At 36.4% G+C, this 60,005-nt stretch overlaps 1 protein-coding gene and 3 pseudogenes across 1 annotated transcript; all 4 read left to right on the top strand.

The window, feature by feature from the left end:
* Positions 1 to 16,882: 16,882 nt before the first annotated feature.
* Positions 16,883 to 17,819, top strand: LOC105613933 (olfactory receptor 6C6-like; annotated as a pseudogene).
* A 13,883-nt stretch (positions 17,820 to 31,702) lies between these two features.
* LOC101113142 (olfactory receptor 6C3-like) lies at positions 31,703 to 32,641 on the top strand. The gene has a single exon (XM_027965824.1). It carries the CDS (start codon positions 31,703 to 31,705, stop codon positions 32,639 to 32,641), a length of 939 nt encoding a protein of 312 aa, XP_027821625.1.
* A 7,920-nt stretch (positions 32,642 to 40,561) lies between these two features.
* On the top strand, positions 40,562 to 41,229 carry LOC101113928 (olfactory receptor 6C1-like; annotated as a pseudogene).
* Positions 41,230 to 51,658: 10,429 nt separating this feature from the next.
* On the top strand, positions 51,659 to 52,808 carry LOC105614233 (olfactory receptor 6C3-like; annotated as a pseudogene).
* Positions 52,809 to 60,005: the final 7,197 nt, after the last annotated feature.

Below are 60,005 nucleotides of genomic sequence, written 5' to 3'. Positions count from 1 at the left end.
TGTCAAATCTACATATGGAAAAAAATAATAATAATTGATCTTAAGACACATGAATATAGCAATGTAAATTAACTTACAAGTACTAACCATTGTATGTGTAAATATATAACTTCAATATTTATAAATTAACCTAAATTTATATGTATAAAATGAAAATATATTTTAACTAAATATGCATTAGCATATGGTGGTAGTTGTGGTGATTTAGTCTCTAAGTCATGTCCGACTCTTGCGACCTCATGGACTATAGCCCTCCAGGCTCCGTCCATGGGATTCTCCAGGCAAGAATGGGTTGCCATTTCCTTCTCCAGGGGATCTTCCCAACCCAGGAATCGAACGAACCCAGGTCTCCTGCATTGCAGGCAGACTCTTTATTGACTGAGTTACAACGGAAGCATTAGCATATATATGCACATATATATTAACCTTAGGCACAGAAAGGTATATATTCTCTAATCTATTCACAGGTTGTATCTTCAAAAATTGCCAACGACACGTAATTGCATGCTATAGTCAATTCTAAATTCTTTCTCATACATTACTTCTCTTCATTCTAATATTCTCACAATTTCCCCCCTGGAACTTGAATTTTTTGTGTTAATATGCATATATAGTCATCTTTCCCAAGTGGGCACTATTCTGGATGTATAATTTAATTAAAAGAATATCAGTTATTTTAAATGCATTTTACTTTCATATTTATTTAGTCTGTGCAAATGCACTGAGTTGGTTTGTCTTTGTAGTATGAGTATTAGGATGATTTTTCAAAACTGGATTTTAGAGTTGCAGTATGATTCCTGTGATGATCAGTGACTATGGCAGGACTGATTTCTAGCACTTGAAGATCCTGCTTACAGTTCTTTTGCATTTCCTTCGCACTGAAAATATACCATTATTGCTATCAGCTTTCTTGACTGGCTTTGCTATACTCAAATGTTGTTATTAGTATATGCGATAAATAAACAAATGAAAACATGACAAAACAAACATCTTAAAGAAAAATATTGTGTCACTTTTGTTCAATTAAACTTTTCTTTTTCTGGTCACAACACAGCCCATGGGATCTCAGTTTCCTGATAAGGAATGGAAAAGGTGCCAACGGAAGTGGAAGCGTGGAGTTCTAACTACTGGACCACCAGGGGATTCCCTCAGTCTTTTAAAATGTATTCTTACATATGTTTGTATAAGTTCAGACACGATGTTTTCTTACATCCTCCAATTTCTTTATAAAACTATTAACTACTCCAGATTATATTTTTCTATCTTTTCTACATGAAATTAAAAGACGCTTACTCATAGAAAGGAAAGTTATGACCAACCTAGATAGCATATTGAAAAGCAGAGACATTACTTTGCCAACAAAGGTCTGTCTAGTCAAGGCTGTAGTTTTTCCAGTGGTCATGTATGGCTGTGAGAGTTGGACTGTGAAGAAGGCTGAGTGCCAAAGAATTGATGCTTTTGAACTGTGGTATTGGAGAAGACTCTTGAGAATCCCTTGGACTGCAAGGAGATCCAACCAGTCCATTCTGAAGATCAGCCCTGGGATTTCTTTGGAGGGAATGATGCTAAAGCTGAAAGTCCAGTACTTGGGCTACCTCACGTGAAGAGGTGACTCATTGGAAAAGATTCTGATGCTGGGAGGGATTGGGGGCAGGAGGAGAAGGGGACGACAGAGGATGAGATGGCTGGATGGCATCACTGACTCAATAGATGTGAGTCTGAGTGAACTCAGGGAGTTGGTGATGGAGAGGGAGGCCTGGCGTGTTGCGATTCATGGCGTCGCAGAGTCGGACACGACTGAGTGACTGAACTGAACTGAACTGAACTATCTATAAGAATTTTACTAACTTCCATGTTGTATTGACCCCTTTATGTTAATCATATGAGTCCTTCAATATATGCATTGCCCATGGACTTGGTTTTCTTTCTTTCTTTTTTTTTTTTTTTTTGTTCTGAGCATTTAAAAACAAATTTTTTTCCTGGTTGTTATTCTCTCTCTCTCTCTCTTTTTTCTTCCTTTTTGTATTGAAGTATAGCCAATTAACAAACAATGTTGTGATATATTCAGGTGAACAGTGAAGGGACTCAGTCAGACAGATACATGTATCAATTCTCCCCCAAACTCCCATCCATGCTGCCACATAACATTGAATAAAGTTCCATGTAGACTTTTAAGAGAAATGAGTTACTCAAGCATACCTTGCTGACTTTATTCTTTTGCATTTGTCTTGCTAATATTCCTATCTTATCTGTTTATTACTTTTTTCCTATTTCAAAAAATAAAATAAGATTTTAGTGCTTAAGGTGATTTTCCAAAGCAGCTATTAGTAAAGAACCTTAATGTCTTTAATAGCAATTCAAAACTTGTAGTCTTCAACTACTAGGAGGTTGTAAGCTTTTATTACCAAAATATATAGTTTTGTCCTTACTATGACACCTATAGTTGCTCTAGTTCAGTTCAGTTCAGTTCAGTGACTTTTGTGACCATGGGTCTAACAGGCTGTTCTAGAATTATACTTTCTCAAGTTTCAGAAAAAAAAAATTGCCATAATTTCTTCATATCTCTTTACATAGTTCAGTTCAGTTCAGTTCAGTTCAGTTTAGTCGCTCAGTCGTGTCCGACTCTTTGTGACACCACAATCATTTTCAAAGTGAGCGTCAGCTAACTCCTCCTCTTTCACTTTCATCCAGTTCCTCTTCACGGAGTTCAACTGCATATCAGGATTCACATCCTTACCATGTCTGATTTTGCATCAACTCATTGTATCATTATGTTTTTAAACATTTCTGTAGTGCTAAATTTGAGTATATTTGACTTAATTTCTGATTCTGAACTAATTATAGTTGACTTAGTTCAATCATTTTAGGCTCTTACAATAATAGTTTGTTATCTAACGTGGATGTTGATTATCTAGGTGATTTTTGTGTAAAGAAAAAAAATGTACATATTGTGTTTCTGTAAAGATTTGCTACATTCCCTTAAATCCATACCCATTTTGCAATTCAGAACTCAGGTATCAATAACTTTAATAGACTTCCATCATCTAATCCAGATAAGCTGCATTATATGAAAGTTTGTTCTTATATTTGCTGTCATTCACAACCTCAAAATAGTTATTCCTCAAAGTAAATTGAACTAAAATAAAAGAGGACAAGTGACAAAAATCTCAGGGCATCATCTAATCAGAGATAAATAACTGTTCCAAGAAAGAGATTACACATTTCTTTCTGTCCACTTGTAATATTCCGCCATTTTGTCATTTTTTACTTTTAAAGGATCTATTGAAGTAAAACACAGAAAAAAAAAAAATTTCTTCTCTGGGGATCGGAATTCCAAAACAACTAATTACTGACAATGAAAGACAACATTGTAATGTACTTTAAACAAAAATTTAAATGAAAGTAACCCAAAGGAGTATCCAAGTGATTTAGGGAAATTAATGAAATATCTAACAAGGTCATCGGCAGTTCTCTGTCCTGGCATGACATTCAAAAATCCAAGCTGGCATACACCAACACAAGATGTCATCTTGCTTCCAATTAGCAACAGAAGCAATTTTACACTTAATTGCAAACTATTTTGGACGTGAGTCTGAGTGAACTCTGGGAAACGATAAGGAACAGGGAGGCCTGGCGTGCTGCGATTCATGGGGTCGCAAAGACTCAGACACGACTGAGCAACTGAACTGAACTGAACTGATTTTACAATCTGGCACCTAGTGGTGTATACACGACTTTTTAAAGTAATAATTAAGGAGCATATATTAATAAATTTACAATATGAGGAGCTTGGGGTGGATTTTTATGAAATTATTATTTTTTCTTTCAAATAAACTAGATTAATCTATGAAATGCATTTTGTGTTACTGCCCATTCCTGGAGAAAATTCAGTGTCTGTCAGCTGGTGAAAGTTTCAGAAAATTGTAGTATACACATCAGAGGTATAGACTAATGATATATTAAAAAGCACAACTGAATATTAGAAATATTATGCTAGGTATAAGAAGCCAGATACAATATCTACATATGCTGTGATTCCATTTTTATAATTCTGTATGCATGTGTGTTCAGTCACTTCAATCGTGTCTGACTCTTTGTGACCCTATAGACTGTAGCCCGCTAGGTTCCTCTGTCCATTGGATTCTCCAGGAAAGTATAGTGGAAAGGATTGCCATACCCTTCTTCTGGGGCTCTTCCTAACTGAGGGATGGATCTCTGCACTGCAGGTGTCCCCTGCATTACAGGTCAATTCTTTATCACTGATCCACTGGAGAATCTCTTCATAATTCTAGAAAACACTGAAAATTAGAGACCAAAATCTGATGAATACTGTTATAGGCTGAGGGTGAGAAGTATTGACTACAAAAGTGTTTTAAGGGAAATTTTCATAGAGTGATGTGAACATTTGGTATGTTGTTTGTAGTGGTGGTTGCATGACTATAATTTTTCTTGATATTCACTAACTATATCCCCCCAAAAGTTCAAATTATTTTGAAGTTAAATTATTTCTCAATAATCTGTCTGGAGGTAGCTTTTTTTTTTTAGGCTATTGGTAAGATTACATAGATCCACACTATCCAATGATGATAGCCTAAAACAAATCCCTTATGATTATAAAAGTGGAAATGAGAAATCGATTTAAGGGACTAGATCTGAAAACCAGAGTGCTTGATGAACTATGGGTGAAGGTTCGTGACATTGTACAGGACAGAGATCAAGACCATCCCCATGGAAAAGAAATGCAAAAAAGAAAACTGGCTGTCTAAGGAGGCCTTACAAATAGCTGTGAAAAGAAGAGAAGTGAAAAGCAAAGGAGAAAAGGAAAGATATAAGCATCTGAATGCAGAGTTCCAAAGAATAGCAAGGAGAGATAAGAAAGCCTTCCTCAGCAATCAATGCAAAGAAATAGAGGAAAACAACAGAATGGGAAAGACTAGACATCTCTTCAAGAAAATTAGAGATACCAAGGGACCATTTCATGCAAAGATGGGCTTGATAAAGGACAGAAATGATCTGGACCTAACAGAAGCAGAAGATATTAAGAAGAGGTGGCAAGAATACACAGAAGAACTGTACAAAAAAGATCTTCACGACCCAGATAATTACACTGGTGTGATCACTCACCTAGAGCCAGATATCCTGGAATGTGAAGTCAAGTGGGCCTTAGAAAGCATCACTACGAACAAAGCTAGTGGAGGTGATGGAATTCCAGTTGAGCTATTTCAAATCCTGAAAGATGATGCTGTGAAAGTGTTGCACTCAATATGCCAGCACATTTGGAAAACTCAGCAGTGGCCACAGGACTGGAAATGTCCGTTTTCATTCCAATCCCAAAGAAAGCCAACGCCAAAGAATGCTGAAACTACTGCACAATTGCATTCATCTCACATTCATCTCAATGCTCAGATCTTCCCAAGCCAGGCATCAGTAATACATAAACCATGGAATTCCAGATGTTCAAGCTGGTTTTAGAAAAGGCAGAGGAACCAGAGATCAAATTGCCAATATCTGTGTGATCATCAAAAAGCAAGAGAGCTCCAGAAAAACATCTATTTCTGCTTTATTGACTATGCCAAAGCCTTTGACTGTGTGGATCACAATAAACTGTGGAAAATTCTGAAAGAGATGGGAATACAGATCACCTGACCTGCCTCTTGAGAAACTTATATGCAGGTCAGGAAGCAACAGTTAGAACTGGACGTGGAACAACAGACTGGTTCCAAACAGGAAAAGGAGTATATCAAGGCTGTATATTGTCACCCTGCTTATTTAACTTCTATGCAGAGTACATCATGAGAAACGCTGGGCTGGAAGAAGCACAAGCTGGAATCAAGATTGCTGGGAGAGATATCAATAACCTCAGCTATGCAGATGTCACCAGCCTTATGGCTGGTGAGGAAGCCAAAGTGAAGAAGAACTAAAGAGCTTCTTGTTGAAAGTGAAAGAGGAGAGTGAAAAGGTTGGCATAAAGCTCAACATTCAGAAAACGAAGATCATGGCATCTGGTCCCATCACTTCATGGCAAATCGATGGGGAAATAGTGGAAACAGTGTCAGACTTTATTTTGGGGGGCTCTAAAATCACTGCAAATGATGATTGCAGCCATGAAGTTAAAGGACACTTACTCCTTGGAAGAAAAGTTATGACCAACGAAGATAGCATATTCATAAGCAGAGACATTCCTTTGCCAACAAAGGTCAGTCTAGTCAAGGCTATGGTTTTTCCAGTGGTCATGTATGGATGTGAAAGTTGGACTGTGAAGAAAGCTGAGTGCCGAAGAATTGATGCTTCTGAACTGTTGTGTTGGAGAAGACTCTTGAGAGTCCCTTGGACTACAAGGTGATCCAACTAGTCCATTCTAAAGGAGATCAGTCTTGGATGTTCATTGGAGAGACTGATGTAAAGCTGAAACTCCAGTACTTTCGCCACCTCATGTGAAGAATTGACTAACTGGAAAAGACTCTGATGCTGAGAGGGAATGGGGGCAAGAGGAGAAGGGGACGACAGAGGATGAGATGGCTGGATGGCATCACTGACTCGATGGACATGAGTGTCGGGAGCTGCAATAGGCGTTACTGACAAATTGGAGGCATGGCCTCAACCCCCTCTCCTCATCTTGCAGGCAAGGTCCCAGGATGAAGGAGTTAGCCCTTGTGATTCTGATTTGTTCTTTCCTTTCTTCAGTTGAGTTGGCTGAAAAAATGTTAAGGTGCTTGAGAGAAGCATGAGGAAGCATAAAGCCTTCTACAGTTGTGCCCAGAAAATAATCTACAAAATAACCATTGACCTTTGTTCAAGGATCTTTATAACAAATATTCCAGGATGAGCATGTAGCCGCAGCTTGAGGCCATGGGAAGGATTGTTGAGTCCTGTCTGTGAGGGAAATATTTACAGCAAAACAAGTTTGCTAAGTTTAGGATTTAGGAATAATTAAGAATAGCTAAAAGCCTTTTTAGGAGATAGTGATCTTAATATGTTACAGGCAAACAGGATTTAGAAAGATAAGAAATAAACTGAGGAACTTGGCATGAGTTACAATGTAATCACAAGTATAGGACACATAAGAGAAAGTAGATAATAGATAGTAAAGTGGATTCTAAGCGCGAGCAGCTGCGACCCAGCATACTAAGCATGCGCGACTGCAACCCGGCGCTAAGCGCAGGCGGCTGAGACCTGGCACACTAAGTGTGGCAGAGAGGAGTTACCCCACGTCTGAGGTCAGGGGCAGTGTCCCAGAGTGCCAGGCTGTGACAGTGCAGAAACAGCCAAGAGGAGCTGCCAAGTCCGAGGTCAGGGGCAGCGGCTGGGAGGAGCTACCCTGCGTCCAAGGTCAGGGGTGGAGGCAGAGAGGAGCTACCCTGAGTACGAGGCCAGAGGTGGCTGGGAAAAGCCACCTCACGCCCGAAGCCAGGGGCAGTGGCCCTGAGGAGCCACCCTGCGCCCGAGGCCAGGGGCGGCTGCCAGGGAGGAGCAACCCAAGGAGCAGCGGCTGCACAAGGGCCTAGAGGAGCTATCCCACGTTGAAGGTCAGGAAGGGCGGCGGTAAGGAGATACCCCTCGTCCAAGGTAAGGAGCTGTGGCTGTGCTTTGCTGGAGCAGCCGTGAAGAGATACCCCATGCCCAAGGTAAGAGAAACCCAAGTAAGATGGTAGGTGTTGCAAGATGGCATCAGAGGGCAGATACACTGAAACCAAACTCACAGAAAACTAGTCAATCTAATCACACTAGGACCACAGCCTTGTCTAACTCAGTGAAACCAAGCCATGCCCGTGGGGCACCCAAGATGGGCCGGTCATGGTGGACTGGTCTGACAGAATGTGGTCCACTGGAGAAGGGAATGGCAAACCACTTTAGTATTCTTACCTTGAGAAGCCCATGAACAGTATGAAAAGGCAAAATGATAGGATACTGAAAGAGGAACTCCCCAGGTCAGTAGGTGCCCAATATGCTACTGGAGATCAGTGGAGAAATAACTCCAGAAAGAATGAAGGGATGGAGCCAAAGCAAAAACAATACCCAGCTGTGGATGTGACTGGTGATAGAAGCAAGGTCCGATGCTGTAAAGAGCAATATGGCATAGGAACCTGGAATGGCAGGTCCATGGATCAAGGCAAATTGGAGGTGGTCAAACAAGAGATGGCAAGAGTGAATGTCGACATTCTAGGAGTCAGCAAACTAAAATGGACTGGAATGGGTGAATTTAACTCAGATAACCATTATATCTACTACTGCAGGCAGGAATCCCTCAGAAGAAATGGAGTAGCCATCATGGTCAACAAAAGAGTCCAAAATGCAGTACTTGGATGCTATCTCAAAAATGACAGAATGATCTCTGTTTGTTTCCAAGGCAAATCATTCAATATCAGAGTTATCCAAATCTATGCCCCAACCAGTAATGCTGAAGAAGCTGAAGTTGAACGGTTTTATGAAGACCTACAAGACCTTTTAGAACTAACACCGAAAAAAGATGTCCTTTTCATTGTAGGGGACTGGAATGCAAAAGTAGAAAGTCAAGAAACACCTGGAGTAACAGGCAAATTTGGCCTTGGAATGCCGAATGAAGCAGGGCAAAGACTAATAGAGTTTTGCCAAGAAAATGCACTGGTCATAGCAAACACCCTCTTCTAACAACGCAAGAGAAGGCTCTACACATGGACATCACAGGATGGTCAACACCAAAATCAGATTGGTTATATTATTTGCAGTCAAAGATGGAGAAGCTCTATACAGTCAACAAAAACAAGACCAGGAGCTGACTGTGGCTCAGATCATGAACTCCTTATTACCAAATTCAGACTCAAATTGAGGAAAGTAGGGAAAACCATGAGACCATTCAGGTATGACCTAAATCAAATCCCTTATGATTATACAGTGGAAGTGACAAATAGATTTAAGGGCCTAGATCTGATAGAGAGAGTGCCTGATGAACTATGGAATGAGGTTCATGACATTGTAGAGGAGACAGGGATCAAGACCATCCCCATGGAAAAGAAATGCAAAAAACCAAAATGGCTGTCTGGGGATGCCTTATAAATAGCTGTGAAAAGAAGAGAAGTGAAAAGCAAAGGAGAAAAGGGAAGATATAAGCATCTGAATGCAGAGTTCGAAAGAATAGCAAGGAGAGATAAGAAAGCCTTCTTCAGTGATCAACACAAAGAAATAGAGGAAAACAACAGAATGGGAAAGACTAGAGATCTCTTCAAGAAAATTAGAGATACCAAGGGAACATTTCATGCAAAGATGGGCTCGATAAAGGACAGAAATGGTATGGATCTAACAGAAGCAGAAGATATTAGGAAGAGGTGGCGAGAATACACAGAACTCTACAAAAATGATCTTCACGACCCAGATAATCGTGATGGTGTGATCATTCATCTAGAGCCAGACATCCTGGAATGTGAAGTCAAGAGGGCCTTAGAAGCATCACTACGAACAAAGCTAGTGGAGGTGATGGATTTCCAGTTGAGCTGTTTCAAATCCTGAAAGATGATGCTGTGAAAGTGCTGCACTCAATATGCCAGCACATTTGGAAAACTCAGCAGTGGCCACAGGACTGGAAATGTCCGTTTTCATTCCAATCCCAAAGAAAGGCAATGACAAAGAATGCTCAAACTACTGCACAATTGCACTCATCTCACATGCTAGTAAAGTAATGCTCAAAATTCTCCAAGTCAGGCTTCAGCAATACGTGAACCGTGAACTTCCTGATGTTCAAGCTGGTTTTAAAAAAGGCAGAGGAACCAGAGATCAAATTACCAACATCTGCTGGATCATGGAAAAAGCAAGAGAGCTCCAGAAAAACATCGATTTCTGCTTTATTGACTGTGTCAAAGCCTTTGACTGTGTGGATCACAATAAACTGTGGAAAAATCTGAAAGAGATGGGAATACCAGACCACCTGACCTGCCTCTTGAGAAATCTGTATGCAGGTCAGGAAGAAACAGTTAGAACTTGACATGGAACAACAGACTGGTTGCAAATAGGATGAGGAGTACATCAAGGCTGTATATTGTCACCCTGCTTATTTAACTTATATGCAGAGTAGATCATGAGAACCGCTGGACTGGAAGAAACATAAGCTGGATTCAAGATTGCTGGGAGAAATATCTATAACCTCAGATATGCAGATGACACCACCCTTATGGCCGAAAGTGAAGAGGAACTAAAAAGCCTCTTGATGAAAGTGAAAGAGGAGAGTGAAAATGTTGGCTTAAAGCTCAACATTCAGAGAACAAAGATCATGGCATCCAGTCCCATCACTTCATGGGAAATAGATGGGGAAACAGTGGAAACTGTGTCAGACTTTATTTTTTTGGGCTCCAAAATCACTGCAGATGGTGATTGCAGCCATGAAATTAAAAGACACCTATTCCTTGGAAGAAAATTTATGACCAACTTAGATAGTATATTCAAAAGCAGAGACATTACTTTGCCGACTAGGTTCTGTCTAGTCAAGGCTATGGTTTTTCCAGTGGTCATGTATGGATGTGAGAGTTGGACTGTGAAGAAGGCTGAGCACCGAAGAATTGATGTTTTTGAACTGTGGTGTTGGAGAAGACTCTTGAGAGTCCCTTGGACTGCAAGGAGATCCAACCAGGCCATTCTGAAGGAGATCAGCCCTGGGATTTCTTTGGAAGGAATGATGCTGAAGCTGAAACTCCAGTACTTTGGCCACCTCATGCAAAGAGTTGACTCACTGGAAAAGACTTTGATGCTGGGAGGGACTGGGGGCAGGAGGAGAAGGGGACGACAGAGGATGAGATGGCTGGATGGCATCACTGGCTCGATGGACGTGAGTCTGAGTGAACCCCGGGAGTTGGTGATGGACAGGGAGGCCTGGCATGCTGCGATTCATGGGGTCACAAAGAGTCGGACACGACTGAGCAACTGAACTGTACTGAACTGAAAGCGGATTCTGAGAGAATCACTGAAGCGGGAACTCTGTTTGTAGGACAACAGTGATTTCTGGAGACAGTAAATCTGGGTGGGGGAAACTAAAAATGTCAAACCTCTGAGCTAATGCTTTTGTCAAAGTATAAAAAACCCTGAAGCTTGAAATAAACATGTAGTTCCCTACTATGAGTCAGAGGCTACATCATCGTCCACCGACACCTCTCTCCCCTTCAGGCTGATTCCCTGTCTGCTGGAGCTGGACTCTGGCACATGAGTTTAAATAAACTCTGGGAGTTGGTGATGGACAGGGAGGCCTGGAGTACTGCGATTCATGGGGTCTCAAAGAGTCGGTAATGACTGAGCAACTGAACTGAGCTGAACTGAAAGCAGTATATAGGTATATAAATTTAAATTTAAAATAATGAACATTAAATTCGTACTGGTCATCTGCCAAGTACTTAAAACTCTTGGTGGCTAGTGGCTACCATATTGGACAATACTGAAATAAATAAATGATTAATATTTAGTTTTTGTCTCTTCTAAAGCATACATTTCATTATGCCAGTTTTTCATAATGTGTAAACTAAAATTTGTGTATTTAACACAATTTTGATATGGTATATTTCTTTTTCAAATAGTTCTAAATTTTCTCTAAGTCCTTACTGATTCTTCTTGTGAGCAACTAACTATGTAGAAGTATCTTACTTAATTTTCAAACATTTGTTGACTTTCTAGTCTTTTGTCTGTCACTGATTCTTACTTAATTCCATTATAATTATTAGCATATTTCAATCATTTTAGTTTTTAAAATTTCCTTTAATTAAGCTGAACATTATTTTAATGTTTTAAATCCTTTATGCTAAAGCTTTTAAGAGAATTATATACTTTTGAACTTGGATGCAGTGCTCCATATTTATCATTTACTTCCCAAGTGGCTCTAGTGGTGACGAACACGCCTGCCAGTGCATGAGACATAAGAGACACGTTCGATACCTATGTTGGAAAGATCCCCTGGAGGAGGGCGTGCCAATACACTCCACTATTCTTGTCTGAAGAATCCCCATAGACAGAGGATCCTGGCAAGCTACAGTCCATGGGGTTGCAAAGAGTTGGACATGACTGAAGAGACTTAGCACACACAAAAGAATAAAACAAAAAATGGGTCAAAGAACTAAAGAGACATTTCTCCAAAGAAGACATACGGATGGCTAACAAACACATGAAAAAATGCTCAACGTAACTCATTATTAGAGAAATGCAAATCTAAACCACAATGAGGTACCACTTCACACCAGTCAGAATGTCTGAGGTCCAAAAGTCTGCAAGCAATAAATGCTGGAGAGGGCGTGGAGAAAAGGGAACCCTCCTACACTGTTGGTGAGAATGCAAGCTAGTACAGCCACTATGGAGAACAGTGTGGAGATTCCTTAAAAAATTGCAAATAGAACTGCCTTATGACCCAGCAATCCCACTGCTGGGCATACACACTGAGGAAACCAGAATTGAAAGAGACACATGTACCCCGATGTTCATCGCAGCACTGTTTATAATAGCCAGGACATGGAAACAACCTAGATGTCCATCAGCAAATGAATGGATAAGAAAGCTGTGGTACATATACACAATGGAGTATTACTCAGCCATTAAAAAGAATACATTTGAATCAGTTCTAATGAGATGGATGAAACTGGAGCCGATTATACAGAGTGAAGTAAGCCAGAAAGAAAAATACCAATACAGTATACTAACACATATATATGGAATTTAGAAAGATGGCAATGACGACCCTGTATGCAAGACAGCAAAAGAGACACAGATGTGTAGAGCGGACTTTTGGACTCAGAGGGAGAGGGAGAGGGAGAGGGAGAGGGTGGGATGATTTGGAAGAATGGCATTGAAACATGTATACTATCATGTAAGAAACAAATCGCCAGTCTATGTCCGATGCAGGATACAGCATGCTTGGGGCTGGTGCATGGGGATGACCCAGAGAGATGTTATGGGGAGGGAGGTGGGAGGGGGTTCATGTTTGGGAATGCATGTACACCTGTGGTGGATTCATGTCAATGCATGGCAAAACCAATACAGTATTGTAAAGTAAAATAAAGTAAAAATAAAAATTAAAAAAAAAGAATAAAACAAGTTTTTTTGTATTTCTATAAGAGTAATAGATTTGTTAATAGTTTAGCTATTGCAGTTTTCAATTCTATAATTAGATCTGCCATTAAGCCTTTTTCAGCACAGTTTCTTTTGATTTATTTTGAATGGACCATGTTTCTTCTTTCTCTTTACATTTTTGAGTAACACTGGCCATTTGAATTCAATAATGTGCTAACTCTGGGATTCAGATTCTTCCTCTTGCCAAGGGCTGCCATTTTTTGGTTATTATTTTCTAGTTTACTTTTGTGTTTTGATTATGGTAGGCGTCCTCTGTGCCAATTGTAAGCCTGAGTATAAACTTAAGGTCTCAGTTCTCTTCTGAGACTCTGCCTTTCCCTGACCATGCACACTTTCTATTTTTCACTGTAAATGCATTTACTTCTGAACATCCTAGATATTCAAAGAGAGGGAGAGAGGGAAAAAGAGTCAGCACTTTTGCATCCATTATGAAATAGCATATCTGATAGGACTTGATGAGAAAGTCATCATCACTGCTGTGGCTGTCCAGCCAAAGGTCAATAAATTGAACATAAATACTGAGGAAACGTCAGCCAAAATCAAGGGACATAATATTTAATTACTGGAAAATAATTTCAATCAACATTCCCCAAAGTGAAGGAAAAATTAGAGAACTATTCCAAATACTAATAAAAGCAAACTAAAATACTATGAGAATCAAATGAAGCATGCCATATTAAACTGTAGTCTTTTTTCTTATGGTGAAACTTTTAGACAATTGGTTATGTTTGAATAATATTGGAGAATTTGAAGTTAATAACATATCATTGGTTAATTCTGGTAATAATGGTTTTATCATGTTTACCCAGTAAAATATTCTTTTTGTTGTTGTTGTAAATCCACATAACCATATTGACTAGCAAGTGGAGCATTAGTGGCTTGGGAATAAAAGATCCTATTGTATATTTGTTGTGTATTTTTATGTTTTATATTAAAAAAATAAAGTAAATAGGAAATCATTTAAGTACTGCCCCCCAATTTAGGGGGATGGGAGTGGGTCACAATCAAGTTAATGAAATTCTAATTTACTGCCTAACAAAAACAGGAGAGAAGTTCATGTTTGGGGTAAACTTTCTCACCAGTAGAACTGGTAATATTGTCGTATGGTAGTTGAGTATCTGAAATTCTTTTTTTTTTTTTCTTTTTTTAAAAATTATTATTTTTTATTTTTATTTTTACTTTATTTTACTTTACAATAGTGTATTGGCTTTGCCATACATTGACATGAATCCACCACGGGTGTACATGCGACCCCAAACATGAACCCCATAATTCTCTTATGAGAAATGTCTCCTCAATTTTGTAGTTAAAGCAGTTCACAGTGCTTTTCTTTCATTCTTCCTTTGTTTTCTGTTTCTTCTCTTTTTCCTTTCCTTTTTCTTTTTTTAAATTTAGTTGGTATGTATAAACTTTCTGGTAGCATTCTCCAGAAGGTGTTTCTTTCTTTCTTTTTTTTTTTTTTTAATTTCAGTGAATCCTCTTTGCCTCTTATGAGTGAAATGATATAACTGTGGCTTTTGTTAGTGCACAATTTGAAGCAATAATTCTTTGCTGCAAATTTTAGGCTCCTTTCATTTGAGATATTTTCGAAAGCATCATTTCAGTTAAAGTATAACCCTTTTATTTAGAATTTTTATAGAGTACTTTTTCTATTTAAATATATTTTCTGAACAACAGGAAAATGAATTTTATTTGGCATGAAAGAGGATTCCAATTATCTATAACATCATGTTCTCTGATTTTTATGTGTGTAACTGATAGTGGAAAACATTAGCAGATGCATATAATCCCGATTGTATCCCTTTTTTGAATCCTTCATTAGAGAAAAATTGCAATTAAATTTACACTTGAAATATTAAATATTAAATATTATAAGAAGGAGAATATTTATCATTTGTTTTTGACTCATTTCTATCATATTCCTGTATGCAGAATTACAATAATATAATCTGAATACAGTAAATGATGTATAATTTGGAATATATATCTAAGCTATAAATGAAAGTCATTTTGCAAGTGCAAATCAGATAATTTTCACTGACTCTTGAACTGTCACATATTTTTTTTTCATTTTTATGTAGATGTAATTTTCCATACTTTCTGATTAAATACAACTGACTATAAGAAGACTGGTACATTTGAAGTCCCTTCCCCCCAAAATTAAATTAAAGAAAAAAGTAAGAAATCATATTGGGACAAAATAATTAATGGGATATGTTAGAATATTTCCATGATAGGGAAAATATTTAACTATTATATTTACTATATGTTCCGTATCTTTAAAAATTCTTTTGATGAGATAAGAATTTTTTAAAAATAAACATTGCCAATTGAAGCTGGTGTAATTGTCAACATGCTATAAGAAATTTGTTATTAATTTGTGAAACATATATAGAAAATTCATTTCGAGTAATAGTTATATGGGGCTTCCCTGGTGACTCAGAGGGTAAAGCGTCTGCCTGCAATTCAGGATACCTGGGTTTGATCCCTGGGTTGGGAAAATCCCCTGGAAAGGAAAAGGCAACCCACTCCGGTACTCTTGCCTGGAAAACCCTATGGATGGAGAAGCCTGGTAGGCTACACTCCATTGGGTCGCAAAGAGTTGGACACGACTGAGTGACGTCACTTTCACGTCTTGGCACACTGGATCAAACTATTAAACTTCTTTATATTTCTGAATTTTTTCCTATGTTTGCAGCCTTTTATTTATGTTTTAAATTTTACCTAATATCATATTTTTTCTTTCTTTTTTTTACATATATATACATTGTTTTTCATATTCTTTTTCATTACGGTTTATCACAAGATATTGAATACAATTCCCTGTGCTATACAGTAGGGCTTTGTTTATCCATTATATATATTATATATACATATATATATATATATATATTTTACTTTGCAATATTGTATTGGTTTTGCCACATCAAAAAGTACTGTTACATCTGCTTCTTTAAGAATTGTTTTCCTAATTCTTTTTCAGTTCAGTTCAGTTCAATCGCTCAGTCGTGTCTGACTCTTTGTGACCCCATGAATCGCAGCACTCCAGGCCTCCTTGTTCATCACCAACTCCCGGAGTTCACTCAAACTCACGTCCATTGAGTTGGTGATGCCATCCAGCCGTCTCATCCTCTGTTTTCCCCTTCTCCTCCTGCCCCCAAACCCCTCCCAGCATCAGAGTCTTTTCCAATGAGTCAACTCTTCACATGAAGTGGCCAAAGTACTGGAGTTTTAGCTTTTTAGTATCATTCCTTCCAAAGAAATCCCAGGGCTGATCTCTTTTATTTATTTATTGTTTGATTGCAATTTTATTCGTGTTTTGTGTTTTTCTTTTTTTAACTTTACAATATTGTACTGGTTTTGCCATATATCAACATGAATCTGCCATGGGTGTACACGTGTTCCCAATCCTGAACCCCTCTCCCACCTCCCTCCCCATACAGAATGGACTGGTTGGATCTCCTTGTAGTCCAAGGGACTCTCAAGAGTCTTCTCCAACACCACAATTCAAAAGCATCGGTTCTTCAGCTCTCAGCTTTCTTCACAGTCCAACTCTCACATCCATACACGATCACTGGAAAAACCATAACCTTGACTAGATGGACCTTTGTCGGTAAAGTAATGTCTCTGCTTTTGAATATGCTATCTAGGTTGGTCATAACTTTCCTTCCAAGGAGTAAGTGTCTTTTAATTTCATGGCTGCAATCACCATCTGCAGTGATTTTGGAGCCCAAAAAATAAAGTCAATCACTGTTTCCCCATCTATTTGCCGTGAAGTGATGGGACCAGATGCCATGATCTTAAACCTGGAATGAAGAACCAGTCAAGAGAGATAGAATTCATTCTCCTGGGACTGACTGATGAACCAGAATTGCAAATTGTGATTTTTATGTTTCTCTTCCTAAACTGCATGTTGAGTGTGATAGGAAACTTATCCATCATCCTTCTTATCTTGCTGGACCCCGCCTCAAGACTCTCAGGTATTTTTTCCTCCAAAATTTCTCCCTCTTGGAAGTTTCATTAACAACAATCTGTATTCCCAGATTCTTGATAGCCATCGTGACTAAAAACAAAATCATTTCCTACAATGGTTGTGCATCTCAGGTATTCTTTTTTCTCTTATTAGGCAGTACAGAATTTTACTTACTGGTTGCCATGTCTTTTGATCGTTATGTAGCAATCTGCAAACACGTACATTGCCTAATCATTATGAGCAAATAAGTGTGTTACCAACTTGTACTCAGTTCATGGGCAGCGGGCTTTCTGATTATTTTTCCACCAGTGCTCCTGGGATTGAAACTGAAATTCTGTGCTTCCATAATAATTGATTATTTTGTATGTGACACTTCCCCTGTGCTGCAGATTTCTTGCACAGACATTCATATCCTAGAATTGATTTCATTTGGCTCAGCTGTTGGAACACTCATGGTCACATTATTGTTTGTGATGCTTTCCTAAACATATATTATCAAGAGCATTATAAACATTCCGTCTGCTCAGAAAAGAACAAAGGCTTTTCCCACATATTCTTCTCATACGATTGTAGTCTCCCTTACTTATGGTAGCTGTATCTTTAGTTACATGCAGCCATCTGCAAAAGAAAGGGTGACTCTGTCCAAAGGTGTAGCTGTTATTTATACCTCAGTTGCCCCTGTATTAAACACTTACATTTACACTCTAGGAACCAGCAAGTGAAAGAAGCCTTCAAAGATATTCTCCAAAATATTTACATGTTTTTCAATAAATGAGGAAAATTTTAATCATGAAATATTGGAGAAAAGCAAAATTTTTAACATTTTACAGTTTAATTAACCTGTCCTTCAATTTTATTTAGACTTCTTAAAACAGTTTAACCAAGACTTTCAGCATAATGCACTTTTCTTTCTTATTACTGTTGATAATTAGCATTTTTCTGTGTTACAGTGAGTCCTTTCTTCACGAGGTCAATACAAATGTTGAATTTCATTTTCTCTACAAGACTTTGCATGGTTCTGACTTTAAAAAACTATTATAATTATATATTAATCATATGAAATTTGTGTTGATGGGAATATTATTAATAACATATCCTACCACCAGGGTTCTGGAGTTTCCCAGGTGGTGCTAGTGGTTAAGAATTTGCCTGCCAGTGAAGGAGATGTAGGAGGTGTGGGTTTGATCCCTGGATTGGGAAGATCACTTGGAGAAGGACATGGAAACCCACTCCAATATTCATGCCTGGAGAATTCCATGGACAGAGGAGTCTGATGGGCTACAGTCTATAGTGTTGCAAAGAGTCAGATACGATGGAAGTGACTTAGCACTCATGCACCATTGGGCCTCTAGGAAGTATTGATACTTTAAGTGCAACTTGCTGATATCATAAGTCTGATAACTCAAAGTGTTATTCTTTTGACCAGTCATTGAAGGCTTAAATTTAGACATCTGTATGAGCTTGATCAATGTTCTCAAACTCTATGTTGCTGAGTTTCTCCAGTTATGAAATAGATATAATAACAATAATTTTATTTTAATGTTATTTTGAGGATGAAATGATACATTATATAAACTAATGCACAATCTGCATCTGGCCTACACTGAACTGTCGAGAAATGTTAGTTGCACTTGAGGGAAGATGTTGCCTCGGCTGAGACAATATTTAACAAGTCAAAGGGAAAAAAGACAGACTTCAAATCATAAGAAACTTTTATGTCTAAAAATGTACTTGTTCTTTATGTGGTAGTCTTAAATATTTGGAACAAATAAGAATCACCTACCTCGTTAGTTTATTTAAATTTAAAGTTCGTGTTCTCATCCCTAAATATATATTTTCAGTTTAACTGGAGTATAGAAACATAGACTATAGGTGACTCTGAAGCCAGTGGTTCATATATAACCAGATTTTCATTTTAGAAGGATCACTCTGTTAACTGTATTGAAGACATATGTCCAAATGTTGGAGTCAAGAAGACAAGGTAGAGGGCTAATATTTATACTAAATGAATTATTTGAGGATTAAAATACAATAGTGTCCACGAATTCAAATCTCAGTGAGATATCTCCAGAGATCTTTAGAGAAAACTGAGATGAACTGTTAAGAATTTGAGTATCTGAGAAAAATTAAGGGGTGATTTACAAATGAATTGAATCGTCTTAGAATTTCCTCTCTGCTCACTCCTGTTCCCCCTGTGGCTCAGCGGTAAAGAATCCACCTGCAATGCAGGAGCTGCGGGTTGGATCCCTGGGTCAGGAGGATCCCTTGGAGAAGGAAATGGCAACCCATTCCATATTCTTGCCTGGAGAATCTCATGGACGGAAGAGCCTGGTGGGTTATAGTCCTTAGGGTTGCAAGAGTCAGACACAAATGAAGTGACTTAGCATGTACAGGGTCAAAGTTTATACAAATGCATTTGGGCTTCCCTGTTGGCTCAGGGAGTAAAGAATCTGCGTGCAGTGAAGAAGACACAGATTCAAACCCTGGGTTGGGAAGATCTCCTGGAGAAAAGAAAGGCTACCCACTCAAGTATTCTTGCCTGGAAAATCTCATGAATAGAGGAGTTGGGCAGGCTACAGTCTATGGGGTTGCAAAGAGTTGAACATGACTCAGTGACTAATAATTTCACTTTCCTGTACATGCTCACTTAAATATATCATATAATGACTTTTAAGAAAGGATTATGGTTATATATTGTCAGATTCTTAAAAAGAAAAAACTACAAAAGCTCCTTAAAATGTATAGATTTCCATTCTTGATATAATATTCTATCAAAGAAAACCATATGAAAAAAAATCACAAAGGTATTGATTTAATGGTAAGACTATTATCTATGTGTACCTGAAGAAATAATTTTAACTGAGTTATTTTCTGGTTCATTTTACCATTTTTAAGCCAACACTATTATCCATCTGCTCTTCTATGGAAAAATAGGGGAGTAAGTACTTATTGTTTTCAAGGCCCTAAAAACCTCCATTGACAGAGAGTTTGCTTTCAATAAGTATTTAAAAAACAAATAAACAAACAAAAACAGGTTTGAACTCAGGTCTCTTGCATTGCAGGCAGATTCTTTACCATCTGCGCCACCAAGAAAGACTTTTTAAAAAAGCACCAAAACCTTATTATATACATGATTTGTGAATATTTTTTTTCATTCTTTGGGTTGTATTTTCAGTTTATTTGAGCTTCCCTGGTGGCTCAGGTGGTAAAGTGTCTGCCTGCAATGTGGGAGACCCAGGTTTGATCCCTGGGTTGGGAAGATCTCCCGGAGAAGGAAATGGCAACCCACTCCAGTATCCTTGCCTGGAGAATCCCACGGATGGAGGAGCATGGTAGGCTACAGCCCATGGGGTCACAAAGAGTCAGACACGATGGAGCTTCACTTCACTTCACTTCACTTCAGTTTATTCACAGTGCCCTTTGATCACTACAGTTTTAATTCCGATGAAACTGTTAGGTAGTTAGAATAGGAAAGAGGAGTCCAGAATGGCAGTGGCTAAAAGACAAGGAAGGGGAAAAGCCTGTGAAAATAGAACAAAGGAAGATCTGAGAATCGGAGTGAGGACCTCAGGTAGAACAAACAATACTCCTGGCTAGCCCAATTTATATAGGGCAGGCCTGCTGCTAAGTCACTCAGTCGTGTCCGACTCTGTGTGGCCCCATAGACAGGCCACCAGGCTCCACCATCCCTGGGATTCTGAGGGCAAGAACACAGGAGTGGGTTGCCATTTCCTTCTCCAATGCATGAAAGTGAAAAGTGAAAGTGAAGTTGCTCAGTCGTGTCCGACTCTTAGCAACCCCATGGACTGCAGCCTAGGGGGAGAAAAAACATAAAAAGAGGAGCCAAAGGGCTTGGAGGTCTCTCTCTCTGTCCCACGCACTGGAGCACTCTTCTCTTCGCATCTTTGGGTCAACATGCTCTCACACCTTGAGGATGGATTTTTCTGGTATTATCTAAATAAAATAGAGCTGTAACCACGGAGCTGTAGAAACTGATTTGTCTAAGAGCTATAACACTGTCCGTTGAGACCTGAGAGCTATAACGCGGTCTGTCTAAGACCTGAGAGCTGTGACATGCCGAAGGCTTTAATGTCCGTCACTCCAAATCTTTGTTGTGACAAGACAGAACCAAGGAGAATACACTCTCCTGACAAAGCCATGTTAATTTTTTTATTTTGCTGTTTGTGCTTTTGGTGTCATATTTAATAAATCATTGCCAAATTCAAAGTTACAAGGAGTTATATGTATGATTTCTTTTAAGAAATGTATAATTTTAGTGCCCATAATAATATATATTTTTAAAATTTTGAGTTGATCTTTATATATGGTATTTTCTAAAAAAAGATTTTTTTAAAGTTATTTATTTATTTTTGTCTGTAGTGCATCTTTGTTGCTGCATAGAGTCTTTTTCTAGTTGCAGTGGGTGGGGGCTACTCTTCATTGGAGTGCTCAGGCTTCTCATTGTGGTGGCTTCTGTTCTTGTGGAGCACAGGCTCTAGATACATAGGCTTCAGTGTTTACAGCTCTTGGGCTCAGTAGGCTCAGTAGTTGTGGTGCATGGGCTCAGTTGCCCCTCAGCACATGAAATCCTCCTAGACCAGGGATGGAACCTGTGTCCTCTGCATTGTAAGCCAGACTTTTAACCAGTGGACCACCAAGGAAGCCCTATATATAGCCTTTATCTATGGGGTGAGATAGAGATTTCTTTTGCATGTACATATCTAGTTTTCCCAACATGGCTTCTTAAAAAATCTGTTACATCTTTGAATAATCTTGTCACCCTTGTTAAAAATCAACTGACCATAAATGTGTGGTTCTACCTTAGAGTTCTTTGTTCTATTCCTTTGATCTGTACATTGACTGTTATGCCAGTATCACACTCTCTTGATGACTTTAGCTTTACGATAAGTTTTCAAATTAGATTTCTTTCTTTTTTTAAAATGTCACTTAGTGAATGGGCTTCCGAGTGGTTCAGTGGTAAAGAATCCACCTGCCAGGCATTATACACAGGTTCAATACCTGGGTCTGGAAGATCCCTAGAGAAGGAATTGGCAACCCACTCTAGTATTCTTGCCTGTGAAATCCCATTGGACAGAGGAGCCTGGAGAGCTATAGTGCATGGGGTTGTAAAAGAGTTGAACACAACTTAGCAACTAAATAACAATAGCAATAGAGAATACTTCAGGGTGCACATAAAATGAAGAAACCATATAACACAAATGCAGTCCACACACTTCTTGACACATTGTGAGTGGTTACTGTGAAAAAATTTAACAGGAGTTTGAGAATAACTTTTATATGACTGTTCTCAGTTTCTTCTCTGTGCTGACATCATTCCTTACAAAATACTGTATATATGAAAACACTAAGTTGTGGGCTTTTTGCTGAAAATAATATTCAAGAGTGATTATTTTACCAGAAATAAAATCTTCTATGTAATCACTCTGGTAATAATGAGCCAAACTACTCTGGTAGTTTTTCCTATTGTCAGCTGGCACAACACCCTCAGGTAGAGGATAAATCCTTCCCCTGGGCCTAAGGAATGTATACATCTATATATAAAACTTAAATTCTAAATATTTATTTATAGTGCTACTATACTAAGTAATCTATAAAATAATTGAAGTTATAGATTATACCTTTTTCTTTCATTTACCCCAGTGTACAGTCTGGCACCATAGGATACAGACAGAAAATCAAGGAAACAGAATGGAGAGCACAGAAATAAACCCACGTTTACATGGTCATTTAATTTACAAAAGAGGCAAGATTACAAAATGGGGAAAAGAGCCTCTGCAATGAATGGGTGTTGGGAAAATTGGATGGCCACATGAAAATCAATCAAACTGGACTACTTTACCACACTTTTTGCAAAAATAAAGTCAAAATGAACTGAGGACTTGAATGTAAGACCCCAAACCCTAAAACTAGTAGAAGAAAACTTAGGCAGTACAGTCTTTGACATAGATCTTAGGAATAACTTTTAGGATATATCTTCTCAGGCAAGGGCAACAAAAACAAAAATAAACAAATGGGACCACCTCAAACTAAAACATTTTGAACAGTGAAGGAAACTATCAAAAAAGAAGAAACTGCCTACTGAATGGAAAAAGCTGTTTGCAAACAATAGTCTCATAAAAGATTAGTATTCAAAAGTATACAAGACTCCTACATCTCAACATGAAAAGAAACAAACAATTAATAGTGGACATAGGACCTGAGTAGACATTTTATAAGGAAGAAGGTCAATAGCACGTGAAAATGTGCTCTGTATCACTAATCATGAGGGAAATGCAAATCATAACCACAACTAGATATGATTTACACCTGTCAAGATCGTTAAGAAGATAACAAAAATAAGTGTTGGTGAGGATATGGAGAAAAGGGAATTCTTTGCACTGTTGCTGGGAATGTAAATTGGTGCAGCCACTATGGAAAACATTTTGAAGCTTCTTAAAAAGATTAAAAATAAACCTTGCATAGGATCCAGCAGTTTTACTTCTTATATTTTATCCCAAAGGAAACAAAACACTATTTTGAAAAGATGCATGTACCCCTATTTTCATTGCAACATTACTCACAATAGTCAAAATATGGAAGCAACCCAAATTCCTATCAATAGATGAATAGATTAAAATATAAACATGATATTACTCATCCATAAAAGAGAATGACATCTTGCCATTTGGGATAACGTGAATGGACTCAAAGAGTGTTATATGTGAAATATATGTGACAGAGAAAAATAAGTACCATATGATTTGAATTACATGTGACATAAAAAAAAACTACAAATGAACAAATATAACACAACAGAAATAAGTGTCATAGATAAAGAGGAAAAAGATGGAATGGGGTTAAGGGATGGTTGAAACAGGTGAAGAGGTACAACACTCCACTACAGAATAAATGAGTCATGAAGATGAAATGTACATGGTTGGAATATAAGCAGTAATAATGTGTTATCTTTGTATGATGACCAAGGAGGTCAAAAGTACAGACTTCCAGTTATAAGTCTAAATAATTACTAATGGTGTAATGTATAGCATGATTGCGATATTTAGCACTGCTCTATATTTCATATTAATGTTATTTAGATAGTAAATCCTGAGAATTCTTATCATAAAGAAAAATAATTTTTTCTTCAATCTAGAATTGATATGAAATGATGGATTTTCATTAAACTTATTGTGGTAATCTTTTCATGTATATAAGTCAAATTGGACCATAAAGAAGGCTGAACACTGAAGAACTGATGCTTATGAACTGTGGTATTGGAGAAGACTCTTGAGAGTCCCTTAGGCTGCAGGGAGATCAAACCAGTCAATCCTAAAGGAAATCAGTCTTGAATATTCATTGGAAGGACTGATGAGCTGAAATATAAATACTTTGGCCACTTCATGTGAAGAATCAACTCATTAGAAAAGACCCTGATGCTGGGAAAGATTGAAGGTAGGAGGAGAAGGGAACAACAGAGGATGAGATGGTTGGATGGCATCACCAGCTCAATGGACATGAGTTTGAGCAAACTCTGGATGTTGGTGAAGTACAGGGAAGCCTGGCATGCTGCAGTCCATGGGGTTGCAAAAAGTCAGACATGACTGAGTGACTGAACAACAACACCACCACCTTAAATTCAAATAATGTTGTATATGTTAATTACATCTTCATCTAGTAGATGAAGAAAAAACTAAAAACAACAAAATCTCAACAAATTGAATACAGAAAGGACATACCTCGGAAAAAAAAAAAAGAATGTACCTCAACATAAAAAGGCCATTTATGACAATTACATAATATCATACACAGTGAGGAGGTTTGAAAGCTTTTCCTTGAAGATTAGCAACAAGACAATGGTGTTCTTTTTCACCACTCCTATTCACCACAGCACTGGTAGTCCTGGCCAGAACAATCAAGAAAGAAAAAGAAATAAAAGGCATCAAAATCAAAGAAGAATTAAAAATGTTTCTGTTTGCAGATGATATGATATTACATATAGAAAACCCAAGAAAACTGTTGAGTTAATCAACAAATTCAGCAAAATTGCAGGATAAAAAATATACATACAAAAGTCAGTTGTGCTTGTATATGACAACAACATACTATCTGAAGAAGAGGTAACATTTAAATTCCACTTATCACAACACAGAAACAATAAAATACTTAAGAATAAATTTAACCAAGAAGGTGAAAGATCTATAGACCTAAAATGATATGACATTGTAAAAAAGTTGAAGAAGCCACAAATACATGGAAAAGTATACTGTTCATGGATTATAAGAATTAATATTTAAGTGTCCATACTACCTGAAGCCATGTATAGGTTAAATAAAATCTCTATTAAGATTCTAATGGTATTTTTTTCAGAAATAGAATTCATATTGACATACAAAAGACCCTGAATATCCGCAACAATCCTGAGAATAAACAAAGCTGGAGACATTACATTTCTGAATGTCAAACTATTTTACAGAGCTATAGGAATCAAAGCAGTATGCTACAGGTATAAAAACATGCACATAAACTAATGTAATGGAACTGAGTGCTTCAAAATAAACCAGTGCCTCAGTGGTCAAATAATATTTTACAAGGAAGTCACAGATACTTAATGTGTAAAGATGTACCCTCAATAAATATAATTATGAAAACTGAATATTTAAAAGAGTGAAAGTGGACCCATATCTTACAATACTCAACAAAAATTAACTCAAAATTGATTGAAAGCCTAAATGTAAGACCTGGAACTATGAAACCCTGAGACAACATAGGAGAAAGTTCCTTGACATTATTCTTGGCAATATTTTTTTGGATATGACACAAATAGCACAAGCAACAGAAGTTACTTTTTGGAAAATTAATTCAATCAATTAATATCTAACAAGGTTAACCAGGAAATACACAAACTACTAATATCAATAATGAAGTAAAAGGTATATTCATGATCCCATAGACATTAAAAAGAAATAAGGAAAAATTACAAATAATATTATGATCATAAATATGATAAATGAAATGAACCTATTCTTGAAAGATACAAACTTAAGAAACTCACTGAGGAAGGCATGACTAGCCCAACATCTATTCAAGTGTGTGAAGGTGGTGTTAAAAATTTTCCCCAAATAAAAAAATTTACCACCTTTTTATTAGCATTATCCTAATCTGAAACCAGAAAAATAAATTGTAAGGAGAGGAAACTACAGCTCAATATCTGTCTTAAACATTGATGAAAGATTTCTTAACAAAATTGGATTAGTAGTTAAAATACAGTAATATATATAATTATACTGTATTATATATAATACAGTAATATTTATCATATATATAATATACAGTAATATATATATATATTCCTCCCAAATTACAGCTTTGTATCTGTCTTAAACATTTATGAAAGAGTTCTTAACAAAATTTGATTAGTAGTCAAAATACAGTAATATATATAACTACTAATTTGATTAGTAGTTAAAACACAGTAATGTATATACTGTAATATATATTATATATACAGTGATATATATTATATATAAATATATATATGGATAATCCAAACTTTTATATATATTAACATTGTATATATATAAAAATCAAGTTTGGTGCATTTCTTTTCTTGGCTTAAGATGAATAAAGATGAATTAAACAAAGGCCATTTTCTCCACATTACATAGCATTAGAATGCAAAAAGATATATGTATGAGTAATTGCAATAGAGTAAGATAAGTGTGCAAAGTTTTAAGAGAGCAAAGAACAGAGGGCACCTAATCCTGGCTTTGCAAACCAGGGAAGATTTCAAGGAATATATGACATTTAGATAAAACCTTAAAGAAAAATATGTGCATGTATGTGTGTATGTCTGTGTGTGTGTGTGTGTGAGAGAGAATGCCTAGAAATTATAAGAAACGATGAGCAATTTGATAAGATCAGAGCAGAGGTCACACAGGCCCTTGGTTCCAGAAAGATGCCATGCACTTAAGCAATATTTCAAGAGTAACGGAAAGAGAAATAAGTGTCCAACAAAACTATGCATTAATGGGAATGCTCTGTAATCTGTGCTATTCAATATATTAGCCATTAGCCACATTTGGCTTTGGAGTACTTGAAATGAAGTTAATGAAACTGAGGATTTGAGTTTGTAGTTTTTTAAAAATATAAATTTATTTATTTTAATTGGAGGTTAATTACTTTATAATATTGTATTGGTTTTGCCATACATCAACATGAATCCACCACAGGTATACACGTGTTCCCCATCCTGAACTCCCCTCCCTTCTCCCTCCCGGTACCATCCCTCTGGGTCATCTCACTGCAACTAATTCATATTTTTATTTAAATAGCCACACATGTGACTTATCACTTATACCATGAAACTTACAGTCTAGTGAGAATGAGACCATGTTAGCAATGAAAATATAATCACTACTGCAAAGATGAAGTGCAAGGCATAATGGAAACATGTAAGAGTTTGGGAAAATCAAAGATTCAGGGAATACTGCCATAAAGAATAAAGTAGATTTATCGGATGGCTAGAAGACAATTGAAGTTCCAAAGAAACCACTTCCAAGAGGCAGATCATCAGACTGTTGAAACAAATAAACAAAAAACAAGTATGCTCCAATGAAAAAGTGAAGGTGGATATAAGGCAGTAGGTCTGAATGGAAGGAGGGGACCCAATCTTACAGGACTTTGACTCTGTTAAAATTAGACTCTTTATATTGAAGTCAAAGAAACCTCTTTTTTTGGAATATGAGAATTATGAGTTTCTCAAGGCAAGGCAATATTTCAGTTGAGTCAGTTATTTTCTCAGCTGAAAGATGACTTACAAATCTTGTTAATGAGAACAATGAGCTAGACAGAATCTGTTAACGGGATAACAGGACATTGATGCTCTTAGCAACTCACTGTCCAAACTCTCATATTGTCTCTAGCTCATTGATGTCAGGACAATTAGTTATGCATTTAAAAAGCAAAAAAAAAAAATCCATATCTGATATAATAATAAATTCTGGATGGACCAAAGACAAAAATGTAGAAAGCAAAGTCATAGAAGTGAATATAAGCAGATATTTATAGAATTTTGAAATACATGGGAAGATGTACTGAGAAAATAGGTCACCAAGAATTCATGACAGACTGTACAACTTTCATAGTTGAACCACTCCATTAAAAGTTAAAAAGGAAGGCTTGTCTCTGAAAACATCCTGCCACAGATATGACTGCGGATTACTATTCATAACAGATATATCCTACTGATAAATAAAAAGACAACAAAGCCAAGGAAAAGTGAACACAGGTTAAAATAGACCATTAATGGATGGGAAATAGAAATAAAAATGTTTGATCTATTAATTGCAGAATGTGAAATTTAAAGTAAGATTGACGTTTATATACTACTAGAGCTTCCCTGGCAGCTCAGTTGGTAAAGAATCCGCCTGCAATGCAGAAGAACCCGGTTTGATTCTTGGGTCTGAAAGCTCTGCTGGATAATGGATAGGCTACCCTATCTTATCCATTGAATACCACTGGAGGCTACCACTCCAGTATTCTTGGGCTTCCCTGATGGCTCAGCTGGTAAAGAATCTCCCTGCAATGTGGGAGACCTGGGTTCGATCCCTGAGTTGGGACTATTCTGCTAATTTATACATTATCACTTTAATCTTTACAGTATACTATGAATGAGGACTGTTAGGATATTCATTTTATGGGTAGAGCAATCTCAGAAAGGTTAAATCAAGCTGGAAAGTTTACAAAGAACTTGGTTCTCTTTAACCTCAAAACCTAGTCACTGAAGCACCATGATGTGGTCTTTATGATATTTTTATTAAATTAATTGTGGCATCATTTTCATCCTTCTATAAAATTTGTGAATGAATCCAGTACTGATTAGGATGCACTGAAAGAGTTCATTCTGTCTGTAGGAGAGAAATTTTGAAGTATCTATCAAAATTTAGTATATATGTTACATCAATACTTCTATGTATGCAAAAAAAATGCATAAAAACAGACCACATTGTAACCAATGATGTGAAATTGGTAGCAGACTAATTCCTTAAATCTCAATCAACAATGAAATTACCAAATTATATACGTCTTCTCTGATATTCTATGCAATCATTATAATGAGTTCCATCTAGATAATTGATAATGAATAATATCCATTACATATTTTACCTGAAAATAAAGAAAATTGCCAAACATTTTCTGTAATAAAGTTGCATTAATGTAAGAAGAAAAAAATGTATCTCTGAGAGTGTGAATGTGGCTATGTTTAGAGCTGAATATATAGAAAAATATGTAGCAGAACACAGTACAAGCTTTGAGGGCAAACAAAAATTCATTTGGAAACATAAGGGTCATCCCATAAGTCACAATGTGCTGATTTGATAGTGGTTCTCTCATACTTGATTCTCATAACATTAAACATAAGTAACTATTAGAATGAAAAATAGTAAAGTTTCAAGTACTCTTCGTATTTTTAAGGATATTACAATGCTTTCTTTATTCATTCATTCTACTTTGTGCTGGTGGAGATGTGAAAATGAGTGAAACATAGGTACTACCCTTAGTGAAGGGTCCACTGTGGTGTAGCTCAGCCCTGTATTCAATCCACCCCAAAGGAACTGAGGATAAATTACCTCCCAAGTGTGGACTGAGTGCCATGTGCTTATTAGAGAAATTTAAGTTCAACCAAAGGAAAACCAACTGGTTGGCACACTTTTCCTTTTATCCTGCTCTATTCATTAGCTTCTGGAAAACTGTATGTCATGACATCACTACATCTCTTGAATTATCTCTTCTTACACCCTTTCTATCATCCCTCTGGTTTCAGAGATTTAAGCAGTGACCAAAGAAGGTAAAATCGTTTACTCTTTTGGTAATAGTCAATCTTCATCTTATCCAGGGAGCTTTGAAATGTTTTACCTTCCAGTCATTAAGCAGTGTTTCTTGAACTTTTCCTTCAAGAACTCTCAGGATTACAAGAGTAATTTCTTAGAGTTTCAGTCAGGACAATGTTTATTTATCTTTATATGGCAAGACGAAAGAAATGAAAACAAATTTTTGTAGCAGAGTTTGTAGAAAATATCCATGAAATCAAGCCTGTGTTTTCTCTATGTGAGATACTTTTATATAATGGAGACAAGGATGAGATAATGACCAAAAAATCTCCTAAAGTATAATACAAATGCATTACATCTCATATTTAAAGTAAATAAAGGAAATCTGGGATTATATTTCTGACTGGAATCATTAGATGTATCAGAAACTATGAATGTGCCCAGTTTTTAAATGTGTATTTCACCTTTTTTCCATCCAAAAGTTTATTTTGTCAGAATAAATTGCTTTAACATATTTACTATTACTTGTTTTGTATTTTAATATTTCAACCATTGTTCAAAACACAGCAATAGTTTCTGCCTTTTGATCTGCCAATTTTGCTAATATGTATAACAAAATATGTTTATTCTTAAAGGAAGAAAATGCTGATTGTTAGGAAGGACTTAAAGAGCAAATGAAGGCACTATACGAGCTTTGATACTTACCACCTGTTGACTGTTCTAGTTCAAGCTATATAAAGAAAATAAATATTCATAAGAGCTTACACAGAGACACAATTCTGGTTGCTAAGAATGAAGAGCGATCAAGATGAATAAAAATTTTATAGATTACTTTTGAACAATTTTGGTTACTAAACAGTAAATCTTAAACAGAATTTTATTTATTCTAATGACTTAGCCTCCTAGAAAGAAGTTAATGGGATATTTTGGCATCAGAAGTCTCCCTCTTGTATTCTGTCCTGTCCTCAGACACATAAGGGTAAAAAGAGTAAATACAGCAAAATTTTAAAAATGAGATGACTGTAAATTTATTTTTATTTATTTATTTTTTAATATAAATTTATTTAATTGGAGGTTAATTACTTTACAATATTGTATTGGTTTTGCCATACAAGGATCAGTATGTCATCGAAATGCAATATTCATATAGCTCTACGTGGTATTAGTCAATATCTCTAATTTCTTATTTCTTTCTTTGCATTTAGAACTTTGTTCTTATTTATAAGCAAGGCAATTCTAGTTCCATGTATATGTGATTGTAAACACATTTACTTATTTTGGGCATATTGAAGAAATATATACTAAGAAAGAAAAAATCATAGCTATTATTAAGCTCAGGAATTGTCATTGGGTCATCAGTTGCCACTGAAACCTCCTAAGACAATACAGTTTTTATATGGTATCAGAACCATAACTCAAAATTAGATATTTCAGTCCTATAAGCACAGCATCCTGGAAACTAGAAACTAATGTCTTAATATCTAAACTACAGATTTGGCTAGTAAATATGGCTGTAGAAAATGTAATTAAAAGATATTTGCTCACATAGAAAATATAGTCTTATGTAGAGGTTTTATGTCAAATCTCTAATGAGGGGACTTTTAACATAGACCTGTAAATACGTTTTTTTTTCTTTAATAGACAATGTGTATTTTGCTTTAGTAGAAGTGAGTGGATATTGCAAAAATTCTTACAGGAAAAAAGGCCCAGTGCTTCCTTTAATGAAAACTAATAATTCCAATATCTAAATCTTCAATTCCTTTACTATTCACTTATTCTTCGTTTTGTTTTATACCAACAGATTTGGCTTAAAGACAATAAAATCAGTATGAGAAACCACACAATGCTCACAGAATTCGTCCTCTTGGGCATATCAGACAACCCAGAGCTTCAGGTTGTCATTTTTATCTTTTTATTTCTGGCTTATGTATTGAGTGTTGCTGGAAACCTAACCATCATCATCCTCACTTTAACAGACTGTCATCTAAAGACGCCGATGTATTATTTCCTCCGGAATTTCTCCTTCTTAGAGATTACATTCACCAGTGTCTCTATCCCCAGGTTTTTGGGGGCAATCATTACTAAAGTCAAGACTATTTCCTATAACAATTGCTTGGCTCAGTTATTTTTCTTCATCTTCATGGGTGTGTCTGAGTTTTTCCTTCTCACTGCCATGTCTTATGATCGGTATGTTGCCATCTGCAAGCCTCTCCACTACACCACCATCATGAACAAGAAAATCTGCACTTTGCTGGTCTTTAGTTCATGGCTAGGAGGGTTTCTTACCATTTTCCCACCACTCATGCTTATCCTTCAGCTGGATTTCTGTGCTTCCAACATAATTGATCACTTCTCCTGTGATTACTTCCCCATTTTGCAACTCTCATGCTCAGATACGTGGCTTTTAGAGATGATTGGCTTTTACTTTGCTTTTGTGACTCTGCTCTTCACATTGGCATTAGTGATTCTCTCCTATATGTGCATTATTAGCACCATTTTGCGAATACCATCGGCTACTCAGAGGAAAAAGGCTTTCTCCACATGTTCCTCTCACATGATTGTCATTTCCATTTCTTATGGAAGCTGTATATTCATGTATGTCAAGCCTTCAGCAAAAGAAAGAGCTTCATTGACCAAAGGAGTAGCTATTCTCAACACTTCAATTGCCCCCATGTTAAATCCTTTTATTTATACCTTGAGGAACAACCAAGTAAAACAAGCTTTGAAAAACTTGGTTCATAAAGTGATATTTTCTAGAAATGAATGAAAGTGTGTATTAACATGAATGAATGCAATTTAACTTCTACAGTGTCCACCTAGCTCCATCTCACAGGTATCATCTGCACTGCTGAGCTCATTAGCTCAAACTTCCTTTTTAATGAAATTGACTATGCTGTGTCTTCCTTTCAAACTATCTATAGCTTCCGTATAATCACTGACTTACAATTCCAAATAGAAAACCAGTAATTTAGAACATTAATTATTTTATCCATTATTCTGAATAATAAATAATCTCATATTGAATAAAATATTTAATATGGTAATTTCTAAAGGAGTAAACATTTTAATGTTTTAATAAGCTTACTCTTAAATATTATCTTTTGGTACTAATATAGCAATTTCTTAAAGTGGTGGAATATGAAATAAATAATCGACAACTATATTTTTTGCACACTATCTGCAGTATCTGTCCAGTTCTTTCCACTCATCTGATGGACTTGGATATTTATTTTTCCTACTTTCAGATAACTAGAAGTTCATAATATCTCATAATTCTTAGTTATGCTGAAGGCATGTGTTATGTTTATTTCATATACTCTCCTTATGTATCTACATTATTTTTATAAATACTTAAAAAGGAAGAGTTAGCTACCATGACTCTAATGCCACCTGAAAATTTAACAGGAATTTCTTGAATAATATTTCTTCTACAGAGAGCGTTTATTGGTTTATTTTATGCTGAATTAAGTATGTTCTGTTTCATATCTTATGTAATCTTACAGATATATGGCAAATTGCACGTGTTCTCAGTGTCCAACTTTTTTCAACCCATGGGCTGTAGCCCACCAGGCTCCTCTGTCCCTGGGATTTCCCAGGCAAGAATACAGAAGTAGGTTGCCATTTCCTCCTCCAGGGGACCTTCCTGACTCAGGGATCTAACTCGAGTGTCCTGCATCTCCTCACTGGCAGGCAGATTCTTTACCACTGAACCATCTGACAGGCTGTATGACAAATTAGGCATCATTATCTCATATACAAATGTGTAAATAGATGCTCAGAAAATTTGAGGGATTCGTCTGAATAATTTGCCTAATTAGTCATTGCTGCTGCAGCTCTTTAGTCATGTCTGACTCTTTGTGACCCCATAGACTATTAGCCCCCCAGGCTCTTCTATTGATGAGGTTTCCCAGGCAAGAATACTGGAGTAAGTTGCCCTTGCCTTCTCCAATATAACCAATATGAGAGCTCAATTTGAAAAAGCAAACAAAAAGTGTTTATATGTTTGACTGTATGCTTATTTGAAACTCTGTAAGGACCTGCAAATTTCGCACAGTGTTTACTAAAGACCTGAATGATTCTGTTGCCTTTCACCCCCATCATTTCACTTGTGTGTGTTTATATTAATATAATTATATTCTATTTACCAAGGTAGTAACTCCTAAAGTTATGCTTGGAATACAGATTTACGCATTAATCAAAACAAGATACCTCTTCAATTTCTGTTGTGCTGAGCAACAGAAGGAATAGGAAAAAAGTATAAACTATTATACTTTTAATGTATAGCAGTATAATGGTAACAAAATTTTTTACTGGAAGACAGGTTAAAAATAATGGAGTTAATGAATGTAGTTAGTTAAATGTGGTAGATTACCAGTTTAAAAAAATTGACATGGAATATTGGGTAGAAATCTGTACTAGGAATTAAGATAATTGGTTGCTAATATCTGTCTAAAAATGATGTCAAGGGAAAAGGCTTCACACTTAGTGTTGGGTTTTTGTTTGTTTGTTTTGGTCTCATTGGATACTGTTCTCAAGCTTTGTTTTCTGATTCCAATACTAATGTGTTTTATGTTTTATATTCCTTTGTGTTTTGTATACATTTCTGTTCTGGCAATTTTGATTTGCTGAATTAGTTCCCTTGAGCCTGTATGAGAGAGAATAGATAAAACATTAAGTACTTAAAATCTATGCAGAAACGATTCCAGAGGGTTTTTAAACACCTGATATTTTTTATCTTGCATATATTTACTTTTTCGCATTCTCTATTGTCGAATAAACATATCCTTTCTGAATAAAAGAGAAATTTAACACAAAAACATTGACAATAGGAAGCAAATTTGTGCAATGAGAAGAAATGTTTTTTGCAGAAATAGATTACAACCATGGTAGCTGCTAATACGTTTATATTGCAGCCACTAGAATGTTAGCGAACTTGTACAGAAATCAGAGGTAAGTTTGGCAAATAGATAGCAGTGGAAGTCTCTCAAATTTTATCAGTCATTTATTACCTATCGACTCAACAAATTAAATAGGATAAGAGCTTGCTATACAGCGCAGGCAACTGTACTCAATCCTCTGTAATACCTGTATGGAAAAAGAATCTAAAAAAGAGTGGATGTATGCATATGTATAACTGATTCACTGTGCTGTGGAAGTGGTAGTGTTAGTCACTCAGTTATGTCCAACTCTTTGTGACCCTAAGGACTATATAGCCCACTCTGTCCATAGAATTCCCAAGCAAGAATACTGGGAATTCCTTCTCCAGGGATTCTTCCCAACCCAGGGATCGAACCAGTGTCTACTGAATTGGCAGGCAGATACTTTACCACTGAGCCACCAGAAAAGCCCTCACTATTAAATAAAGGCAGGTAATTATTATTTCCGTTGTTTGTTTCTAACTGAATATAGGCTTTGCAGTAATTTGTTTAAGAGAATGGACTTTAATTTTTGGTATATTCTTTGCTAGCTATATAAAACATCTAAGGTACAGAACCTAACTTAGCCTAGTTATTTATTTGGGAATAAAGATTAAAAGTTCATAGGTATGTTATAAGAGTTAAATGAAATAAAAATACAAAAGTTATTATTTCATTGAAATAAGTACACAATTGCTATGATTATCCTTCCCAGAGTTGAGAATTAATTACAATCAAAAGAAAATTAAAGTAAGTAAAAATAAAGAAAATTAGTCTTCTTAACATATATTAAGTGCCACATGATTTTCGAATAATTTCCTTTATGTTATTGCAATTATTTCTAAGAAATACTTTTGAAATTTCAACTCCATTTTAAATACAGAAAACTGAAGCTTAAAAAATTAAATAGCTCATCCAGAGTCATACATCCATAAATGGCCCATTTGTATTTTTATTTTTTTAATATAAATTTATTTATTTTAATTGGAGGTTAATTACTTTGCAATATTTTAAATTCATGTTTTTCTTACCTCAATGCCCATATATTTTGTGTGATAATAATTTACCCTAGAATGCTGTAACGATGGAATTAATAGCATGTTGACAATTTTAACATAATAATAATAATAATAATTTTTGTTGATTTACTTTCCCTTCATTGTTTAAATTATAGATCACTAACAAATGAACTGAAAGTGTGAGGTTATGAATTGATGTTCACCACAAACCTCCAAAGATATAAATGTTACAATTTCTGGGCTTCTTATTAAATGTGAATTATTATCTCTTTTTCCCTTTATGTTGTCTCTGTGAACACTGGTATGTATGCTGAGAACTGAACCTGCCTATCCCTATTGAAATAAAGAAATATAAATTAATCAGATTTCTTCAAGGAAATAGTCCTCTATAATAATTGTGGAAAAAAAATTTAATGAAACAATCCTTCCAACCACTTGACTGGTTCTCCTGAGGAGTCTTTGCTTCATTCAAGATGAGACAAATTCTTAAAGGATCCCAGTGTCATGGCCCAAAGTCAGAATGACTGAGCAGTGTCCAAGATAATATGAAGCCAAACTAAATGTTACACACGACATGTAATTAGACAACTTCCCTTTTCTTACTGCATTAACCTAAACCCTAAAACACCCTTTAAACTCACAAAGTACAAAGAAATAATGATGCAACGAATGAAGCACATCGCCTTCTGGTATGATTTGTCAAAGTTTTCTAACGACCTGTAATGAAGTTTAACTGAAGAAGAGAGAAGTAGTAGATACAGTAAAAGTTGTACCAACTATACCTTCAAAGTCATTGCTTTATTAAGAGATTTTCCCCCCAGTGTACAAAAACAATTTTAAAAACAACTACAGCAAAACACACCAGAAATAAAATGGAATCAATCAAAGATGCCTATCTCAGTCTCTCAAAGGAATATATTTTATTCCTTTAAAAAGAATGTATTCATTAATATGAAGTCTCTTTTTCAACTTGGGTATCAAAGAAAGCATAAATTTATCTACAGTTTCATTGTCAATGTTAACATGATAATAGGGGTTTAGGAAGGGTAGGCCGCAGGAATATTTTCAGAATGACATATTGAAGATGATTTGCAGTCATCTTATTAACAAATTAGAAATAATATTGCTAATTTTAATTTTGAATAGCTTAAAGAATCTGTCTCAAGGATTTTCAGAAAACAAGTAAGAGTTGATTTTTATGAAATGAGTGGAAGGAAATGCAAAGTTTAGCAACCTAAACCACATTCTTCCAGGGGGAAATATGGACTTGTGTTCAGAAATAAAAGTTGAAAACATGAGTTAAATGCTTGGAGATATTCTTCATATTCTGCGAGAATACATCCTTGGGGTGGTTTAAATCTCTTGGAATCTTATATATCCTGTTAAACACTGAAATGTGTTTCTTTCAAAGGGCTGATGAATGAAGGAATGAATGCTGATGATTTTTCATCATGCTTACTTGATGTTAGGTGAATAAAATCCATTGCATTTTCATATTTTTTTTACATACAAAGTCTCATATACCACTCCCAATTTCATGATACTAAATCGTCTCTTGCTAGAGTTTGCTTCAGCCTGTTTTCTCTGGCCCTAGAAGCCTGGCTATGTTAGTGTCCATCACCAGTAATGCTCATATGAATTCTTCTAATGTCTGTTAATATCTTTCTTCACAGCTCTTCATACATTCTGTGACAAGTTTAGTCAGCAGCAAAAAGTGTAAATCCTGATATTATAATTCATCAAATAGTTAAAATTATGAGGAAACTGAAGAGGAAATGAATATGTAATGAGGTTGAAATAGGCTTAAAAATACAGTGCAATGACACATAGTTCATCATATAATAATAACATAATGAAAAAGAAACCTAACTCTCCAATGCCTGTAGGTTATTGCAGAAATTTCAATCTTGAGATTAAAACCAAAGTTTGTCAGTTTATGAGAATGTATTTTGTGAGTGCAAAGTGTTATGAAAAACTAGTGCTTTCAATGAAAGGCAAATCCTGATGAAGGAAGAGTGATGTTACTGAGCAGGAGTGGAGTTCATTAAAAGAATGAATTGGCTATTCATTCGATGCATGATAGTGGATGCTTGGGGCTGGTGCACTGAGATGACCCAGAGGGATGCTATGGGGATGGAGGAGGGAGTGGGGTTCAGGATGGGGAACACATGTATACCTGTGGTGGATTCATGTTGATGTATGGCAAAACCAATACAACATTGTTAAGTAATTAATCTCCAATTAAAATAAATAAATTTATTTTTTAAAAAGAATGAATTATAAAGAAATTAAGGACATTAATTTTGAAATAATATTTTACAATTTTTTAAATTATATATCAAAAATTTAGCTTTCTTTACATGTTCTTTGTTATAAATATACTCAATGCAGGGTATTTAACTTAAGCAGATAATGCATCCTGAAAAGTAGGTAAAGTAGGAAAATACATCTTATAAATCAAGATAGAACTGACATGAAATACAGTATAAAATTTGGCTTAAAATGAAGAGTTGCACTTAGGGGCAGTATGAAATTCAACAACAAACTCAGAATTAATTACTTACATGATAAGTGTTTATCTTAAATCTACTCTCACTATACTAGGCACTGGATCATGTTGCCATAGCTTTGAAGGTAAGACTTTGTGCTACACCGACTAGAGAGGAGTTCACAGGAGATTCTGAAGTACGTGAGGTGGGTTTGAAAGGAGGAAAATAAATTCCTACAGAACTTGTACCATGAGTATTACATCTGTTCGGGAATAAGGAAGAAGGTGATTTGAAAATCATTCAAATATTCTACCCCTATGCTAGTTACATACATATATTTTGTTAATACAAGCTTCACAGTCTTTCTCAGAAAGGTTACTAATATTAATGAGGAGCAGAGAAATGACGCGGCTATTGGTAGCAATGTTGAAGTCCTGGCAAATATCTAACATGCCTCAAATGTGGTGGTCAAATGCTAGCTGAAGATGAGAGAAGTGGATTGTTTGTGGAAAGTAGGGGAGCAATGATGGGTAGACAAGGCAGATACACTGTGTTGGGAGAAGTGATCATGTACCCAAAGTGGAAGAGTGAGGATAAGATTCACTTTCCCAGAATGCCTGTTGGGTACTCTACAGTCACGTGGTTCTACTCTATTTTCATTGCTTGTTGTTATTGTTCTTATGTGACTCTCTTGGTGCTAAATTTATGCACTACCACTTATCTTAGATGTAAGTTTTTACATAGCACAACATCTAAATCCAAAATGTTTTCAGCTCAGTGGTTAGGAAATGTTTTCTCCATTGAACAAAGCCTTTTAGGGGTTTTATTAAATGATAAGCATTTTTCAAAATGCTTCACATGTATTTGCTCATTTAATGGTCAAAATAATTTTATGAGATAGACTTGTGTTAGTGTGTATTTATAGATGGGGCATGAAGGGACTGAGTGACATTCAGACCTAGTAAGTGAATTGAATTAAAACCTACGTATCATCGGTCTTCTGTAATATCATTTAAATTTTACTCCCCAAGAAAGCAAAATTAAAACTCATTTCCAAAACATATACACATAAACATATTAACATTTGCTTTCTTGAAGAACAATTATCTTACTTATTAACCATCATCATAATCATAATATATAAGTAATATTTTAAATATAAAGGGAAATAGGTCGTATGAGAATAAAGTCCATAATGGTAACACATAGTTATGCTGTAATATTATAAATTGTCTCCAGGGATTAAGATGATATTGACCTTAAGCTTACATGATTGTCTACCTCATTTTCCCCTGTGTCTCTTAAAACCTGCTTGTGCCAGTGGCAGTGGCTTTAGCATTTCTGACTTCCAGTGAGGTAGGAAGAGCTGAAAAACCTGAGAGACTTGGTCCAGTGGTTAAGACTTTGCCTTCCAATGAAGGGGGTGCTGGTTGGATTCCTGATGGGGAAATTAGGATCCCACATGCATCATGGCCAAAAAAAGCAACAGAAAAAAAAATATTCTAACAAATTGAGTAAAGGTTTTAAAAATGGTTCACATATAAAAATCTTTAAAAAAGGAAAAAACAGGATGTTAACAAAACTTGATTTGCTGTTTTGTTGTTTAGTAACTAAGTTGTGTTCAACTCTTTTGCAACCCTGTGGACGGAGCATTCCAGGCTCCCCTGTTTGTTCCCAGGCAAGAATCCTGGAGTGGGTTGCCATTTCCTTCTGCAGGGATCTTTCCAACCCAGGGATCAAATCTGCTTCTCCTGCATCGCAGGCAGATACTTTACCTCTGAGTCACCACAGAAGTCAAGGACAAAATAGTCATTTTTTTTTAAATTTAAAAATTGAAATATCTTTTCTGTTTTAAAGATTCTCAATATAATTAAGCTTTTAAGTTACACAGGAGGAAAACTGTGTAGGCGCTGGAGTATTAGCACAAAGATAATTCTCATGAAACCTGATGGGTATGTTTCTGAAAGGTAGTATTTGCTGTCAGAAAAAGTGTAGGAACATATTCTTGCCCTACAAGATTTGTGATATTTACAGTTTAAACTTCCCTTAATCAAAGAGTGTTGTACTTATTAAACAGAAGAAACTTAAGGATCAATGTCATGATCAATTTGCTTTAAATTTCCCCTGAAGGTGAAATGACATACTAATTTCATCAAATTCTAGGTCTATACTAGGATATTTGGTAATCCTCTCTTCTAGTGTATCCCTTGTGCTTTCTGTTGTAGGTCTCCTGGAAGTAGAAAAACAAACAAGCAACTGAAGAATGAGAAACAATACAGAAACAATAGAGTTTATCTTCCTGGGACTGTCAGATGACCCACAACTTCAGGTTGTCATCTTTGTCTTTCTGCTCATCACCTACATGCTCAGCATCACTAGGAACCTGACCATTATCACCCTGACCTGCACACTGCTTGTCTTCTCTTCCTGGCTAGTTTCATTCTTAATCATATTCCCTGCATCATGTTGCTCTTAAACCTTGATTACTGTAGGTCTAATATTATTGACCATTTTACCTGTGATTATTTTCCTTTGCTTCAGCTGTCTTGTTCAGACACAAACTTTCTCGAAATGATGGGGTTTTCCTGTGCTGTGTTTACTCTAATGTTCACTTTGGCATTAATAATTCTGTCCTATACTTACATCATCAGAACAATTTTAAGAATTCCTTCTACTAGTCAGAGGACAAAGGCCTTTTCCACATGTTCTTCCCACATGATTGTCCTCTCCATCTCTTATGGCAGCTGCATTTTTATGTACATTAAACCCTCAGCACAGGAGAGGGTGTCTTTGAGCAAGGGGGTGGCTATGCTAAACACCTCAGTAGCCCCTATGCTGAACCCCTTCATTTACAGCCTATAGAATGAGCAAGTCAAACAAGCCTTCATGGACATGGCAAGAAAGACTATTTTTCAGAAGCAAATGAAATGATGTGCTATAATAAACTAGAAACTTTTTGCAGGGGAACTTTAAAAAATATATGATCAAGAATTTTAATAACATTCAAATCACAATGGCTTCCTTATCAACCTTGTTTATTCTTTTTATTCCTAGGAGTTGAAAATCATATTTGTTTATACATTTCTCATTCAATTTGAACAACTTTTTAAATGTCTTTCTGACTTCCATTCTTCTGAACATTTTGTTAGTTGCAACTTTAAATTAAAAATTATTTGATATAAATTCCTGTTTTGAGTTTGGATGTGATATTTAGTTAACTCAGGAAATATAATCTTATGAATTTCATTTACAGTATATTTGACAGAAACTCCTTTTTACCATTTTATAGTTTTTAAAAAATTTATCTGTTATTTATTTTTTTACTGAATCTTCATTGCTTTTCGTGGGCTTGCCTTCTGTTGAGGCAAGATGGAGCTACTCTTTGTCGCAGTGCATGGGTTTCTTATTGCAGTGGCTTCTCTTGTTGTGGAGCAAGGGCTCTAGGCATGCAGACTTCCATAATTGTGGTGCATGGCATCAGTAGTTGTAGCTGGTAGGCTCTAGAGTACTGGCTCAGTAGTTGTGGCAGAGGGACCTAGCTGCTCCATGGTATATGGGATCTTCCTGTCCCAGGGATTGTACTTGTGTCTCCTGATTGGCAGATGGATTCTTAGCCACTAGAGCCTCAGGGAAGTCCCTTCACTATTTATCTGGGGAAATGATGTTAAATGAGTATAGTTTATTGAAAAATGTGAATATTTTCATTTAAAAACAGAAAGATTATTTATGGCACACTTTATAAGGTATGTCCTAATAATTTCTTCACCACCCTTATGGCAGAAAGTGAAGAAGAACTAAAGAGCCTCTTGATGAAAGTGAAAGAGGAGAGTGAAAAAGTTGGCTTAAAGCTCAACATTCAGAAAACAAAGATCATGGCATCCAGGCCCATCACTTCATGGGAAATAGATGGAGAAATGGTGGAAACAGCGCCTGACTTTATTTTGGGGGGCTCAAAATCACTGCAGATGGTGACTGCAGCCATGAAATAAAAAAATACTTGCTCCTTGGAAGAAAAGTTATGACCAACCTAGATGGCATATTCAAAAGCAGAGACATTACTTTGCCAACAAAGGTCCATCTAGTCAAGGTGATGGTTTTTTCAGCTGTCATGTATGGATGTGAGTTGAACCAAAAAGAAAGCTAAGCCCCGAAGAATTGATGCTTTTGAACTGTGGTGTTGGAGAAGACTCTTGCGAGTCCCTTGGACTACAAGGAGATCCAGCCAGTCCATCCTAAAGGAAATCAGTCCTGAATGTTCATTGGAAGGAATGATGCTGAAGCTGAAACTCCAATATTTTGGCCACCTGATGTGAGGAGCTGACTCATTTGAAAAGACCCTGATGCTGGGGAAGATTGAAGGAGAGAGGAGAAGGGGATGACAGAGGATGAGATGGTTGGATGGAATCACTGACTCAATGGACATGAGTTTGAGTAATCTCTGTGAGTTGGTGATGGATAGAGAGGCCTGGGGTGCTGTGGTTCATGGGGTTGCAAAGAGTTGGACACAACTGAGCGATTGAACTGAACTGAACTGAATAATCTCTTCATTAATTAAAAACAGAGACTTTTAACAATATGTACTTTTGTAAATATAGTGCTAGATAGATCACTGCTGCTGCTGCTAAGTCACTTCAGTCGTGTCTGACTCTGTACGACCCCATAGATGGCAGCCCACCAGGCTCATCCGTCCCTGGGATTCTCCAGGCAAGAACACTGGAGTGGGTTGCCTTATCCTTCTCCAATGCATGAAAGTGAAAAGTGAAAGTGAAGTTGCTCAGTTATGTCTGACCCTCAGTGACCACATGGACTGCAGCCTTCCAGGCTTCTCCGTCCATGGGATTTTCCAGGCAAGAGTACTAGAGTATTTCCAAATCCCATAGTAACTCGATAGAAGTCTGTACACATACATATGTACTAGAATATGGTGAAGAAATAACCATTTTAGATATGTAGGATTAAGTTCACTTTCTCCAATTCCACAAAAAGTAAGCTCTATTGTCTGATCTAGCTGAAATATATACACAGCTCTTTCCCAAATTCAGGACTAGTTTGAAACAGAGCATATATCTAAATCATTTATTCCCTAAAATATTTATTTGTTTATTTATACCTTAAACTATTTTATAACAAAATCACTTAAGTTTTGTAGAGGCTAAAATCTTGATAACAAAGCAAAATCTTCCCTTTTTATAGAAAATTAGGATTTCATGTGCTAAATTTCTCTTCCACTTGTTCAGGCCTTAATAGATGCCTAAAGTATTTGGAAAGGTTGGTGTATGTGTGCAGGTGAAGTGATTACAGATACCAATATAATCCTCATTTATGTAAACCACATTTTAGTAATAGAAAATACAAACCTAATTAGTGGTGCAACATTCTGAATAATCATTAAGAGATAAACACACTTGAGAGTATAAGTTTTGTTTTTTAAAAAAAGGGAAGGGTGAGGATGGGAGTGATGGAAAATTGAAGGGGATTCAAATGTTAAAGGGAAGTTAAGTGTGGGTTCTCCATTTCTTTCTATCCTATCTCAAATACAATTTGTATTTTACATAAGGTGAATATCTGACAAACTTAAGGTTTCTATAACCTCTAAGCAAATATTTTCCCATCAGTAAGTCAGGCGTAAGTTCAGGTAAGCGAGGTATATATAACTTGCTATGGAAATGAAAATGAATTTGTAAAGCATATAACGTAGTTCAGTCCAGTTCAGTTGCTCAGTCGTGTCTGACTCTTTGCAATCCCATGAATTGCAGCACGCCAGGCCTCCCTGTCCATCACCAACTCCCGGAGTTCACTCAGACTCACGTCCATTGAATCAGGGATGCCATCCAGCCATCTCATCCTTTGTCATCCCCTTCTCCTACTGCCCCCAATCCCTCCCAGCATCAGAATCTTTTCCAATGAGTCAACTCTTCCATGAGGTGGCCAAAGTACTGGAGTTTCAGCTCCTGCATCATTCCTTCCAAAGAAATCCCAGGGCTGATCTCCTTCAGAATGGACTGGTTGGATGTCCTTGCAGTCCAAGGGACTCTCAAGAGTCTTCTCCAACACCACAGTCAAAAGCATCAATTCTTCGGCACTCAGCCTTCTTCGCAGTCCAACTCTCACATCCATACATGACCACTGGAAAAACCATAGCCTTGACTAGACAGACCTTAGCCGGCAAAGTAATGTCTCTGCTTTTGAATATGCTATCTAGGTTGGTCATAACTTTTTTTCTAAGGAGTAAATGTCTTTTAATTTCATGGCTGCAGTCACCATCTGCAGTGATTTTGGAGCCCCCCAAAATAAAGTCTGACCCTGTTTCCACTGTTTCCCCATTGATTTGCCATGAAGTGATGGGACCGGATGCCATGATCTTCGTTTTCTGAATGTTCAGCTTTAAGCCAACTTTTTAAACTCTCCTCTTTCACTTTCGTCAAGAGGCTTTTAGTTCCTCTTCACCTTCTGCCATAAGGGTGGTGTCATCTGCATATCTGAAGTTATTGATATTTCTCCCGGCAATCTTGATTCCAGCTTGTGTTTCTTCCAGTCCAGCGTTTCTCATAATGTACTCTACATAGAAGTTAAATAAGCAGGGTGACAATATACAGCCTTAGCTATCAATAAATTATAATAATGATTATTAACATTATCTTGCATATGTAACCACTAGAGGTACATACACATTATACTTTTGAGGTGATAAGAACTTTTAATGTGAGATTTATCTACTTAAACATTTAAAGACACACTACAGTGTTGTTGACTGTAACAAACTTTATGTCAATTGATTAGCAATATCCACATTTCCCTCTCCCTCTCCCCCCGGCAACCACCATTCCACTATCTGAATCTAAGAGTTTGAGAATTTTCGATTTATCACCTAGGTGAATTCATGCAGTTTTTAACATTTTATGACTGGCTTATGATACTTAGCATAAGGCCCTCACGTTTCATCCATGCTGTTCTATATATTGAGATATTTTCCTTTTTTTAAGGCTGAATAATAGTCCAGTATTATCCCATTAAATGCATTTACTCTATTTTCTGTATCCATTCATCCTTCCCTAGACATTTGGGTTCCTTTCCATATCTTAACAATTGTGAATACTGCTGCAGTGAACATGACAATGCTATCACTTACATACCCTGATTTCAATTATTTTAGATACATATCTGGAAATGGGGTTGCTAGATAACATGGTAGTTCTATTTTTAATTTTTGAAGGAAATCTGCACAGTTTCTCATAGTGGCTGCACAATGTGCATTCCCACCGACAATGTATCAGGATTCTAAATTCTCCACACCGTCATCAACACTTGTCTTTTATCATCTTGATAACAGCCATCCTGACAGGTGTGAGGTAACTTAATATTGTCCTTCTGATCGTCTTTTCTCTGAACATTAGTGGCATTAATCATCTAGCATATATCTGTTAGCCATTTATCTCCTTTTATTTGTGTGTCTTCTTTGGGAAAATGTATACATGAGTCTTCAGTCCTTTTATTAATTAAGTTATTAGGTTTGGGGGTTTGTCCTGGTTTTGTTCTATTGAGTTGTAACAGTTTCGTACATATTTTAGACATTAATCCCTTATTGGATACAGTGTTTGTAATCTTTTCTATTCTATAGGTTGTCTCTTCACTCTGCTGTTTGTCGACTCTTTCTTTGGTGGTGAAAGTGCTTTCTATTTTGATGTAATCCCACTGTTCTATCTACTTTTGTTGCCCTTTTGGGGTCATATCCATTAAATCATTGCCCAGTTCAATATCATGCAGCTTTTCCCCTACGATTTCTTCTGGTGGTTGATTCGCTAAGTCGTGTCGGACTCTTGCAAACCCACAGACTGTAGCCCACCAGGCGCCTCTGTCCGTGGGATTCTCCAGGCAAGAATACTGGAGTGGGTTGCCATGCTCTTCACCAGGGGATATTCCCCACCCAAGAATCGAACCCGGGTCTCCTGCATTGCAGGCAGTTTCTTAACCGACTGAGCTATAAGCTGCTGATGCTCATGATTTCTTCTAAAGAGTTTTAAAACTTTATGGCTTTTGTTTAAGCTTTTATCTGTTTTGAGTTGATTTTGTGTATAGTGTAAAGTAAGGGTAGAATTTCCTTCTTTTACATGCAGTTGCTCAGTTTTCCCATAACCGCTCTTTGTTTTCAATATTCAGCTTAACATTGAGCTCCTTTATGTACATTCACACTTTTATATAAAGCAGTCACATTTTCAATGCTTTTCATATTTGAAAAACTTTTCTCTTTTCTGCAAATACTACTGTGAAATGTTTACTTGTAGTTTCTTTAAAAGTTGCTTTTGTTTGAAACTGTTAGTCTTTGGTTTTCAGTGTCCCTCTTTAAAAAGACTGTTTTTTCCCCGCCATGGGTTTTTGGCATCCTTTTCAAAGATCATTTGACTGTACGTACCTGAGTGTTTTCTGGGCTCCTCATGGTGTGTAATTGGTTAAGATGGCTATTGTTATGCTAGTACTCTATCAATTTAATTATCATAGCTTTCAATATATTTTGAAATCTGGAAGCCAGCTTTAGTTTTTATTTTCAAGATTTATTTGGCTAGTCATGGTCTTTTGTGATTCCTTATAAATTTTAGGCTTTTTTTCTGTTTCTGTAAAAAAATAATGCCACTTGTATTTGACAGGACTGCACTGAATCTGTTGATTTTGTTGGGGAGCAGGACATATACATAAGTTTCCTCATCCATGAGTACTGAATGTTTTCCCATGTGTTTATGTCTTTAGTTTCATCAAAGTTTTGCATTTTTCAGTGTATGTATCTTCTTCCTCTTTAGTTGTTTATTCCAAAGTATCTTATTCCTTTTGGTACAATTGCAACTTTCATTTTTTACTTAATTTCTTTTGTAGAAAGCTTATTAATAGTATAAAAATGCAACTTACATTTATAATGTTGATTTTATGTTCTGCAACTTTAAAACATTTTTACAAAGTGTGTTCAGTTCAGTTCAGTCGCTCAGTAGTGTCAGACTCTGCGACCCCATGAATCGCAGCATGCCAGGCCTCCCTGTCCATCACCAACTCCCAGAGTCCACTCAGACTCACATCCATTGAGTCAGTGATGCCATCCAACCATCTCATCGTCTGTCGTCCCCTTCTCCTCCTGCCCCCAATCCCTCCCAGCATCAGAGTCTTTTCCAGTGAGTCAACTCTTCCATGAGGTGGCCAAAGTACTGGAGTTTCAGCTCCAGCATCATTCCTTCCAAAGAAATCCCAGGGCTGATCTCCTTCAGAATGGACTGATTGGATCTCCTTGCAGTCCAAGGGACTCTCAAGAGTCTTCTCCAACACCACAGTTCAAAAGCATCAATTATTCGGTGCTCAGCCTTCTTCACAGTCCAACTCTCACATCCATACATAACCACTGGGAAAATGCTTTTGCTACATATATTGAGATAATCGTGCGATTTTTATCATTTGTTCTGTCAAAGTAGTGTCTCACATTGATTGATTTTCATATATTGAACAATTCTTCATTCCAGGGATGAATTGACATAGCTAGTTGAGCATATGAACTAAAAGAATAAATGCTGTCTACAAGAAATATATATTATTTATGGTATTCCTATAAAACTCCAGGTAGTATAAGAATAACAGTGATTGTCTAAATATTTGTTTTCACTAATTTAAAAAATAATTATATAAACTTCAAAACTAATCGGCAGATTAGACACTATTTTCTTATTTTTACAAGTACGTAAATTGATGCTCAGAAAAGTTGTGTAACTTGCATGAGGTTGTGAGCTATAATAGCCAATATAAGAGACTGATTTGAAAAAAAAAAAAACACAACAAACAAAATCTATGTTTGCTTAATTTTATAGTGTTAACATTAATCAATAAAAACAGATACCTTCAAACTATCATCCCTGACTGCCGAGGAGCAGGAAAAATGTATAAAGTGTTAGCAATATTGTGGCACAAAAATCTTATTGGAAAGCAGATTAAAAATAATAGAGCCATTTTGTACCACAAAAAATAATGGCTCCAACCATTGATCAACAATGGATACTAAAGATGGAAAAAAAAAACAATTCAGCATATTTCTGGAGTATATTGCAAAAAAAAAAAAAAAATCCCCAAATCTAAACCTGGATTAAGCCTCTTGGAAGGACTGATGCTGAGGCTGAAACTCCAGTACTTTGGCTACCTCATGCAAAGAGTTGACTCATTGGAAAAGACTCTGATACTGGGAGGAATTGGGGGCAGGAGGAGAAGGGGACGACGGAGGATGAGATGGCTGGATGGCATCCCTGACTGGATGGACGTGAGTCTGAGTGAACTCCTGGAGTTGGTGATGGACAGGGAGGCCTGGCGTGCTGTGGTTCATGGGGTCGCAAAGAGTCGGACACGACTGAGCGACTGAACTGAACTGAACTGATGAGGATGAGGGTTTACTCTAGTGAAGCACTACTGTGCATGTGTCCTTCATGAATAATATAGAGTTCCTTTTTGCTTGTTAATTGGGCTCTTAGGGTAAACGCATTCATCAGATCTCTATCACCACAAAGCTGATATCAGAATACTGTGTTAAAACTGAAAATTGCCGAGAGTAATCTTAAATGCTCTCGCCACAAAAAAAGTAAATAGAAACTATGTGAGTGATAGATATGTTTACTAACCCACTTTGATAATCATTTCACAATATATATGTATATGAAATCAACATGTACATTTTAAACTTACACAATGTTATATGTCAATTGTGTCTCAATAGACTCGAAAAAAAGATGAAGTGGACACAGTTATCAATCCTTGTGATATAGAGAGACATCTGCCAAAATGCTCCTTTACTGAGTTAAATAAAACAGTACATCTCCTGTTGCAGATATGAGTTATGCTACCATTTTCTTCTATTTTTCTTTGTACTCTTTTTTTTTCTTTTCTTTTCTTTTTTTTTTAAATTTTAAAATCTTTAAATTCTTACATGTGTTCCCTAACATGAACCCCCCTCCCACCTCCCTCCCCATAACATCTCTCTGGGTCATCCCCGTGCACCAGCCCCAAGCATGCTGTATCCTGCGTCAGACATAGACTGGCGATTCAATACTTACATGATAGTATATATGTTAGAATGCCATTCTCCTAAATCATCCCACCCTCTCCCTCTCACTCTGAGTCCAAAGGTCCGTAATACACATCTGTGTCTTTCTTCCTCTCTTGCATACAGGGTCGTCATTGCAATCTTCCTAAATTCCATATATATGTGTTAGTTTACTGTATTGGTGTTTTTCTTTCTGGCTTACTTCACTCTGTATAATCAGCTCCAGTTTCATCCATCTCATCAGAACTGATTCAAATGAATTCTTTTTAACGGCTGAGTAATACTCCATTGTGTATATGTACCACAGCTTTCTTATCCATTCATTTGCTGATGGACATCTAGGTTGTTTCCGTGTCCTGGCTATTATAAACAGTGCTGCAATGAACATTGGGGTACATGTGTCTCTTTCAATTCTGGTTTCCTCGGTGTGTATGCCCAGCAGTGGGATTGCTGGGTCATAAGGTAGTTCTATTTGCAATTTTTTAAGGAATCTCCACACTGTTCTCCATAGTGGCTGTACTAGTTTGCATTCCCACCAACAGTGTAGGAGGGTTCCCTTTTCTCCACACCCTCTCCAGCAATTATTGCTTGCAGATTTTTGGATCGCAGCCATTCTGACTGGTGTGAAGTGGTACCTCATTGTGGTTTTGATTTGCATTTCTCTAATAATGAGTGATGTTGAGCATCTTTTCATGTGTTTGTTAGCCATCCGTATGTCTTCTTTGGAGAAATGTCTATTTAGTTCTTTGGCCCATTTTTTGATTGGGTAGTTTATTTTTCTGGAATTGAGCTGCAGATGTTGCTTGTATATTTTTGAGATTAGTTGTTTGTCAGTTGCTTCATTTGCTATTATTTTCTCCCATTCAGAAGGCTGTCTTTTCACCTTGCTTATATTTTCCTTTGTTGTGCAGAAGCTTTTAATTTTAATTAGATCCCATTTGTTTATTTTTGCTTTTATTTCCAGAATTCTGGGAGGTGGATCATAGAGGATCCTGCTGTGATTTATGTCTGAGAGTGTTTTGCCTATGTTCTCCTCTAGGAGTTTTATAGTTTCTGATCTTACATTTAGATCTTTAATCCATTTTGAGTTTATTTTTGTGTGCGGTGTTAGAAAGTGATCTAGTTTCATTCTTTTACAAGTGGTTGACCAGTTTTCCCAGCACCACTTGTTAAAGAGCTTGTGTTTACTCCACTGTATATTCTTGCCTCCTTTGTCAAAGATAAGGTGTCCATATGTGTGTGGATTCATCTCTGGGCTTTCTATTTTGTTCCATTGATCTATATGTCTGTCTTTGTGCCAGTACCATACTGTCTTGATGACTGTGGCTTTGTAGTAGAGCCTGAAGTCAGGCAAATTGATTCCTCCAGTTCCATTCTTCTTTCTCAAGATTGCTTTGGCTATTCGAGGTATTTTGTATTTCCATACAAATCTTGAAATTATTTGTTCTAGTTCTGTGAAAAATGTGGCTGGTAGCTTGATAGAGATTGCATTGAATTTGTAAATTGCTTTGGGCAGTATACTCATTTTCACTATATTGATTCTTCCGATCCATGAACATGGTATATTTCTCCATCTATTAGTGTCCTCTTTGATTTCTTTCATCAGTGTTTTATAGTTTTCTATATATAGGTCTTTAGTTTCTTTAGGTAGATATATTCCTAAGTATTTTATTCTTTTCGTTGCTATTGTGAATGGAATTGTTTCCTTAATTTCTTTTTCTACTTCCTCATTATTCGTGTATAGGAATGCAAGGGATTTCTGTGTGTTGATTTTATATCCTGCAACTTTACTATATTCATTGATGAGCTCTAGTAATTTTCTGGTGGAGTCTTTAGGGTTTTCCATGTAGAGGATCATGTCATCTGCAAACAGTGAGAGTTTTACTTCTTCTTTTCCAATTTTGATTCCTTTTATTTCTTTTTCTGCTCTGATTGTTGTGGCCAAAACTTCCAGAACTATGTTGAATAGTAGCGGTGAAAGTGGACACCCTTGTCTTGTTCCTGACTTGAGGGGAAATGCTTTCAATTTTTCACCATTGAGGATAATGTTTGCTGTGGGTTTGTCATAGATAGCTTTTATTATGTTGAGGTATGTTCCTTCTATTCCTGCTTTCTGGAGAGTTTTTATCATAAATGGATGTTGAATTTTGTCAAAGGCCTTCTCTGCATCTATTGAGATAATCATATGGTTTTTATTTTTCAGTTTGTTAATGTGGTGAACTACATTGATTGATTTGCGGATATTGAAGAGTCCTTGCATCCCTGGGATAAAGCCCACTTGGTCATGGTGCCAAGTATTTCTTCCTCCAAAATTTCTCTTTCTCAGAAATCTCCTTTACTGCTGTGTGCATTCCTAGATTTCTGGGGGCAATTATTACCAGGGACAAGACTATTTCTTACAATTGTGCAGCCCAACTATTTCTCTCTATTTTCATGGGGGTGGGGTGGAGGGTGACTGAATTTTACATTCTAACTGCCATTGTCCTATGTTGCCATCTGCAAGCCCCTGCATTATACAACCATCATGAGCAGGAAACTCTGCAGCCTGCTTGTGCTCTGTGCATGGCTGGGCGGGTTTCTGACCATTTTCTCGCCCCTTATGCTTCTCCTCCAGCTGGATTAGTGTGCTTGCAATGTCATTGATCACTTTCTGTGTGACTATTTCCCTCCTTTTACAATTGTCTTGTTCAGATACATGGCTTCTAGAAGTAATGGGTTTTTACTTTGCTTTGGTTAGTTTGCTATTCACCTTGGCGTTAGTGATTTTGTCCTATACAAACATTATCAGGATATTTTGAGAATTCCATCTGCCAGTCAGAGAAAAAAGGCCTTCTCTACTTGTTCTTCTCACATCATTGTCATCTCCATCTCCTATGGAAGCTGCATATTCATGTATGGTAATCCCTCCCCAAAGAAAAGAGATCATTGACAAAAGCTATTCTCAATATCTTTGTGGCCCTCCTTGCTGAACCCCTTCATCTACACTCTGAGAAACCAGCAAGTGAAACAAGCCTTCAAAGACTTGGTCTATAAGGCAGGCTTTTCTGCCAATAATGTTTTTTTTTTTTTGGTCAAAAATAAACCACACTTTAAAGAACAATCAGGTTATATCCTGAAATTCCTAACCATCTATTCATTAACAACTACCTTTGCTCTTTATAGGTTTTTAACCTGCCACATGACAGTTAATATATTTCCCAATCTGTGACTTTCACTTCCAAGCTAAGTTTTTCCAGTGCATTGCTTATCAACATTTCAAAATATATAAAGTTATTCCTCCTTCAGAATTTTTGTAAATTGAAATGTACTTCTTTAAGACAAAGCACATTGTGAAAAGATCATTTTAATTCTTGTTAATTAGTCCCTGAAAGGATCCTATGAAGTACCAGACTGTACTTTAAACGTAGCGTTTCAAAATGAGTGTGTAATTTCCTATGTATTTTCAAGGTGAACACAGGTGTAAAGAAGCTATATATTCTGTGTAATAGTACACGAAATTCAGTCCAAAGAGATAATATGTACTCTTGCATTGCACTTTTAAAGTAGAGGTTTTTATTTCATGAAATTAAACATATATATAGAAGGTAAACATTGATCATGATATTATGTATTTTTATAGAATTTATATATGAATTCCATAAAAATAAAAAGTAAATTCTATTTATAATCAAGTAATTAAAAATAAATGTAATATAACTAAAACACTGCCACTTTCCAGAATTTAATACTCATGTCTATCACAATTATTTTGAATTCTTTGTCAAGTGTTCATAAATCTATATTTATTTAGGGTCTATTTTTTAAGATTCATTTTATTTGCATAATTTTCTCTTCTTTATGTCCCTTGTAAATTAATGTTCTTATGTACACATTTGATAAAACAGCCACCTCTCCCAGTCTTTTAAAGCTGGATTTGTTCAGGGGAAATGATCAGTACTCAATCCACCTAGAGACTCTGGGGGTCTCTCCAATCTTTTCTGAGGATGGCTATCCTTAGATTTGTGTTTGGAGAGTCCTCAGCAAGCTGAGTAAAGGTGGGTTCATATCTATTTTGATTCTATTCTATCCACAGTGTCCTATAGTATTGAAGACAGCAGGTTCTCAATGTTTGTTGAATGAATAACAATGATTGAGTCAACAGATGCAGAGATTTTTTTGGTCATTTCTAAAATTAGGTTAAAGGATCTGAATTGTAAATTTTTGCAGATTCCCTAGGTTTTATGCTACAGTCCATAGGGTCCCAAAGAGTAGGACACGACTGAGCGACTACACTTCACTTAACTCCACTCCATGCTTTCATTAATTACCAGAACCCAGCCCACCAATCAAATGAAAAGAGGCCTCTGGATAGTAGATACTTCTCAACAATTAGCACCATTATTAAGGGAAAATGACCTGTGAAAATTCTTGGAACATATTGAAGACTTTAAAATTTATTTAATCTAACTTCTCTCATGTCTTCTATGGGAATTCATTGAGCATGATATTGTATCTCATTCTTCTTTTCATTGTTCTCTATTTAATCTTTTGAATAATTTATTTTATACTTAATAGCTTAGTGAGCCACTTAATGGGGACATTTTATGACATAAGAAAGGAAATATAGTGTTTGCACATAAGATTCATTCATCCCGATATTTCAGTCAGCAAGGTCAAGAAATGTCTATACTTTAGAGAAATCCTGATGTACCAAATTCAGAAAACCTCTTCCAAAAATTTTGCAAATATTCCATATGTTTCTTCCCTAATTCTCATGCTTTTCCATCTCTTTGGACATAGTCCACCAAGTTTTCTAATTCAATATTGGTACAACCCCATGAACTACAGCCCACCAGGCTCCTCTATCCATGGGATTCACCAGGCAAGAATACTGGAGTGCATTCCCATTTCCTTCTCCAGGGGATCTTCCCGACCAAGGGATCTAACCCGGGTCTCCCACATTGTAGGTAGACGCTTTACTGTCTGAGCCACCAGGGAAGTCCACTACAAATATTAATAACGTATGTATAATCCTTAGAGTATTTTCCTCTTGGCTCTGTTGGCACATTTGATTCACTGGAGTACTTCCTATGAGCCATGGGCATATGTTGTGATAAAACTGCTTGTGGCTTATGCAGGTTAAAAATCCATATAAAAATCATGTCCATAAAGAACCACAGTAATGATGTCTTGCTACCCTTCACCATTTTTGCTCCCATGACTACAAAGCAAAATGGATCAAAGAAAAATAGCTATAGAAAGAAGATAATTGCAAGTGTATTGAGAAAGAATATTTTTACAAATGCTAAATATCTTAACCTAAACTTGAAATAGTTACCAATTTTTTTAATAGTTTCTGCCACTTAATGTGATGCATTTGTAGAAATAGAGGTAAGATTGTAAAGTAAAAGCCAGTGCAAATTTTCCTTTCCTTAGCACTGATTTATTCTTAGCTTAGCATTTCATCAGGTGAAATAAATAATGAATAATTTGGTGTTGCCATTCCTTCCTGTATATATCAAGGATTCTGAAGAATGAGTCTGTTTATGTTTCCTGTTTGTTAACTCATTGAATATATGTCTGAGAAGTATCATATGCTTCAGTTTCAGGAGGAAATAGTATAGAATTCCAATTTGACCTTTAACTAGCTCTATGCCTTTGTTTATAATAATTAATCTCTCATTGTCAGTTTCTTCAAAGGTAACATAGGTTACTGCAATGAATCAATGAGATCAATGAGATAAGAATATAAACAGCACTGTCTCTCAAATAAGTTTCCTCCTAAATGGTTGCAATTGTTTTATAGTGGGACCAGACCACCTGACCTGCCTCTTGAGAAATCTATATGCAGGTCAGGAAGAAACAGTCAGAACTAGACATGAAACAACATACTGGTTCCAAATAGGAAAAGGAGTATGTCAAGGCTGTATAATCATCTTCCTCAAATGTAATAATTGATTTTATTTGTATGAATAATAAAGAGAACAGTATTTACTGTGTAGGGATACATGCTTTAAAATTTTATATAATTTAATTTTACTTCTAATCAAGTTCAGTTCAGTTCAGTCGCTCAGTCATATCTGCCTCTTTGAGACTCCATGAATCTCAGCACGCCAGGCCTCCCTGTCCATCACCAACTCCTAGAGTTCACTCAAACTCACGTCCATCAAGTCAGTGATGCCATCCAGCCATCTCATCCTCTGTCGACCCCTTCTCCTCCTGTCCCCAATCCCTCCCAGCATCAGAGTCTTTTCCAATGAATCAACTCTTCGCATGAGGTGTCCAAAGTACTGGAGTTTCAGCTTTAGCATCATTCCTTCCAAAGAAATCCCAGGGCTGATCTCCTTCAGAATGGACTGGTTCCATGTCCTTGCAGTCCAAGGGACTCTCAAGAGTCTTCTCCAACACTACAGTACAAAAGCATCAATTCTTTGGTGCTCAGCTTTCTTCACAGTTCAACTCTCACATCCATACATGACCATTGGAAAAACCATAGCCTTGACTAGACAGACCCTTGTCGGCAAAGTAATGTCTCTGCTCTTCAATATGCTATCTAGGTTGGTAGCCATCACAATAATTCTATGAAATATTATCCTCATTTTCACAGCGGGGAAGAAAAAAATATATAACTCAGAGGGAGTTGTATTTTTAATCCAGATTTCTTGGAATGCAAATCCTGAATAATCCCACACAAAATAATTAAAATTAAGACCTGATGCTATATTTTTATAAGAATTTATTTTCCTTTTTAGGTTAAAAATTATCTTCAAATATAGATACTAGTTGACAAACAGACATTTAGGGAGAAATAGAATATCTCTTCGGAGAAGGCAATGACACCCCACTCCAGTACTCTTGCCTGGATTATCCCATGGATGGAGGAGCCTGGTAGGCTGCCATCTATGGGACTGCACAGAGTCAGACACGATTGAAGTGACTTAATAGCAGCACCAGCAGCAGAATATATCTATGGAAACCCACAAATCCTAAGAGTGATTTAGGTGATTACATTTTTTTCCTTCTTTATTCTTAATCATACGGGTTTGTGTGTTGATCTGACTGATTTGATTGGACTCCCCTTTTCCATTATTCGAAAGGGCTTCCTTGATGGTGCAGAGGTTAAAGCGTCTGTCTGCAATGTGGGAGACCTGGGTTCGATCCCTGGATGGGGAAGGTCTCCTGGAGAAGGAAATGGCGGCAACCCACTCCATTATTCACGCCTGGAGAATCTCATGGATGGAGGAGGTTGCTGGGCTACAGTCCATGGACACGAATGAGCGACTTCACTTTCGCTTTCTTTTTGCTTTCGCTTTCGCTTTTCCATTAATAAAAAGTAAGTTGCCTTTTTTCGGAGGAATCAGAGAAACAGAATTCTGAGCTAACTGTAGGACTATTCAAAAACAGTCTTTTGCTGTCTCGCATACAAGGTTATCATTACCATTTTTCTAAATTCCATATGTATGCATTTGTATACTGTGTTGGTGTTTTTCTTGTATGCGAGACAGCAAAAGAGACACAGATGTATAGAACAGTCTTTTTGGACTCTGTGGGAGAGGCCGAGGGTGGGATGATTTGGGAGAATGGCACTGAAACATGTAAAATATCATATATGAAACGAATAGCCAGTTCAGGTTCGATGCATGAGACAGGATGCTTGGGGCTGGTGCACTGAGACGACCCAGATGGATAGTACAGGGAGGGAAGTGGGAGGGGGGTTCAGGATGGGGAACACGTGTATACCTGTGGCACATACATCTTGATGTATGGCAAAACAAATACAATATTGTAATTAACCTCCAATTAGAATAAATAATTTTATATTAAAAAAGAAAAATGTAATTACATTTTCTTGAGATATCAAAAATCTTTTCCCGTTATCGAGTTTGACATTTTCTGTGCTGTTGTTCAGTCACTCAGTCATGTCCAACTCTTTGCGACCCCATGAACTTGAGACTCCCTGGCTGTAGAAGACTGCAGCCAGGCTTCACTGTTCCTTACTATCTTCTGGAATTTGTTCAAACTCATGTCCACTGAGTCTATGATGCCATTCAAACATCACTATATTATTCTTCAATTCAAAAAATTATTGTAATGAATAGTTGCTTAGCGAAAATTATGATACAGACCCTGCTTTGGGAGAATGCCAATATTAACATATATACGATAACAATTCTTTTAAAAAGCCTGAAGAAACTGACATCTTAAAAAATTTGAGAGCTGTGTGTTAAGAAGTTTTTAGGTGGGCAATATGAGCAACCCAGGAGACAGTGCCTCAGATAACTCTGAGAAACTTGGGAAACTGTTCCAAAGAGGTACAGGGGAAGGATAGTATATATGTGATTTTGATATGCAATTAAGCACATATTTATTTTAGAATTTCTGCTGGTCTTATGAAGCTTCTGCCAGTCATGAGAAACAATTTGCACCATGAAGAATTTTAGTACTTTTCTAGATATGAGGAGATATAAGAATTGGGCTCATAAAATCAGCTCCTGAGTGTATCTAACTATCTGAAGACCTGTCCTGGCAGTTTTCCTGGAGCAGAGAGTGCCTCATTTCTTCTGTCTACCCTCACTCCTTCAGGGAGGGTTGAGGGTCAGCAGTTGTGGCAGCACATGATTTAATCCTTGTAGAGGTTATATGGCAAGTACCCATGCCCATTGCCAATTTGTAGTTGCTGGATACCAACTATGACTACATTTGCTATTGTCAGTTGTATATTTAAATAAATGCTTGATGTTAAACTGGTCTTTTGATAATAACTAAGTTTTTTAAAATAACTTTCTCATATCTGTGGCTATTTTGAGACAATAGCTTATACATACAATTCTTTTAATTGCCTCTTTAAGTGATATGCGTAATCAGTAGTAGAGAAACTAACAGTAGCAAAGTTTTATTATATACAAAACTGAGATTTTCTTGTTAAAAATGCTTATTTTAAGCATTAGAGTATGACATCATATGGAAAATGTACTGATTAGAATTTATATGAACAATTGTACAAGATCATACAGTTCTGGCTCTGAACAATTTTTTTTTCTTCTGTTTTCCCTGAAGTCAAAAACTGAAATGATAATGGAGAGTGCTCACTCTCATCCTACACTTTTAAACTATTATTATAGAAAGACTGTAATCATAATTCATTGAACTAAGTTCTGATTTTCATGTACTATACTCAGTTGAGAGTCTTAGATACATCATTTGCTGAACCACAAAGAAAATAACTTATAAACCATACTGAGGAGATTTCCACACTGTAGGGAAGTCATGCAATTACCTTTTCTTCCCCTCATGCTGGACATTTATAATTTATAAGCTTAATTGGAAACATATGAAAATGCTGAAGTTAGACTTAATTGATAACTATGACTTCTAAATGACTCAAAAAAAATACCATAGACTGTAGATAGGTATAAAAGAACTGGTAATTAAAAGAACTGTAAAATTATTGCAAAAGATATGAGAGAGTTTATGTTGATATTATCAGATAATACAGCCCTCTACACAACACTATGCAAATTCCTTAGTGGTTATTACAAATGTTTGCAATCTGTGTGAGCATTTTGATTATTAATATCACCAGTCAAGACATACTTTTTCTATAAAAGGTTCATACATTAATAATGTAGAATTTGTAGACCATAAGTCCTTGAAGTAACTAACTCTTCCCCTCTGTAGTGTGGATGTAGCTATGAACAACATGTAAATGAAAGGGCTAAGGCATGTCGAATACAGCTTTTAATAAAAATAGTTCATGAGCCAAATTTGCCCAATAGGCTGTAGATAGTCTATCCACTTGCTGTCTTAAAATTCCCCATAAAATTTGACCAATTGGGCAACAATCTTATAAAATATTTCCAGAGAAAAAGATAAGATAAATATTTCTGCAAGAGAATAACAATTACAAATACCTCAAAATTGTTGGCAGGATTCAAAGAGGCAATATGTTGAAAACAATTAGACTAGGTCTGCTAATGCTGATGCTGTTGCTAATTCGCTTCAGTCATGTCTAACTCTGTGCGACCCCATAGACAGCAGCCCACCAGGCTCCCCCGTCCCTGGGATTTAGGTCTGGACTATAGTAATTGATGAAAAAATTTATCTCTACCGTCCTTTTTCTTTTCCTTCTCATTATTATCAGAAGTACTATTAATAATGTAAAGAATTTATATATATATATGTTTCTAATTTTTTATTTTAAGCTCAGTAAACATTGTAATGGTCTGTGACATTTTATTGATTATTTACATAATTTTCTACATGCTTAAAAGACTTTATAGTGTAGAATAATTTTCTATAGTGATCTTAAAATACTTTGCAGAATCTCATTCTTGAGTACCATAAAGCTACATTTCTTTTTAAAAATTTCATAGCATATATACTTTATTGAAGTATAGTTGACTTAAAGTGTTTCAGGTACAGTTCAGTTCAGTACAGTTCAGTCGCTTAGTCGTGTCCAACTCTTTGCGACCCCATGAATCGCAGCACACCAGGCCTCCCTGTCTATCACCAACTCCCGGAGTTCACTCAGACTCGCTTCCATCGAGTCAGTGATGCCATCCAGCCATCTCATCCTCTGTCGTCTCTTTCTTCTCCTGCCCCCAATCCCTCCCAGCACCAAAATCTTTTCCAATGAGTCAGCTCTTCGCATGAGGTGGCCAAAGTACTG

The sequence above is a fragment of the Ovis aries genome, chromosome 3 (genome assembly GCF_016772045.2).
Source record: "Ovis aries strain OAR_USU_Benz2616 breed Rambouillet chromosome 3, ARS-UI_Ramb_v3.0, whole genome shotgun sequence".
In the NCBI taxonomy this organism is placed as follows: domain Eukaryota; kingdom Metazoa; phylum Chordata; class Mammalia; order Artiodactyla; family Bovidae; genus Ovis; species Ovis aries.
Note: the sequence above shows the minus strand (reverse complement) of the source record. Positions and strands in the feature narration are given on the sequence as shown.

What these genes read in the sequence shown, in the direction of transcription:
- LOC101113142 (XM_027965824.1), top strand. Translation starts at nt 31,703, where the DNA reads ATGAGAAACCACACAATGCTCACAGAATTCGTCCTCTTGGGCATATCA.